General features: G+C 37.1%; 6 protein-coding genes across 8 annotated transcripts in view; all 6 read left to right on the plus strand.

The window, feature by feature from the left end:
• Positions 1-401: 401 nt before the first annotated feature.
• si:dkey-163m14.2 (proteinase-activated receptor 1) lies at positions 402-13,461 on the plus strand. Its single transcript, XM_056447130.1, has 4 exons — positions 402-765; positions 4,665-4,733; positions 6,564-6,683; positions 10,151-13,461. The coding sequence occupies exons 1-4, from the start codon at positions 705-707 to the stop codon at positions 11,293-11,295; spliced, it is 1,395 nt and encodes a 464-aa protein (XP_056303105.1). The 5' UTR covers positions 402-704; the 3' UTR covers positions 11,296-13,461.
• Positions 13,462-23,660: 10,199 nt separating this feature from the next.
• Positions 23,661-40,950, plus strand: LOC130215298 (proteinase-activated receptor 1). 3 transcript variants are annotated; one of them, XM_056447223.1, is made up of 4 exons: positions 23,661-23,711; positions 34,626-34,706; positions 35,336-35,407; positions 38,101-40,950. In XM_056447223.1, the coding sequence occupies exons 3-4, from the start codon at positions 35,338-35,340 to the stop codon at positions 39,198-39,200; spliced, it is 1,170 nt and encodes a 389-aa protein (XP_056303198.1). In that variant the 5' UTR covers positions 23,661-23,711; positions 34,626-34,706; positions 35,336-35,337; the 3' UTR covers positions 39,201-40,950. The 3 variants fall into 3 exon arrangements, with proteins under 3 accessions (XP_056303198.1, XP_056303197.1, XP_056303199.1); XM_056447222.1 differs by lacking the exon at positions 23,661-23,711 and adding an exon at positions 31,166-31,298; XM_056447224.1 differs by lacking the exons at positions 23,661-23,711; positions 34,626-34,706; positions 35,336-35,407 and adding an exon at positions 36,732-36,821.
• LOC130214267 (proteinase-activated receptor 1-like) lies at positions 24,766-25,890 on the plus strand. The gene has a single exon (XM_056445865.1). The coding sequence runs from the start codon at positions 24,766-24,768 to the stop codon at positions 25,888-25,890; it is 1,125 nt and encodes a 374-aa protein (XP_056301840.1).
• Positions 40,951-46,893: 5,943 nt separating the features above from the next.
• LOC130214649 (proteinase-activated receptor 1-like) lies at positions 46,894-58,015 on the plus strand. Its single transcript, XM_056446434.1, has 4 exons — positions 46,894-46,993; positions 47,121-47,264; positions 48,658-48,771; positions 55,627-58,015. Exons 1-4 carry the CDS (start codon positions 46,945-46,947, stop codon positions 56,733-56,735), a joined length of 1,416 nt encoding a protein of 471 aa, XP_056302409.1. The 5' UTR covers positions 46,894-46,944; the 3' UTR covers positions 56,736-58,015.
• A 4,595-nt stretch (positions 58,016-62,610) lies between these two features.
• On the plus strand, positions 62,611-68,025 carry LOC130214565 (proteinase-activated receptor 1). The gene is made up of 2 exons (XM_056446320.1): positions 62,611-62,795; positions 66,235-68,025. The coding sequence occupies exons 1-2, from the start codon at positions 62,723-62,725 to the stop codon at positions 67,341-67,343; spliced, it is 1,182 nt and encodes a 393-aa protein (XP_056302295.1). The 5' UTR covers positions 62,611-62,722; the 3' UTR covers positions 67,344-68,025.
• A 648-nt stretch (positions 68,026-68,673) lies between these two features.
• The window catches only part of f2r2.1 (coagulation factor II thrombin receptor 2.1), a 24,816-nt gene continuing 21,400 nt past the window's right edge, over positions 68,674-72,089 (plus strand). Inside the window, exon 1 of the mRNA XM_056446408.1 lies at positions 68,674-68,764. Within this exon, the coding sequence (XP_056302383.1) occupies positions 68,707-68,764 (58 nt within the window). The 5' untranslated portion in view covers positions 68,674-68,706. The remainder of the gene's footprint in view (positions 68,765-72,089) is intronic.

A 72,089-nucleotide genomic window follows, 5' to 3' on the forward strand; every position in this document is an offset into this window, starting at 1 on the left:
AGGGGGTCCAACTCAGTAAGGTGTCCCTAATAAAGTGGCCAGTGAGTGTATATGACCTTTGTTCAGTGAATGTAAAACTCCAAACTCTCTCCATCATGACCAAAAAGTGTCTTATTGCTCCGTTTATAAACATAACCACAAATCACAAATGACACATTTCAAAGCTAGTTTACTGGAACTGCAGCAATTAGCCTCCTATCAGTTTCCTCCTTCCACATCTCTTTTCCTGTCCAGCACTGGTTTTCTGCACACCGGAAACGGCCTCTGAGCGAAAATGCGAGTTCATTATCTTAATCAGTCGGAGGTCTGCAGTCAGTCTCACACGAATTTGCTGCTTTCCTGACTGGAATATTCTATAGAGCAACTGTGAAAAGGCATTAAAAGTCTATATATTCCGGTTTATTTGTAAGCTATTCATTTAAGCTGTGCAAGCAACATTGTTTTCCCCATATTCGCTGTGGGAACGTCCTTCAGACTCTCTGTCTTTTGGTTTTAATGGGACGAACAGTTTTTATTCGTGATGTCATCGCATTGAAACGCACATCCGCGCTGGAGCCACACCGCAGCACAGACGGGTCAGACCGCGGGGACACACTTCACTCGCCTATTCTCTTCTCAAAGCAACCGAGCACTATTTCTTTAGTTTGCAGAGCTTGTGTTATACGTTTTGTACTGAAATTCACTTTCTCAACTGATCGCTTAGCATGAAGATGAAAACCATCTTGTTTTTAATTCTTCAAGCGCACATTTGCTTCTTCTCTAACGGTAAGTTTATTCGCGCATGGAGGAAATGAGATGATGGTTTTTCAGAAGCTGTTTATTGTTTCCTGGTGAGCTTTATAATAACCGAATGAAACATTTTTACAATAAGCAGTCATTATAAAAAATAACATTGTTTTGCTATAGACTAATTGTATTAGCATGTTTTTTTATTTGTTTTGGCGCATTGATTATAATAACCGCAAAGTTATTAGCCTACAAATGTAATGGTTAAACTAAACAATGTTTTATTTAGACTCCAAAACCTTTTTACTATTATTTACTTACTATTATTTGTTTTGGGCGACACGGTGACTCAGTGGTTAGCACTGTCGCCTTACAAGACTGCTCCGGTTTCCCCCATAGTCCAAAGACATGCACTATATGTAAGCTATATACTTTCTGGTCTAACGTCAGTATGCAGTGTATATTAACATCTTTAATAATATTTTACATTATAAATGTATTTTTTAAATGTATATTTCTACTTGAGGCGACGCAGTGGTGCAGTAGGTAGTGCACCGGTTTCCCCCACAGTCCAAAGACATGTGGTTCAGGTGAATTGGATAGGCTAAATTGTCCGTAGTGTATGAGTGTGAGTGAGTGTGTATGAATGTTTCCTAGAGATAAGTTGCTGCTGAAAGGAAATCCGCTGCGTAAAACATGTGCTAGATAAGTTGGTGGTTCATTCCGCTGTGGCAACCCCAGATTAATAAAGGGACTAAGCCAAAAAGAAAACGAATGAATGAATGAATTTCTACTTGAAAATTACTGTTGTTGTTCCTCTTCTTCACTGAAAAAAGTGTTGCACGCAAAACTGTTGCAAACAATTTATTTGTTGAATTTAAACAAACAAATTAAATTTAATAATGTTGAACTTAATTTCTTTGTTTAAATTCAGCCCAAATAAATTGTTTACAACCACTTAACGTAAAAAAAAAATTGAGTAAATCCAAGGAATCATCTTTAAATAATTTTTTTCAGTGGTCTTCCCCCAACAATTAATCAACAGCATTTGCATAAAAGGCTATTTTACAAGAGACTACTTTAAATAAAATGTAACCCTGGACCAGAAAACCAGTGTAATAAATATTTGGAAAAAAAAAAATTGGGAAATTGAGATACATAATCTGAAAGCTGAATAAATTCGCTTCCCATTGATGTATGGTTTGTTAGCACAGGATATATTTTGGTCAAAACACAATCTGGAATCTGAGGATTAAAAAACAACTTATTAAAGGGTCATGAAACCCCCGTCTTTCGGTTCAAGTCTACCTGAGAATTTTTTCCAAAAATGCTTCATGATGGGCGTGGAGCGCTGAGAGCAGTTGGCGTGGCCAGCAGAGCAGTGGAAAAAGAGGAGCGAACAATGTTGTCAGTTGGCTCACAAAATGTAGAGTACGCATTTTTAAAATGTGTACACAGCAGCACAAATATAGGCGATGTGTCTAAATGGTAACGAACTCAACTGATAAAAGACAAATTCCGCCATTCTCCAATTCTCATAAAGCTCTTCTGACAAAAATTCTTGCTGCAAACCTACAGCTTTGCTGTATCGGCCCTGACAGCATCGCGGAGAAAAACATGCAACAAACCTTTTGGATCATGGAAACAAACACACAAGACCCTTCATGAAAAGCTATACGGACACGGTCTCACCCAGTCATTGGTTCTCACAGCTTAGCAGGTCTGCTTTGCCTTCAGAAAGCATGTGCTCTCATGAATAATTAAGAAGCAGGGTCTTCTCAAAGGATAAGAAAACTCTGCTATGAATAATAATGAGAAACCGACGAGTCATCACTCCACAAGCAGATGCGCACTGCATCACCGATTTTGATCCCACACCAAAAATTATTTTAAACCCCGAACATGAAATTAGCTGACAAAAGCTCAAATTGATCCAGTTTTCCGCTCAATTAAAGCTGACAGGTGCTAACGTTGTCTTAACTGATGCTCAAGACACACACATCTGTTAAAATTTCCAAAAAGTACTCGAGAATATCTTGAATCTCTAACATGCAATGCATGATTACTAATTTAAAATGTTTATTTTGATTTATGAAAGGAATTTTAATAATGTCTTCATGAGAGATGATCTTTACTTAAAATTCTAATAATTTGTGGCGTAAAAGAAAAATATAGACTACAAATTTCACTGTTTTTTGGGCTATTCCCACAAATATGCCCGTGCAACATGTTGTGTTGTTTTGTGGTCCAGAGTCACAACTTATGAAGTCAAGCTGTATTTGCAACACAATCACTACGTAAATTGGTAACTTTTTAATTTAGTGGCTATTTTGTATGCATTCGTATGATCTCATTCATACAATTTACGATTTGCTCATCTCCCAATGACGGTTGAGTTTGGGGTGGGGTTAAGTGTCGTGGCTGCTTTTTAAAATTGTACGTTTTTGTACGACTGAACTAGCCATTACAATAGCCTACGAATTAGAGATCAGGCTGGTATTTCTAATAAAAAATGAACATCTCAGAAAATTGCCATCTTGAACACAAAACTCCAAATTATGGTGACCGCCAGCAAATAGGATTTTCGAAAATATAGCTAGTCACACTGTAAAACATATCTGTTACAGTTGAAGTCAGAATTTTTAGCCCCCCTGTTTATTTTTTCCCCCAAATTCTGCTTAATGGAGAGAAGATTTCAACACATTTCTAAACATAATAGTTTTAATAACTCATTTATAATAACTGATTTATTTTATCTTTGCCATGATAACAGTACATAATATTTGACTAGATATTCTTCAAGACACTTCTGTACAGCTTAAAGTGACATTTAAAGGCTGAACTAGGTTACTTAGGTTAAGTAGGCAGGTTAGAGTAATTAGGCAAGTTATTGTATATCGATGGTTTGTTCTGTAGACTATCGAGAAAAAATATATAGCTGAAAGGGGCTAATAATTTTGACCTTAAAATGGTTTTAAAAAATTTAAAACTGCTTTTATTCTAGCCGAAATAAAACAAATAAGACTGTCTCCAGAAGAAAAAATATTATCAGACATACTGTGAAAATTTCCTTGCTTTGTTCAACATAATTTGGAAAATATTTTAAACAGAAAAAAATTCAAAGGCAGGGTAATAATTCTGGCTTCAACTGTAAGTAACTGTTTCCATATTTTGTGATTCATAAGAGTTTTCAGTTTATTTATGGTTGTGAATTGCATTATGAGACGTTAATATCTGGTCTATCGACTTTTGGTTGAAAATTCATTTCTACAGTTTAACAAAATGACTTTTATTGACATTTTAGTAGTTTGAAATCATATAATAAGAAATACAGTAATACGCTATATTTAGAGACTGTAAACTATTTGCCTTATCTGTAAAGCCACAAAGGGGAAATAAGTGTTGAGAATGTATGTTTGTTTGATTGCTTTTTGTTAATATATAAAATATATAGAGAAATAAGTCTGTAAAATAACAGAAAATGTACTGGCAGTTTATTACAAGGTCTTTGTATCATAATATACAACACCAACCCAGACAACATAATCACTTCAAACTATAAAAAACGTCAATTAAAGTAACTTTTACCAACTTTTCAAGGTTAAAAAGTTGTTGGAAGAAAAATCAAGGTCCCATAATGCTTTTTAAAAGCATTAATATAAGGGGAAACACACAAAATAAAAACATTAATCACAAAATATGGAAAACTGCTAATTTACAGATATTTTTACAGTGCATTTACAGTTTTAATCTCACCAGGAAACTCAACAGCTTCAGGAGCCCTGATAGAGAGGTGGTTCATAGCATTCCTGGGAAATGTCCCGTGTTTTTTGGCAGAAAACAATCAGATGAAGCTATCAGATACGGATGTTCTCAGATTCTCATCTAAAAATGTTTTGTAAGAAGAACTCACTGGTGTTTATTTTGTTTGATTTCAGTTAGTGCTGAAGATGCAACAACTGATCAACCAGTTTATTTAACTGCTCATCATGAGGATCCCAGAACAGGTATAGTAATGTAGCAAATGTAACCAGACTATTACAAAAAAAACACAACATTTCACTTTATAACCCTCGAGTCTACAGAAATAATAATGCAATAATCACTTCTTTAACAGAGTTGTAATAGATCAGAGGTTCTCAGCTGTTTTTTTTTCTTTGAGTAATTAAAGTATGCATGAAATTATAATGTACAATGTTTATTTTACCATCGCAGATTTTTAGAATTAAGGTAAACAATTAATCAGTGCTAGTTAATCTATTTGGAAAAAAAACTATATAGGTAATCTTTAATGAAAATCTGACCATTTGCTTTGGCTCTGGAATGGCAGTCCCTTGCTGACGTTGTCAGTTTGACAGCCAGCCGCTTAAAATGTTATCACTCGATTGAGTGGGCATTATCAGTGGTTATCAGCTGATAAATATGGGCTTGTAGGGGCCTTCTAGTAGGTTCAGAAGGCTGTTATAATCTATCCACAAGGTTAATCAGCTATAGATACGGTTGCGACCGAAAGTTAACAAGAATTATTTATTAAATTGTATTTTAATAAATAATAATAACCTTAAACTCATCACAGTAATGTAAAAACAGATCTGGATCTAGAGTCTTTTCTATTAATAAAGCTGATTAACCATGTGTATGGATGATAACAGCCTTCTGAGCCTACTAGTAGGCATAGAAGGCCCCTACTGGCTCATATCTATCAGCTTATAACCACTGATAACACCCATTGAATCGAGTGATAACATTCAAAGCGGGTGGCGACGGCTTGAGAGAGATCTGCTTAACCACACCCCTCCAACCATTAGTTTGCTGCAAGTGAAAGATGAGAGGAGGAGAACAAAAATAAACCCCACCCCTTTTTTTAATATTCTCATTCAACTGAAAGTACTGTACATCATCATACTGAAACACGCTAAGTGATGTCAGCAAAGTAAACAAATTGTTAATTATTGTTCAAAACATTATTTTTTATTATCATCAACATATAAAGAGCTAAAACTTTATTATCTCTGAGGTTTTTAATCAATTCATCAATATAACAATAATCATTTTTGACAAAATTGATATTTTTAGGATAAACCTTTACACAATTAAAAAAAAGGAAAGCCTTTGGCTTTAGATAGAAATCATGCCTAACCGTTAGTAATAGGGCTGCACGATATTGGAAAAATCTGAATCTTGTTTTGCTGCGACATGAATATAATTTGACCAGATTTTGGCATTTGAATAGCTCTGTTTGGTAAGATTTCATTAATTTAGTTTGTCTGGGGGTAATCGGATTTAAATTTATTAAAATACAATCGCATATAAATACGACAGAGCTAATATAAGTGAAATAAACATCACTTTATGGTTATTTCTGTTGAGTCTAGCAGTATTCAAATACAAACATTTAACAATCAAATGTAAGATAACATAATCATTAATGTATACTGCAAATGTTATACAACAATATCTTTATATTTTAATATTTAATACATAATCTAATGCAGTGATGTGATTATTGCGGATACAAACATCATGATATCGATGCTCAAACAATATATTGTTCAGGCCTAATTAGTATTTCTTGGCAACCACAGCTGTTTGTTTGATTGTTTATATTATAAAATGAATAGGATTTTTTTTATGGTTAAACCAGACAAATACACAGTTAAAGTATTAAAGACAGTCTATCACATAAGGTAGTCGGCAGATCTTGGAGTTCTTATTGTTAAAAATGGCCCTGTTTATCTTCAGCTTTGTCTAAGAAGTCAAGGTCTTCATATAGATGTGACACTTACTTGTATAACAGCTTTATGAGAGCTATCAGTGACTCTTCTGTTTGGTTACAGGTCCCCCTGGACGCAGTTTTGCCATTAAACAGGTCTACGTAACCAATACCTATGAGCCGATTGACATGGATGAGGCGTTCCCTCACTTGAATTCCTCAAACTCCAATAAACCCAGAAAAGGTACAGAATTTTCATAGTTAACAGTTTTTTCACAATAAAGGAACAGCCTTGTGGTATTGTTTTGGATATAGTTCTTTAGGTAAAAGGGATCTTTTATTCTCCCTTGTGTAGTTTTAAACCTTTATGAGTTTCTTCTATTGAACACAAAAGAAAACACTAGGAAGAATGTTGGTTTCTGGCACCCATTGACCTGCATAAAAATACTATGGAAGACAATGCAACTAGCATTTTTCAGGAAATATTCCTTTGTGTTCAACAGAAGAAAGAGAATAGAACAAGATTGCTTGTTTTGAACAAGTGAAGGGGTGAGTAAATGATGACAAAATTTTAGCTTTGGGTGAGTTATCCCTATAAAAAAGCAGTATGTCAAATTCAGAAACCCTAGTTATTAGCGACACTAGTGGCCATTTAGTAAACTGCACTTGGCATCTTATTACATTTGCTCCCTATAATAAAGCGCAAATATTATATGAAGCTTAATGCGATTCAGGGGGGGGGGTAAAGGCATAAGCACATTAAGCGTGTTTATTTGCTGAAATTCGTATTAAAATTTGTTTTATTTTAATTGTGCAATGTATATTTAGGAAGTCTTTATGCAGAGTACACATTGTGAAACGGGCGAAAACAATAAATCGTTGTATCAGTGCTGTAATGTTTAGTTCGTTCTGCGGATATGACCTGGCAAGACCGGTCTTCACAAGAACACGCTTCCATTCTCTGCGTTCTTGGAATTGAGAAACAGCCCTGGTCTCGAAAAAGAACACAACCTCTGCAGTTTGGCAGTATTTCGGGTTTCAACCGAACGAGAAGGGAGACTTGTTAAATATACGAACTAGAGGTCTGCATTCCCGCCTACTGCAAGAGCCGCGCGACCCGAACAGATTTCTTGCGGTGCGGGAATAAATTTCCGATTAAAGCACGGGAGCGGTCAGTAACTCTGGTGTAATTTTACAGGGAGCGGGCGGTCTAACAATATTGCTTCCGAGCAAGCAAGCAGGGGACATAGCACTGCTGTCTATGTGTGTGTGTGTGTGTGTGTATATATGTGTGTGAATGAGAGAGAGAGCGTGATGTTGTGTGTCGTTGGCTTGGTGCTGTCTATGCGTGTGTGTGTGTGTGAATGAGAGAGAGTTATTCAGTTTCTGAAATGTTTAGGAACAACCCAACAGTTTGGTGATGCTGTCTGAGCCCTACATCATAACTTTTTTATTATGCACGGTAATACCGGATACCGAGGTTAAATAGGGAGAAGGTTTGACAGTATCAAAATTTGGATACCGCCCAAGCTTATTACATACCTATTAATTGTGTGGAAAAATGGCACATACACCTACAAAAATTGTGCAGACCATCTAACCATACACTCTCAGAAATAAAGGTACAAAAGCTATGACTGTCGTGGTACCTTCTGGTACCATTTTGTATTTCAAAGGTAAGTGTTAATACCTAAAAGTACAATAATTACTTTATTATACTCTACACTCCACTTTATAATAAAGGTGCCAGTGAGAACCAAAAAGTGATGCACAGCGATGCCATATATCTAGATTAGTTCTAAGTTTTTTTCATAGACACTGTATATGAAGAATAATTTCATTAGCAACATAATAAAAATAAATAAAGTAAGTAAAAATATAATAAAAAAAATGGTTGGTCAAAATGTTTTCATGATTGTAACACCATCAATAGAGAATAAAGAAGCAATAAAGAACCTTTATTTTTAAGAATGCACAGTACAAAATGGCTCTTTTAGCATTTATCATTTTTGTACCATAGAGAGACTCTTGGAAGTCTCTCTTGGAAGTTTAAAGGTCACATTCTTTTAATTTTCCCTGCAAAAATGTCCCCAAGTTCTTAAAAATAAGTCTAAAGGCTTCTGGGGAATAACCTTTAGAGAAAGAAATTTGGAAAGGTCTTATTTTTAAGTTTTGTTACATGTTATTCACACGTTGGCAATAAACAAAAATGACTAATACATGCAATTCTCACATATGTGTCCCTGGAGGACTTACGTTGCAAGGGTATATTTTTGGTGATGACAAAAAGTACATTGTATGGGTCAAAATATAGTATACACTAGGGGTGGGCGATATGACCTAAAATTAATATCACGGTATTTTTCATCTTTTGAACGGTGACGGTATAATATCATGGTATTACTTTCAATAGCAAAATAATATACATCTCAAGGAAGAATGGACAAAAGAAAGTCTCACTTCTATCACTCTTTAAAAGTTTTGGTTTGGGTCATTGTAAATGCTCAGTCTCGTTATGAGCTGATCTTCATTTCTCTGTGTTGGTGAAATAAAGCAGGCGAGTCAGCCGCACCAATTTATAAGCAGACAGAGCAGGATTCTCGCAATGACCACTAGCGCAATACTGCTCTTTGTTATGAGCTGTAGTTTCAGTGTAAACTTAGTAAAGGTGAATTTCTTTGGCGATGATGTGTACAGTGTTAGATTTTATATTTAGCGGACATTTGCGCTGAACACACGGTGAATGCAACGCATCGAGATTCGGGCACCTTCTACGAAAACACTCGATTGATCTCAGCTGGCGGATCAACATTTACCTCATGTCATGATCGCTGTCATCTGCGCCGTTATTATTATTATAACTTTAGGTGAGGTTTGCAAACCTGTGCACTTTTCACTCTTCAGCCCTTTGCATTTCCTGCAGTAACAAAAGCTCCCTGTTATCTGACAGCGGGAAGTGTTGAGTGACTGACAGCTATGAACCAATACAGCAGCAGGGTAGAGCGATTCAGCAAGTTTTTAGAGAAAATCAAATCAGATTGCACTACAACCATTATATTCAGACACACAAATGCTCCCAAATATATTATGAGGGCGCATAGATTAAATTTCGGGCGCTCATGCGACCAAAATGGTTGCAATTTCGAGCCCTGTAGTATAAGGACATGTATTCAGACCACAACTGAACGTTTAAAGAAAATTGAATGCCTTATTATTTAGAATTAGCTATTATTGATGTAAATGCAGCCGTTCAAGCCGCGCATAATTGATTTATTACGGTATTGACGGTATTAGAAAATCCATGTCGTGGCGCAATGTCACACCGGTGATGACTATGACACCGCTGTACCGCCCACCCCTAGTATACACCAAGTATAGATTTTTCTTTTATGCCAAAAATCAATAGAATATTAAGTAAAGTCAAGTTCGAAGATATTTGTTAAATATCCTACTGTAAATTTATCAAAACTCAATTATTGATCAGTAATCCTCATTGCTAAGCACTTCATTTAGATTTCATACTTTAAAGGTGATTTTCGGGAAACCTCAGAATCCAAATTTTCCAATAGTTGTATCTCTGCCAAATATTATCCTATTCTAACAGAGTTTACATTAATAAAGCTTATTCAGATGATGTATACATATCACTTTCAAAAAATTGGCATATGTTGTGATATGTAAATTGATATGTTTTTGTATGTTTGCTTGCAGAATTTGTGTTCCTTAGTTATGCCATCGACAATCCAGAAGCGTCTCGTTCTAGCTCTAAAAACGCACATCCATGTAACGACACAGACCTGAATTGCAACCAGACAACACTCGTGGAGAAATTCAAAATCTCAGACGATGCTGTTGAGTTTCTGAAAGGCCCGCTGGTCACACGCTTCATGCCGTCCTTCTACATCATCATCATCCTCATCAGTTTGCCTCTGAACACTTTGGCTTTGGTGACGTTCACCTGCAGGATCAGAGAAAAGAAACCAGCTGTGATCTACATGTCTCACCTGGCGTGTGTGGATCTGCTCTTCGCCCTGCTGCTGCCTCTGAAGATCCACTACCAGCTGAACGCTTCTGATTGGCTGTTTGGTGAGGCGGCGTGTCGTGTGCTCACTGCAGCTTATTACTGCTACATGTACTGCTCCATACTGCTGATGATGTGCATGAGTGTGGACAGACTGCTGGCCGTGGTGTTTCCAGTCGCCTCTTTAACCTGGAGAAATGTGAGGAAAGCTTCGTTTATATGTGCATTAGTCTGGCTGCTGGCACTCGCTGGTACTGTGCCACTACTTTTAATGAGACAAACATTCCAGATTGAGGATGTGGGCGTCACTTGCCATGATGCGCTGATTCATAACAACCCTAAAGATCAGCAATATTTGTATGTGTTCTTCATCCTTTCATGCTTTTACTACTTCGTACCACTCATTATCACCATAGTGAGCTACTCCACCATCATATATGTGCTCCGTGCAAAGTCCAACCGATTATCGAAATCTCCATCATGGTTAGAAAAACGACGGAGAGCTGCGATTATGCTTATCGCCATGTTGTCTGAGTTTATGGTGTGTTTTGCTCCAACCAACGGCATCTTGTTGTATCACTGCATTCGATTGGCTGTTGGAGGAAACAGTGGCGAAGGAGATTCATCTTATAGTGCATACATGTTGGCTGTGTGTTTGGGGAGCGCAAGTGTTTTTCTGGATCCTCTTCTATACTATTATGGCTCGTCTCAATGCAGACAGAAGATCAGCGCTCTGTTTTGGTGGAAAAAGTCAAAAGCGATCTTATCAAAAGGAAGCAGGTCAGGATCCTCTTTTGTGAGTATTGAGTACACTAAGGCTTCGGTTAAGATGTAAATTAGTGAACACTTCCTTGTTTTGGTTGTGTATGATGCTACTTATTGGCAAGATTGTATATGAATATGTGCTTTGGCACCTAAATTGTGAAGTTCTCTGATATTCGGAATGCAGAAGTGTCTTTTAATTATCACTTAAAGGGGACCTATTATGCAAAAATCACTTTTATAAGGGGTCTAAACACAGTTGTGTGGTAGCAGGCTGTGAATATAACCCAACTTCTAATGGTATAAAAAATATCAATTTTATTTTTTATAATCACACTTAAAAACAGTCTGCAGAAACACTTTGTTTGACATTCGCTCTTTGTACGTGTCATCAGAGGGGGAAAGCTCCACCCATTAGTGATGATCTCTCCCTCATTAGCATAGGACATTACTCTTGTTTTTAAATCTGCCACTATGCTGAAACATAGGCATTTGTAGCTCCACCCTCTTTTGTAAAGAGCACAATCTTATTTGAATTTAAAACGACAGTCACCTAAATGGCACAATTTGGCTCAAAGCCTAAAAGGGGAAGTTTCAAAGAGATATAAAGCTATTATTTGTGTGGTATTTTGAGCTCAATCTTCACATACACACTTTAGGGACTTCAGAGACTTTTTTACATCTTGTAAAAAAGGGCATAATAGGTCACCTTTAAAACTTAATTTTTAGGATAGGGTTTATTTGATTAAGAAAAGGGGATTTCAAATAAATATATTTTATTATATTGTAGTGGTGTAATGGATCACAAATCTCATGGTTCGAATCACATTATGGTTTTAAGTCATGGATCGGACCATTTTTTTGGATTTTTGGTTTTAACAAACAGAACTTAGAAGCTATAATTTTATTAAAAATAAAATGAAGAAATAAAAAGCTGAAGAAAAATTGTAAAATATTCAGTACTGTGAAAATTGACTGTTACTACTACTGTTGTTAATTACACAGATGCGATTCGAAGGATTAATAAACACATGCAAATCACCATCATTAATAATTTATGTTGCATGAGTGTTGAGATCCCAATCTTTTAATGATTACTCGTGCAGCTTACGCTGAATGCATTAATGCAGACTAAACAAGTAGTGACAGAAAACACCTTTAATAACCTAAGAAACCCACCACAACATCTTCCGTCATCATTATATTTAACAGCAAAGCCTAAATGCTTTCATACATGTGATTTGAATGACGAAAGAGGCGATCTCTCTAGGATCGTTACAAATTTAAGATTAAATTACAGGTTAAAAAAATTATTAATCCACTGGTCACGTGTGTTCCAAACCATGGGTTGTGATCCGTATTCGTATTCATATTCATATTCGTATTCGTATTCCGTATTCAACCGTGATCCGTTACACCCCTATTATATTGGCTTTGTTTTTGTCTCGTTTTTTATGCATGTACGCTGTATATTTTATCTCAATACTTTTTATGTGCATGTCAATTGCTTTGAGATTCTACTTTTAATGCACTATATAAAATAACGTTTATTAAATAAAGCATAAATTATTATTATTTTTGCCCAAAATTCTGATTTAAGCTAAAGCAGGATGAATTTCCTTTTGTACCAGCATCAATGTCATGAGGCCAAAATAACCCTCATCACGTCTATTTTAATCTAATCTATTTCCTGTTTATGACTGTTGTGTTGTGTGAAAAATCTGGTGAAAATTAAAGTATTTTCTATTTTTTATACATGGAGAATGGTTTTAAGATGTCGATTTAAGTTTGTCATTTGAAATTGAGCTAAAGTTAGAGTATTTTGTAATCTATTCAAGTTTCACAATGTCAAGACAGGAAACAATGTTGTATTGCAGGTACTTTCAACAATTAGGCAGAATTTCAAATTAACATCTAATAGATATTAAAAATTAAACATTTCTTAAATTTTAATATAATTCTGTATAAATTGCTACATAAATATATCTATTACCATTATATGTGTGCTGTTTCTATAAGCTGTAACCGCTGTTGCTTTACAGTTTGCTGCACTTTAAATTGCTTTATGTGTATTATGTGTAAATACTATGTGAATATTCCCTTTCGACATAAAAGAGCTATTTGTAAAGCAAGCTTATTTTTTACAATCGTATTTTTTATTCTGTTCGCAAAACTGTGATGTGATGCACTATTTCATACTGCAAATGATGGTTGGAATAAAATGCATAACAAACTTGTACTTGTCTCCCCTATATTATCTTGTATCACCAAAGGAGCTACAGTCAAAAACGTAATGTAATGTGTGTATTTATGTAGCGCATTTATCGTGGCCATACTACCAAAGTGCTTCACGATCTGGAGGGGGGGGGGGGGGGTGTTGGGTTGGGGTGTCTCTCTCACCAGTGTGCAGCATCCACTTGGATGATGCGATGGCAGCCACAGGACAATGGCGCCAGAGCGCTCACCACACACTATTGGTGGAGTGGAGAGACAGTAATAGAGCCAATTCGGTGGATGGGAATGATTGGGAGACCATGATCAGTAATGGCTAATGGAGGGAATTTAGCCATTAGTTTTTACGAGAAGTGCCATGGGATTTTTAATGAACACAGAGAGTCAAGATCTTGGTTTAACGTCTCATCCGAAAGTCTCTTTTACTACACTGGGAGATTAGCATTTACACAGAGCGCCCCCTGCTGGCTTCACTAACACCACTTCCAACAGCAACTTAGTTTTGGTCTCCCATCCAGGAATTGATCAGGCTCAGCCCTACTTAGCTTCAGTGAGTCACCGGTGTTGGGCTGCAGGGTGATCTGGCTGTGGCCAATTAAGCCTAAATTATTCATACCCCTGGCAAATTCTGACTTAAAGTTACTTTTATTTAAGCACCATGGTTATTTGACCAGAAATGACACAGGCTTCTCCCAAAAGATAATAAGATGATGGACAAGAGCCATCACTGTTGAAAAAATATATGTAATTCTCAGCTTTTATTTACATTTGAACAAAATCTTTAAGCCAGAATTTGCTATGGGGTATGAATAATTTCATGCTTCACTGTATTTGTAAAAAATATCTTTCTCAATTACTTCTGACAAAAAAACAAAACAAAGGTTAACTATGATATTTTTCAGATGTCATGAGTTAACCCAGGATTTCTGCAGGTTTCACAAAGTTAAATGTAAGACTTAAGACATTTTTAAACCACTATGAATGAAATTTTGGACTTATACAGAGCGAATTGCTAAGGATGTTTTTATCCCATTATGAATATCCCAATTAGAAAAGAATCGTACTTGCCCTTTCAAAAATGATTCAAATTTAATACATTTAATAATACAATAACAATAATAATAATTTATCTTGAATATTTTCTTTTAATAATTTTCAAATATATATCCATTCACAAACCCTAAAACCCTTACCAAGAATAGAACAAAACATAGCTGTCAATTACTTCAGTCTACAATAATAATAATTTATTAAGTAAAAAAATATATATGTAGATTAGGTCAGTATCCTCAGCAGTAAATATATGGAGAACTTTTAAGCAAATCTTACTGTAAGAAAAGCAGTTAAATGCTTTTTAAAAGTTTTATTGATATTGGTGGTGATTGTATGGGTGTTAATGGCCAGATTGGGGAGCTATACATAAACAAAGGAAAATTAAGACCTGTTAAAAAAAGATTTAAGACCTACAACACAACATTTTAGTAGATTTACGGCATTTTAAGGCCTAAAATGTAACTTTTGAGACTTAAGACTTTTTAAGACCCCTGCGGACACCCTGTTACCTAGCCATGTTTTTACTGTAGTCTTATATTTATCTATTGTACAAATAAGCATAACTTCTTCATTTCATAACTATTCCCAAATCTGGTTGTTATGGTATAAAAACGGTAAATAAAACTACTGCATGTCAAACATTTTCAAATGAGAACTGTTACTGTATATTACTGTGTGGATAGGCTACTGGAAGAAAAATATTCACTAAAACAATGTAGCATTGAAGTAAAGTTGGTTTTATATTCACACATTCGGACTTCATATTAGCAGCCAATGACTATAAAAAGTACCACACTATTCACAGTCAATTAAATGGTGTGAATGTTGTTTTGCAGTCAAACTTGCATGCGTTTTCAGACCAAATATTCAAAGTAGCGTCACAAATTGTCACTGTTCAAAAATTAATGAATGAGCGTGTGAATATAATCAATGTAGCATAGTAGCTACTGTTTTTTGTTACAGTTTTACATTTTTTTAATTGTGGTAAAGTTGGTTTTATATTCACACATTCATTCATTTTTTGAGTATTCGAGTCTGAAATCGCATGCAAGTATGATTTCAAAACAACATTAACACTATTTAATTGACTGTGAACAGTGTAGGCTACTTTGGTAGTCATTGGCTGCTAATATGATTTAATTATTTAGAAATACTTTTCTGAAATTGTATTAAGAAGGTCCGAATGTTTACCTCAATCATTTTACTGCATTCTGATCAAGACAACTCTTCAAAGACTGACACGTTTCTTAATTTTGTTCACGCATCCTTCTTAAATAGCTAATTGATGACAGAAGAGAATAGGAAAGTATATCATGACAGAAACATTGGATTAAAAACGATGATATTGTTATATGAAGAATAGTGTGAATTACATTATAGCCTACAAACAAAATAACATAGGCAGCCACATTTTAAAGCTCAAATTTTGGGTAAAAATGGCTTACTGTTATAAATCTAGCAGTAAAGTGTTAATAGTGTGTCGTTAACTCTTGTTCTTCACATGGAGGCTAGCAGAGGAAGCAAAACAATAAAATAAATGAAAGTTTACTAACCTGATGTGAAGCTCAGCAGACACATGACAGTTTTGTATTTAAATCTACGCTCAAGATATGTAATATCTTTTAACAGCAGTGATTTATCACATAAACATACTAACACGATGAATAACGACACTGTTCTGCTGATGCTGAAACAAATAACAGCTCTACCGCTAGGCCACTGAAATTTAAACCGTGGTCTGTTATCAACTCTCTAGCGAATCGATTCCTTTGAACGATTCGTTGCAACGATTCAATTAAAATTTAGCTCATCGCACGTTCACTCATCAGTTCTCTCATCAGTCTATCAACTTAATTAAAACTTAAAGTCGAGGCTCTGAAAATTAGTGTGTAGCTGGCAAAGTATCTGCACGATCTTAGGATCCGCCTTTGGTGAAACAATCAAACGTTTTATACAATATTTATAACATTTTTCAATGGTTGACGACTATCGAGTCATATCATTGAGCGTTTAATATTTATTAAAATGATGTATCATGTATGACATGTAAAATAGTATACACTGGTATAGAAAGTGAGTCGTTAATGTGAAAACTTGCTTTGCTTCGGATTGATCGGCTCAGTTCAACCGGTTCACCAGATTCATTAAGAAGATTTAAATGAACAACTGACTCACACTTGACCTCAGCCGTCGCTGCTTTACTTGCGGTTTGTATAGGGTATCTCTACAGTACTTGTAAAGCTTGGTATCAGAAATACACGGCTGCCATGTGGATCAAAACAATCCTGCTTTCAGCTGTAATTGCTCATGAATGCGATGTCACCGTTAACGGTAAGTATTATTTCAATATGGCGATGAATTGCTAGTGTATTGCAAGTTAACGTTACTGTAACTTAATCCTCAAACTTTCATCTTTACAATGAGAACAAATATATATATATATATATATATATATATATATATATATATATATATATATATATATATATATATATATATATATATATATATATATATATATATATTTGTTCTCATAAAAAGTGAAAGCAAATATATATATATATATATATATATATATATATATATATATATATATATATATATATATATATATATATATATATATATTTGCTTTTACTTTTTATTGTATCAGTTAATTTATTTATCTGATCATTTATCAGTTATTTTTTAAGCGAGTCACACTTCCAAATAAAAAATAGTATTAAATTAAGCTGCTCTAAATGTTTGAGTAAAAGAAAATATGTATTGAAGAGTTCAAGAGATAAGGTATGACCCCATTTAAGAAAAAAACACAAATGGCAATAAGCTGTGTGGTCCACATCTTTCTCTGCTGTAGATGTGTCTTTCAACACATGTGCAGAGCAGTGCTTCCAAGAATTGTTGTTGTTTTTGTTATGTAACACTATATCAACTCCAAAGCAAGGATGTAATTTAGCAATATCATTGTTACCAAAATTATTTAAAGATGTATTCTTCTGTTTTCATTAGCTATTACAGCTAATATGTCCAAGGCTATTTTAAGCGATAGATAGATAGATAGATAGATAGATAGATAGATAGATAGATAGATAGATAGATAGATAGATAGATAGATAGATAGATTGATTGATTGATTGATTGATTGATTGATTGATTGATTGATTGATAGATAGATAGATAGATAGATAGATAGATAGATAGATAGATAGATAGATAGATAGATAGATAGATAGATAGATAGATAGATAGATAGATAGATAGAGAAGAGTTAATGGACAAAGTAATGGGGTTAGACAAACCATATTTCTTTTATTTTTAACAACACACAAGCCTCTCCTACAAATGTGTATTGGTTGTACGATCGCTGGACTTTCTGTGCTGTATTTCCAAAAGTGCCAGGAGTAAAATTGTTACTATTTACCCCACCTGCGGGGCAAGTTGTAACAGACAGAGGGTTAGTTGTAACACATGCTTATAAAGGTTTAAATTCGGTTTACTTTAAATAGTAGCTATTTCCTCAGTACTTAGCTCAACTTATTTTTTATTCTACATATCACAGCATGTTCATTTATTTATTTATTGGATAAACACTTTTGGATTTACTTGCATTAATATCCATTATTATACAATGCATTTATTTCCATTATTAGCAATGAAATTATTTTATTTTTTGTTAAAAATATTTTCTATTAAAAAACCTGTTTTTATTTAAAAAGTTCCCAACTTTACACTCAAAGTTCAACTATTATTTTGTTAGTTTAACAGGTGTGTGGCTTATTTGTAACACCCTGTTAACTGGCTGGCAGTCACTGTGTTTTTTACATCTTTCAAAGTAGTTCCGTCTTTTAGCCTAGAAGATGGTAATCACAACAATATAAGATTTCACTTACATACTTTGACAGATTTTTTTTAAGGGCACCTAGGTTACTCCTTTTTCAGATTTAATATAAGTCTTTTGTGTCCCCAGAATGTGTCTGTAAAGTTTGAACTCAAAACAACCATCAGAGTATTTATTATAGCTGTCTGAAATGTCTGTATTATAACTGGTAAAACTTGGACATGTCTGTCCAAACAGCTTTAAATGTAGATTTTTCACCATAGGTGCCCTTTAAATTAAAAAATCAAGTAAAATAAAAAATACTTTTATGCTGCAAAAGTGGTTTCTCCTGTGTTTTTCATCCAAATTTTGCAAATTTTTACAGCCTGAAAAGTCCAGAACAAATGAATTTATTTCCTAAAACAGAGTCAATCACTTTGTTGTTTATGTTGAGAAAATTAGCAAGAGCAGAGAATTCAGTTATCAAACCCACACACACACGCCCACACACACCAACTCCTGCATTTTCATCTAATGTAAATGCTTCTAAATGGCCATTGCAACGGTGGCTCAGTGGTAAGCAATGTCATCTCACAGCAAGAAATTCGCTAGTTCAAGTCCCGGCTGGGCCAGTTGGCATTTCTGCATGGAGTTTACATGTTCTCCTTATGTTTACATGGGTTTCCTTCAGGTACTCTGGTTTCCCCCACACTCCATAGACATGCGCTATAGGTGAATTGGGTAAACAAAATTGGTGTATGTGTGTGAATGCAAGTGTGTATGGTTGTTTTCCAGTGCTGGGTTGTGGCTGGAACGGCATCCGCTGCATAAAACATATGCTAGAATAGTTGGCGGTTCATTCTGCAGTGGTGACCCTTGATAAATAAGGGACTTAGCCGAAGGAAAATTATTGAACTAATGGCCATTGCATTCATAATGCAGAAAATGTGCTATTGGATATTATTCTACAGATTTACCAATGAGAAACATCCGGCTCAAGTTTTGATTACTATAGAGGTTTTGGTCAAAGCTTTTCCAGTGTTTCTGGTGAAGTTTCACCTGGCCAATCCTCCTCCAACTTGAAGCACTCACACAGGTTGCCAGATTGATGACACCAACAGTAGCGAGTGTGCCTGATGATCAAAGCTTAAGTCAGTTACACTTGTAATATTTGTATTGTTTGCAAATTAAAAACACCTCATGTGGATTTTTATAACACTAAATCTGCATCTCATTTCAGAGGATGTTACCTGCTGCATACATTGAGGCAGACTTCATGACTGAAATGAAACACGTTGTTTCTGCCAAGGAAACCCATTCTGTTGAAATATAACTAGGTAAACTGGAAGGCAGAGCTACACAGACCAAAACAAAGACATTACAACCCAAGGTAGAATGCCACTGACACTTACAGGAATGGTAAGGACAGTGCAAGAAATCTATGGGATGGAAAAAATAACATTAAAGGCTCAGAATGAGTGTTTGACGATCAATGAAATCATTTAACATATATTTAAGATATGAGGATATGAGAAGATAATGAATGCCTCACCTTTTTTCTCCTTCCCTCTCGCTAAAGAGTTTAACTGGTTAATTCTGTCAATTTCTTTTAATTGATCCCATCTGAATCTGCTGTTTTGAGTTTTTATTGCCCCCCCAACAACAACAAAAATGCCACTGACTGCTCAGACAAAGTCCTTCTCTTATTGTTTGCTTTGCTCAGTTCTAAAGGTGAACACTCCCACTAAGGTACCATAATAGGAAAATGCACATCAGGATTTTGCCAAGTATTCTGCGATCCTGGATTAACATCTACAGTATGTTCCTCCTTGAACATCATTTGCGTTCCATAGGTATGTAAACCATACCTATTCCCTACCCTTAAACCCAACCATAACTGTAAATTATTACCAATATTCGAGAAGAATAGTAGTTGGAGAACAATCATGTAGAAGTGCATAAACCTAACTGTAAACCTAAGATAAAAAATCTTTAAACGTATACCTTAATTCTGATTGGCTGATTGAAATGTTGTTTCAGGATCAACATAGATGTTAATCCAGGAACATGTCCTACTTGCTGAAATCAGGTTGGGAAAATATTGGGAAAGTACTTAACCAAATTTCATGAAAAAAAATAAAACTGCGCCTAAAATGGTAGAGGACAGAGATGGACAGAGACAAAAGGAGGAAGATTTTTGGCAAGAACTATAGTATTTTGTTTATATAATTTCCTTTCAAAGTCCTTTCCCATTCTGGCTCAAGCTTAATTGTATTTTTTAACAGTGTAATCTCAGGCCAAAAGAATGTCACTGCTCCATTTATTTTTCACTCCTTTCAATTATTTGTCACTCCTCTCTTTTTCATCACTCTCAGTGATGTCACACATCTGATGCGTCATAGACTTTACACTTAAATAAATACATTTGCTCGAAGTTAGGTGTTGCCATTCCAGTGACTCCACTAACGCCGCTGCTTGTTTCTCTGCATGTTGATTTTTTTGGAGCAAAAGATTCAGAGTTAACAGTAGACATCATCATGGGGATTAAAACGGTCTTCTTTTTAGTAATAACTGCACACGCATGCATAGTCAGCTCTAAAGGTAAGTACTGTTGATCGTTTCAATATGCTTATAAAATATTTACACATTTTGTAAACGTCTCACTGATGTATAATGTTATACGTTCTTGTTGGATGTTACTGTTAAGAATAATGATAACTGATCTTTAAAGAGTGTTTCCCAGCCTGTTTTTAACCACTTTTCCCAACAAAAGCATTTTTTTTCTCTCCCTCTTTATTCGCTCGCTCTTAATATCTTTTTTCTTAGTTTTTTCTCTTTTCGGTCTTTATTTAGAACTATTCTCTTTTCTAAACAGAAATCTGATGCATGAAAAATATGCAAATTACATTTGTCATAAAAGTTCATATTTGGATTTCACATATAAAAACTTATGTCATATATGCAACATATTTTGCAATATTGCAAAAATGGCGGCTTGCATATTTATTTTTTAAACACTGCATTTACGCATTCATATATATATATATATATATATATATATATATATATATATATATATATATATATATATACATATGTGTGTGTGTATATGTATGTATGTATGTATGTATGTATGTATGTATGTATGTATGTGTGTGTGTGTGTGTTTTGTTTATACACATACACAGGTAATATATATTTAACATATATGTTCATATTCCAATGGTTAAATATGTGTGTATATATATATATATATATATATATATATATATATATATATATATATATATATATATATATATATATATATATATATATATATATATATATATATATACATATATATATATATATATATATATATATATATACATACATACATGCATATTTACAGTGCTCTGCATACAGTTAACGTAAGAATTATTAGCCCCACTGTTTATTTAATTTTTTTACCCAATTTCTGTTTAACGGAGAGCAGATTTCTTCAACACATTATTAAACATAATAGTTTTAATAACTCATTTCTAATAACTGATTTATTTTATCTTTGCCATGATGACAGTACATAATATTTGACTGGATATTCTTCAAGACACTTCTATACAGCTTAAAGTGACATTTAAAGGCTTAACTAGGTTAATTAGGTTAACTAGGCAGGTTAGGGTAATTAGGCAAGTTATTGTGTAAGGATGCTTTGTTCTCCAGACTATCGAAAAAAATATAGCTTAAAAACGCTAATAATTTTGACCTTAAAATGTATATTAAAAAATAAAAACTGCTTTTATTCTAGCTGAAATAAAACAAATAAGACTTTCTCCAGAAGAAAAAATATTATCAGACATACTGTGAAAATTCATTTTCTCTATTAAACATCATTTGGGAAATATTTAAAAAAGAAAACAAAATCAAAGGGGGGCTAATACTTCTGACTTCAATCTTTTAAATCTTTTTAATCTTTTAAATTCCTATTTTTAATAGGAAGCTTTACAATATTATATTTGTGCATATACAATACATTAGATTAGTCAGTACTGAAGCCAAATCTGGAGCTTATCTAACAAAATAACTTACAATAACGGTCCAAAAACTAGTACATCCAAATGTTTATGTTATAGTAAAATATTAAATAAAAATTTAAAAAGGAGGAAAAATCAAGAGAAGCATTTTTGATATGCAATATTTTGCTTGAATTTTATTGTATTATCTTTCTATTTCTAAAGATGCTCAGTGACTAAAATATTATTTAAAAAAATATATCTGTGTACTGTGTACTCAATTATGCTGAGCGCTGTATATATATATATATATATGTATATGTATGTGTGTATGTTTTTTAAATATTTTGAATGCTATGTATGCATATATGATATGCATGTTTATGTATTTATTTAATTTATTTTTTATGTTTATGATAAATAAAGATCATAATAGGGGAGTATAAGCTTTTAAAGTCTACTTCCCTGTACTGTCATGGGTTTAATTGCTTGTAGGAGGTAATTATTCCTTTACTGATTAAAGGCAGAGTTTGGGCTTGCATTATTTTAATTACTACTGATTCAGAGGAAAAGTATTTTTATTAACTGAACTGTATCAAGCGGTTTTCATTGACGGACTGGAAGACAATTTCAGGCTGGGAAAATCCACACCCACCCAGGCCATCTTTCAACGAACTATCACTGGCTGAGGGCCAGTATAAAGAGTGTGACGCATCACTCTATGTCTGTCAACCATTTCCTGCTGTTTTCTGTCTTTGCTGAAGATTTTAGGAAGGGCTTGTGTTGGACTTTGATGTGTGGTAGCGAAAAAAAGAGATCCTTAAAGAAAAATTATAATTAAAGCGATGGTTCACCCAAAAATGTCCTAATTTACTCACTCTTCACTTGATTTACTTTTTCTGTTAAGCACAAACAAAGATATTTTGAAGATTGCTGCTAGCTGGCAACCAAGAAATAAAGCCTGAGATGTAAAGTCCGAAATCTGTGAAATAAAATGTCACAAATGATTGTGGAAGAGCTATGCTTCAACTGAGCCACTGACATCCTGAAATAATGAACATCTTGGACTAATCCTGCAGATCTGCAGGTGTAACTGGATGGCCCAATATTTCCTGTTTATTTTTTAAAAAGAGAGGACAACAAAATTACTCTCACTGCTATTTTTTGCAGAAGTTTAATGAAAAGTTTCTATGATTGACAAACTTTTAGGTTAACAATTTGACTGAACATTTCAGATTGAGTGTGCAATGACTGGTCTGAATTAGTACAGAACCACACATACAACTCTGGTCACATGCTTTCTGATGTTTTTTCTTCCAGATATGACCAATATATTTCTTCATTCTCCAGACCTCAAAGACACCAACTGTTCTTTATCAGAAGATTGCTTAGGTAAGCGCACCTCAAACTGATGCAATTTTGGGAAATATAAAATACATACATGTAGACTATGATAAAGGTCTCTAAATGATCTTAATGGCAGCTTAAGCATAACTTCTCTTGAACATTTTCCTGCACAATCGGTTTCTGTTTTATGTAAAAGTACTTGTATAGTCTGTTTTAGATTATGTGTATAGTTTAAGTATTTATAGTACATAGGACCCGCTTCGAATGTTATCACTCGATGGAATGGGCGTTATCAGTGGTTATCAGCTAATAGATATGGGCCAGTAGGGGCCATGGTTATCAGCTGATAGATATGGGCTAGTAGGAGCCTTCTGCACCCACTGGTAGCCTCAGAAGGCTGTTATCATCCATCCAGATGGTTGATCAGCTATACTAATAGAGAAGACTCCGGATCCAGATCTGTTTTTACATTACTGTGATGGTTGGGTTTAGGAAGACATTAATAAAAAAACAATTTTTGGGAAATGTAATAAATAAAATAAATAATTCTCGTTAACATCTGGCCGCAGCCGTATGTGAACTATAGCTGATTAACCATATGGAGGGATGATAGTCTTCTCAGACTATTAGTAGCAGATGGCCCCTACTGGCCTATATCTATCAGCTGATAACCACTGATAACGCCCATTCAATTGAGTGATAACATTCGAATCGGCTGAATATTTTCACTATCCAGCTGTCATTTCTCCATTACGTTAGCCTGTATGATATTTCCCTAGCTAAACTTTAGCTAAATTATTAAATGGTTGATAATCATGAGCATGTTAGCCAGACAAACTGACAATATTTGCTTTTGAACTTTTGGATAATTAGCTGTATGTTAAATTTGAGCTTTGAGAAGTCTTTTGTTTCTGTGCTCGCTTGGAGCGGGTAGACTAGAACCAATAATTATTTGATATTTCATTTCGTTTGATAATTTTTTTTATTGTTTGAAAGGGAAAGCTGTTCTCAAATAAAACACACACTCACATATGCATTTATTATAATATTATCTCCAGAAAAAAGGCCACTTTCTCTCAAGAAGAAAAAAAAGCAAGAGATGCCTAGTGTTTTTGCTGTAATAGAAGCGCCAGAAGAGGAAGAGATTGATGCATCCATTATTCACCAATTTACCAACTCTACACCGAGCAATTCTTCAACTAATCAACAACAGGGCAATAATTCATTGTACATCTCACGTGATGCTGTTGAGTTTCTGAAAAGCCCGCTGGTCACCCGCTTCATGCCATCCTTCTACATCATCACCATCCTCATCAGTTTGCCTCTGAACGCTTTGGCTTTGGTGACGTTCACCTGCAGGATCAGAGAAAAGAAACCAGCTGTGATCTACATGTCTCACCTGGCGTGTGTGGATCTGCTCTTCGCCCTGCTGCTGCCTCTGAAGATCCACTACCAGCTGAACGCTTCTGATTGGCTGTTTGGTGAGGCGGCGTGTCGTGTGCTCACTGCAGCTTATTACTGCTACATGTACTGCTCCATACTGCTGATGATGTGCATGAGTGTGGACAGACTGCTGGGTGTTGCGCTTCCCATCGCTTCTTTAACCTGGAGGAGCACAAGGAAAGCCTCATGCGTGTGTGTGCTGGTCTGGCTGCTGGCGCTCGCTGGTACTGTGCCACTGCTCTCAATGAGACAAACATTTCCCATTAAAAATGTGGGCATGACCTGCCATGACGCACTGCTGCAAGACCCAACAGGACATCTTTACCTGTACCTGTTCTTCATCCTCTCCTGCCTGTATTTCTTTGTGCCGCTGGTCATCACTTTAGTGAGCTACTCCACCATCATATATGTGCTCAGTGTAAAGTCCGACCGCATTTCTTCATCTTCATCCAACAAAAACAGAGCTGTGATCATGACTGTTTCTGTGCTGAGTGAGTTTGTTGTGTGTTTTGGTCCAACCAACGGCATCTTGTTGTATCACTGCATTCGTTTAGCTACTGGAAAAAACAGTGAAGGAGATCCATCATATGCTGCTTACATGTTGGCTGTGTGTTTAGGGAGTGCAAGTGTTTTTCTGGACCCTCTCCTATACTATTATGGTTCATCACATTACAGAAAGATAATCAAGTCTGTGCTGAGAAGAGCAAAAGCAGAAAAAGCAACACCACCATGTAACACAGCTGATACTAAGACTAATTCAGCAGTAAAGTGTGAAGTTTAAAGCCCCTATTGTGCTTTTCTCTCATTTTATTAAATCAAACAATTTGTAGTGTGAGACAGCCTGACAAGTCCAGAACAAATGAATTTATTTTCTAAAAGTAAGTCAATCCCTTTGTTGTTTATGATGAGAAAATTTGCACAAGCACAAAATTCAATTATCAAACACACATACACACACACTACTGCATTCTCAGTGTTGACTAATCCAAATGCCTCTAATTGGCCATTGCCTTATAATGTCCTTAATGGCCATAATGCTTAAAATGCATGTTAATGGATATTATTCTACAGATTTACCAATGAGCAACATCCGGCTCAAATTATGATTATAATGGAGGTTTTGGTCAAATAGTTTTTCCAGTGTTTCATCATCGGACTGGACTTTAATTTGGTAATTGCTAAAATCTCTCATTTCAACTCAGAATTGTCCGACAATATGTAGAATGAGGCCTCAAATTCAGATATGGTAATGAGCATTTCATTTGTGATGTGCTGTAGAGAATCATAAAAAACTGGTCCATCATTTTAAATGTGCTGTATACAGTAGTGTTGCAGTCCAAATTCAAAATATTGGATATGGATTTTTTTCACCTGGCCACGCTTCTTCCAACTTGAAGAACACATAGGTTGCCAGATTAATGACACAAACAGTAGCAAGCATGTCTGATGATCAAACCGTACACTGTAAGTTGTTCTGCTAATGTGTATGTTTGTAATATTTGTATGCGGATTTTTATAACTGCACCTCATTTCAAAGGATGTTACATTTTATGACTAATAAAATAGTATGCTTTCCATCATGACAACCCTGAAATACTGTTACATAGTTACACAGACCAAAACATTACAACACAGAAGGTATAATACCACTGACACTTACAGGAATAGTTAAGGAGAGTGCAGGAAATCTATGGGATGGAAAAAATAACAATTAAGTCTCAGGATGAGTGTTTGATGAGCAATGACAGCTTTTACAAAAGAACTAGGTGAGATACGAGGAAGAAGAACTTGATAAATGCCTCACCCTTTTTTCCTCTCTTTCCCTCTTTCTAAAGAGTTTGTCTAATACAAATGTCAAATTCATTCATTCATTTACAGTTTAGTCCCTTTATTAATCTGTGGTTGCCACAGCGGAATGAACCGCCTACTTATCCAGCACATGTTTTATGCAGCGGATGCCCTTTTAGCCGCAACCCATCACTGGGAAACACAGACACACTCTCATTCACACACATACACTATGTGTGGTTTATTTATATTACGTGCTTATGATCAACACGGCTGGCTCCTCATTAGCTCCGTAATCTGCCCCATTAGATGATTACGGAAGCATTATAAATAACAAGAGTTTTTCACTCCAGTTATCTTCGTCTTGAAGCTTCCCCCCCTTCCACCCCTACTTCCTCACCCTTTTTCCGATTGGGTGACATGGTGGCCCAGTGGCTAGCACTGTTGCCTCACAGCAAGAACACCGCTGGTCCAACCTCCTATCAGGCTATCAGAGTTTACATGTTCTCCCCGTGTTCGCGTGGGTTTTCCCCCGGGTCCCCCGGTTTCCTCCCACCGTCCAAAAACATAAACAATAGCCAATCGACTAAACCAAATTATCACCTAAGACAACCTTAGTTTACATTTCTCACGCAGCGACAAGCAGGGGAGTCCTCGAGACCTACCTGAGCTCGAACTCCGCTCTCACCCTTCTAACGGGTGGGAGCCCCGGGCTCGAGGATATTACGAGCTCAGGGCTCTCTCCCGAGACAGCATGCCAAATACTTTATTGATTATCAGCTAAGTGTAACCTCTTGAAGGACAATTTAGCTTACACAATTTACGTGCATGTCTTTGGACTGTGGGGGAAACCCACGCTACGCAGGGAGAACATGCAAACTACACACAGAAATGACAACTGACAACTTCTTGCTGTGAGGCGACAGCACTACCTACTGCGCCACCATGTCGCCACATTGTCAAATTATTATTATTATTATTATTTTATCCCATTCAAAGCGTCTGCCTTGAGTTTATTTTTCCTCCTACATGTATCTTAATTATTCCTATTGCACCCCCAACAAAAAAAGTCACTGGCTGTAATGATAAAATCCTGGTCTTATTGGTTGCTGTACTCAGACATAAAGGTAAACACTTTCCTATTAAGGTACAACATTGGGAATAAAAGTCAATTACTTAATCAAATTTATCGAGGGGAAAACTCACTATGCCCAAAACGGTCACAGTGTACAATAAGGTTTCATTAGTTAATGTTAATATATTTATCAACACAAACTAATAATGAACAATGCTTGTGCATCATTTATTAATCATAGTCCAGCATTTACCAAAGCATTATTAAAACACAAATTCATGCTTGTTAATATTAGTAAATGCACTACGAGTTAACATGAACAGCTAGATGAACAGAGCCAAAGGACCCTATTATACACCCGGCGCAATAAGGTGCAAGATGTGTTTCCACGACGTGTTGCTATTTTCAGACCAACGCAAGCTTAATTTTCCCATTTTCCGCCACGTTGTTTAAATAGCAAATCCATTTGCGCCACTTTGTGGACTCATGGGTGTTTCGGTCTAGAAAGGAGGTGGGTTAAGGCGCATTGTTGGCGCGTTACTATTTTGAGGAACTAAAATAGACTGCGCAATAGACCGGCTGAAAGCAGGTCTAAAGTCCTGCGCAGAGCTCGTCAATTGTGTGCCTCGCTTACACATTGCTTAATACACACAGGATGTTGAGCACTACACAAATATCTTTACAATTGAAAAAGAATTAAAGTAGGGGTGCCCAAACTCGGACCTGGAGGGCCGATGCCCTGCATATTTTAGTTCCAACCCCAATTACACATACCAGAAACAGCTAATCAAGCTCTTTTTGGGTATACAAAATCTTCCAGGCAGGTGTGTTGAAGGAAGTTTGAGCTAAACTATGCAGGACACTGGCCCTCCAGGACTGAGTTTGGACACCCCTGAATTAAAGGATTAAAATATTACAAAAAAGTATTATTTTCTACATAAATATTAAAAAATGCCTCCATGCCTTCTTCATCTCGGGGGGCTTTTTTCAGTTTATTCAGGACAAATTGCATTTATGGGTAATTTTTCAACTATGTGCACTTTTATGTCCTTTGATCATAAATCCAAAAATGTATATAATTTTGTTCAAATTCCTCTTTCTTTGTCAAACTAACAATAAAACCTACTTTAAAAAATTACTAGCTTTCTATTATATTTTTTTTTTCATATTTTTCAACCTCCTTTTAGGTGTCAAAATCACTGTTTTCACCTTGTCGCACACCCAGAGTTTTAAACTTCAACAATGAAAATAACATTTTAAAAGATTATTTATCTGGTGTCTATTACAGTATCTTAATTAAGCACTAGTGAAATAATTGAAATATTTTGTAGTTATTAATATGAGACTATTATCAATATTATTTTTTTATATAAAATATAGCTGTCGCACAGTATCAGTGTCATTTCCACCACAATACTGTAATGTCGCTTTAAAAAGTTTATGTGAAAGATTATTTTGGTGGTTTCTATGAAAATTAATAGTGCCATCTGAGAACATGTTCAAGATGGAGGGAATTTAAATTTTCATCAACAACACTTGGTAAATATTGCTTGATAGGGTAATACATTTATTCTACGTCATTTCCAAACATGTTGTATCTTCAAAGATGTTTTTAAAAACCAAACGAAATTAAGGTAAATAAGAGTGTTTTGTATACATGAAAGGCTAGTATTAATCCAAAGCTAATCGGTGAAGCTATTTTAAACATTTTTACAATAAACTGTTGAAATGTTTTTCCACCTGTCATTTCCATCACATGTTTTTAAAAAAGTTATAATCATACATTAAAAGTATATTTACAATTATAAGTTCATGCTCTATTCAGTTTATTTATTTTCTAATAAGCTCTTAACCAAATTAATATTAAATTTTAGAGTGTGACAGGTGTACAATTTAGCATACAAGTAATTTATTTCATTGACAAATGTATAGTTATTATATATATTGTGGAAAGATTGGTTAAACTAGATACAAAAATGACCTTGGACAATGTTTGACTACCATAATTTATTTCCTTTTGAAATAAGCTGTATATTGAGATGTGGTGGAATCAACATTTGTTCAGTTCACGATGGAAAAAATGTTTCTCTTCTTAACCAAGTTTATCTTAAAACTAGACAAATTGTTTAAACTTATGAGGCTGTTACGTAAATTTCAAACAAGTTTTTTTACTCAAATTTACAAGGCTAAAAGTGCCCGTAGTTGAAGAATTGCCCTTATATAATTTTATTATTATTAACAGTATTATTTATTATATGCATATTTATTTTTGTTTTATTAAAAACAAGCTCAGATTTGCTCACCTGTCAGGTTTTAGACCATATGGGGAATAAGATGTGTATTAGGATATAACTCAGATCTTTGAACACACTTCATTATTATTGTTCATTTATTCGTTTGCTGGAAATTAGAACTGAATTTAGAAATAGTTTTTAGTTTTTAAATAAATATTTGAGCTTAACAAACAATATTAAATATGTAGGCTAAAGGATGTCTTCAGTGGAGTGAGTACAACACAGTTTCCTTATCCACAAAAGAGAGAAAGTGAACGTGAAATTAAAGGAGGAGGCTCATTCTTTATCCTCGCACTGCAGATTGTCCGTTTAACTGTTTTCTCTCTAGTGAAGCATTCAGTTTTTACACTTATAAAGTCCGCCATGTAAATAGCAAATGTGCAATTATGTGTGACGCAACTGACTCTTAAAGGGAATGGGAGATGAGACTCTGATTGGTTTGTTCTCAAAACACGCCCAGAACTCATTCAGAGAATAAGCTCAACCCTGTTAGACCATGCACCACAACGCAAAGCGGATTTTTCTGTGCTTAAAATAGCAAAAGTGGATTCGGACACGCTATTATTGCTTTTGCGCCCTGCACTTCAGACTTTAAAAAAAATCTCTTTAGACTTAAAAAAAATACCCTATCAAAATCTCTGACACACAGTTAGAGGGAGATTTTAGACAAGAACATTATCCCCTTCTGGAGACCCTTTTCCCTGCGGGTTCAAGCATAAAAGTATTTTTTAACAATGTTTCCTCAAAGAAACGAGGAGAAAAAAAAACATACAACAATTGTTTGACACTCCTTGTTCATCACTCTCAATGATGTCACAGATCTGACGTGCCATAGTCATTACAAGATCCCAATAAATGAATTTGCTTACAATTCAGGTGTTGCCATTCCAGTGACTCCATTGACGCCGCTGCTTGTTTCTGCATGTTGAATTTGAAGTAAAACGTTCAGAGTTAGTAGACAGCTCATGGATTATCATAAAACAATCTTATTTTTTGTTTTATTTTCACACGCATGCACTGCCAGCTCTAAAGGTAAGTACTGTTGATCATTTCATTATGCATATCAAATATTTTAACCAATTTGATGTCTTGCTGGTGTATACTTTAACAGTCTTGTTGGGTGTTGCTGTTAACTGCTAATAAACAAATAATAATTAAAGAGAAAGCGTTTCCCAGCCTGGAATTGACACATGGAATTATATACAAATTACATATACAGTCAAGCCTGAAATTATTCATACCCCAGGCAAATTCTGGCATAAAGTTAAAAAACTTTTATTAAACCAGCAAGTTTTTTTGTTTTGTTTTTGACCAGAAATGACACATGCTTCACCCAAAAGATCATAAGAAGATTAACAAGAGGCATCATTGTGGAAAAAATATTTAGGTAACACTTTATTTTGATGGTCTATTTGAGTATTAGTAAACTGTCTGCTTAATATCTGCTGATACTGCTCCTTCAACAGACATTTAACCGACTAAGAAACTTTGCTTTGTACATGTCAACTCACACTAACCCTAACCCCAACCTAACAGTCTACTTATAATCTAATGAGAATTAGTTGGCATGTAGATGCAATGTAACTTAAATTTAACTAACGGACCATTAAAATAAAGTGTGACCCTTTACTTTAAGTCAGAATTTGCCAGAGCTATGACTAATTTCGGGGCTTGACTGTATGTCATAAAAGTTTATATTTGGATTTCATATTTATAAAATATGTAATATATGCTAAATATTTTGAAGTTTTGCAAAACAATATCAGTTTACATATATTTTTACAAACATTGGAATTATATACAGTTGAAGTCAGAATTATTAGCCCCCCTTTGAATTTTTTTTAATTTAAATATTTCCCAAATGATGTTTAACAGAGCAAGGAAATTTTCACAGTATGTCTGATAATATTTTTTCTTCTGGAGATAATTTGTTTTATTTCAGCTAGAATAAAAGCAGTTTTAAAAAAAATTTAAAGCCATTTTAAGGTCAAAATTATTAGCCCCTTTGAAGCTATATATTTTTTGATAGTCTACAGAACAAACCATCAATATACAATGACTAAAGAAATGAGATATTTAAACTATTATGTTTAGAAATGTATTAAAAATCTCTCTGTTTAACAGATATTGGGAAAAAAATAAACAGGGGGGCTAATAATTCTGACTTCAACTGCGTATATATTGTTTGTGTTTGTATATGTTTATATATGCACATGAATGTACAATTTGGTTGGCAAAAATGACATACATGTTTATGTATTTATTCAATTAATTTCTTTACGTTTATGATAAATAAAGATCATAATAGAGGAGTATAAGCTTTTAAAGTCTACGTCCCTGTGCTGTCATGGGATTAATTTCTTGTAGGAAGTAATTATTCCTTTACTGATTAAAGGTAGAGTTTGAGCATGCATTTTAATTACTACTGACTCAGATGAAAAGTATTTTTATTAACTGAACTGTATTAAGCGGCTTTCAAGGACGGACTGGAAGACAATTTCGGGCTGAGAAAATCCACTCCCACCCAGGCCATCCTTTAACGAACTATCACTGGCTGAGGGCCAGTATAAAGAGTGTGACTCTTCACTGTATGTCTGTCAACCATATTCTGTCTGAAGATGCTAGGCATGTCTGAGCAGGCATTCATCCGGCACTGGCATATACAGCATGGTCTGGGTTTGGCAGAGGTGGCACCTCTGGATACACAAGACATGGGACACATGCCAAATGGCCCAGATGTTAAAAATTGATTGATATGTGGGCCATGTAAGATCTTGACCCACATTTAAAATACATTTAAATTATTTTTTGAGTAAATTCAGTAAGTCATTTCCATCTTCCCATTTGCATCTTCTAATGTCTTCATTTTAATCCAGGAAACAATCAAGATTCAACTAATAATAGGCTTGTGCTTCATCCCACCATGTTGAAATGTATTTTTTTGTTAATGATATTTTATGTATGATATTTTGTTCGAAAATAAATAAATCAAATCAAATCAAGATTCAACTATTTGAATTATGAATCTATTGTTTCCTGTCTGATGCAAAATCACTGAATTGAACCTACATTAGCAAATTATTATTTTACAATTTACATTATTATTAACCAAATGTCAAATTCAGATTTTTAGTAAGATTTTGTTTTTATTCTGATTGTGTCATTTTTATGCACATTTAATTGTTCTGCTTAAAAATAGAATTAAAAAAAATCTTCCAATCAGGTTGCTTTGAGAAAAAAAAATGCAATAGACTTCATGGGTTTATTGATTTCATTGCAGTCATGACACACCAAGTCTGGCTTCCAGACAATGGCCAATCATGGGCTATATTTGGTCCAGTTCAGGCCCAGTTATGGGTTATTTACTTGGCTGAGACTTGGCACAGATGTGGTCATTGTCTGGCCCTTGTCTGAAAGCCAGACTTGGTCCAGTCATGTACCATAATTCACTGCAGCATGTGGGCCAAGCAAAAGCTGATTGTGTAGGCCAGCGCTTGGCCAGAGAGATTTTGCTATGTGGGTAGTCAGTATTCTGACATTATATCTCACAATTTTAATAAACAAATTCGCAAATGTGAGTTAGAAAGTCAGAATTGATGATTGATATTAATTTTAAACCTTTAAATACTGTCTTCAATTCTCTGTGTCGATTTGTTTTAAGATGTCTCTATAGAACGCATCATTGCATATTATATGAAACTCTTGGTTTGCTTTAACCTAACTTTCGCAGACAGTATCATTGGTATTTGTTTCTTTTTAAATGTGTTTATTTTAGTTTCCCCTCTTATTTAAAGCAGTTTATTGTTCCATTTACCTTATCATATTCTCTTCGTCATATGCAACAGAATTATTTTTTGTTCCCAGAATTGCTATAGAAAGTGGCCGTAGGTCCTTTCGATACAAAGCTCCTTCCTTCCGAACAATCTCCCTTCCTTTTTCAGACCAATTAAATCACTTAGTCTTTTTAGGGATAATTTTTTTTCTTTTTCGGAAACAACTTGCGAATGTTATTAATATTGGCTCCAAATTAAATGTTTATTATTTATTTGTATATCAAATTGTTTGTACTTTTGATTATATGTTTTTGATTTTTTGTAGTCTTCAGATTGTGGGAAGTGTTTCAGGTGGAGTGTGCAGCTTGTTTGTTTGTTCGTTTGTTGTGTAGTTATAAGTATGTTTTGATGTGGTCTTTTTAGGGACCCCCTCGGAAATGAGATGATTAATCTCAAGGGGCTATCCCATTCAATAAATAAATTTAAAATCAAACTGTGAGTTAAAAAGTCACAATTCCAAGGTGTAAAGTCACTTTATATCTCACTTTTGTTCCAGCAACTGATTTAAGCCTCATTTATCTTCCAGATGAGACTCCTCTGAAGCAATCATTTCGTGATTCTCAACACCATGAAGAGATCAAATGTTCCTTACCGCAAAATTGCCAATGTAAGTGTACCTCAAACTGATGCTTTTATGGGCAACTCAAATGTAGTTTCTTGCAATAAAATTTTATCTAAATAATCATAATATGAATAATCATCTCAATCATCTCTATATGTGCACAAAATAAGATTGTAAAGATGTAAAAACATCCTTGTATAACATCACTCCTGGTGTTTTATGTAGAAAACCAAATTTCCCAGATATTCATTTTGTAGTGTTGTTTAAAGTACATAATGATAAAAACTTTGTGTCATCTACACTGTAAAATAATGCTGGGTTTCAACATGAAGCAAAGTTAACTTATTTGTTTTTACAAATTTAATTAAAGTTAACTAGATTTAATTTTGAATAATTAAATATGATTTTTTTTCATATCCCCCCCCCCCCCAAAAAAAGAAACCCTCAAGAACTGTGTTGTTCCAGATCATTTTATATAAGTAGTATGAAAAAACAGCTAATGTAATTTTTTGAGTGAACCTCTTTCAGCCATAATCACTTAAAAAGTGACTAGATCGATTAAGAAAGTGAGTGTGCAAAGACTTTAAGAAGACTAAAGGTCTAAATTAGTGCAGAATTAGTACAGAACCACACATATTACTCTGGTCAGTTCCTTTCTGATGTTTTTCTTCCAGATATGGAAAATATGTTTCGTCATTCTCCAGACCTCAAAAGGACAAAATGTGTCTTACCCGAAGAATGCCGTGGTAAGTGCTCCTCAAACAGACGCAAGTTTGGGAATTATACAATGCCGAGATGTAGATTATAATAAACGTGTCTAATAATTTGGAGTTGGGACATCTGGGAAATGTTTTGCACCAGACACTTTCTTACAATCACTCCATATCTCATAAAAAAACATTGTGCATTTCTGAAGCATGCTTCAAATAGATGGGTGGGTTTGACAAACCACCTGAAACACTCTTCTCAATTGACTTAAACTCCATCTTACAAGCTCAATAATAAAAACAATGTTTACCTGTGAATGCACCACAAATCATGTTTTCTTCAACCTATACCCATTTTGCATAATATCATGCACAATATTGTTATGATATTATGTTATCTCTGCAACAGCTGGAGGTTTGTAGTCCACAGCATGTTACTGCAATGTTTACAGTACTGGTCCTATTCACCTTATTCTCCGCATACGAGTGGGCGCAGCCATTTGAATCATTTTGGCTCGAGGCTTCCGGTCTCATTCACTTCCATTAATTTTTAGACGTTAAACACAGCTCGTTTTGCTGCTCGATGTTGCAAACTGATATTTTCTTTTTATATTATTCTACTTTGTCTGTATTGTCATGCAAACAGTTGTTTGAGTAAGTAGTTTGACTGTTTTCTGCCGTTTATTATTTCTCCCATAGACAGCTGAATCGGAAGTTCTAAAACAATTGAAAAAATGAGCGCACTTCCGCATTGAAGAATAAGGTCAATACTTCTGGGTTTCTTCTCACTGCAGCCTCGCTTTGGTTCTTTAAAATGGCGGCCGCGTAAAATAAGCATATGAGTGTCTCAAAGTGAGCCGTATATACATGTGTGTAATCAGTACTTGAGCAGCATCAGCTGTGTGTTTGCAATCAGTCAGGATTACCCCTCTAGAGTTAGTCACCTAACAGATTTAAGAATAGAAACATGATACATTTAAATTCGTTAATTCAAATGACTAATTTACTAACTATAAAACTTAAAACAGGCAATATTTATATTTCCATATTTCTCTTGATTTTTTCAGTTTATTAAGTTTTTAACCCAAGGTAATTAGGGGTTGGGTACCGAAACCAGGTGCCATTATAGCACCGGTACCTTTGTAACCGGTATGTACAGGATCAAATCAGCATATTAATTTCGGTGACAGTGGTGCTGCGACAAGGACATAAGAAGCATCAAGGGGTGCATCAAATGCACACATAGGTACGCGTTATCACACCATATCTAAACATTTAATTCTAAACAACTTACGGACAGGCGATGTCAGGCGTTTGTTCTTGTTGCTTAGGGAACTGACGCACGTAACGCACGCAGTACAGCACATTCGGTGAGTGAGAACGACTCCAAAGTACCAAGTACCAAAGAACAGATGTAACACATTGATCAAATGTAGTCTTCAGTCACGCTCATGTAAGTCATATTCTACTCGTTTAGTTTTGCCTTCATTTATTTTTGATTTCCGTCTTCAACACGTTTATTAACAACACATTTTTCAACATAATAGTTTAACTATCTAATTTTTAATATCTACTTTTTTATCTTCCCTATGGTGACAGTTAGTGCATAACATTTTACTAGTTATTTTGCAAGACAGTTGTATTCAGACAAAGTCCCTTTAAGTATCTTAAAGTCTTTTATTCAGATTAAAGTGTAATTTAAAGACTTAATCAGTTAACTACGAAAGTTTAAATAATTAGACAAATTATTTCGTAACTGATTTGTTGTGTAGATCAAAAAATATACAATAAATATTTCTTAAGGAGGCTAATAATACTGACTTTAATTTTTTTAATTAAAAACTGCTTTTATTCAAGAAATAAACAATAAGAAATACGACTTATTTTGACTCCAGAATAATATTTTTTTTAGGAAACACTGAAAATGTTCAGAAACATGATTTTAAATGAATGGGAGGGCAAAATAAATTGACTTCAACTGTAGACATATCTGTAAAGTCTACAGGTGCAACAATGTGCCTTGATGTACTTGAATGTTAGAAATGTGTTATCCTACATCAGTACAAAGTTTCTTGTCTAATAAATTAACAAGGAAGATTGTTTTGAATTTGTTATTTAATTATCTTGTTTACAAAGAATGCAAAGTGATGCATAAAAAAAATGACTTTGAATAATTTTTTTAGTATTTTGGGATATGTTAAAATGTGCTCCCAAAAGTACGTTGCCCCTGCCCGCAAATGATCAAAGGAAATATATTAATGCAATTTAAATATATAAAATATGAATTGATGTTTACTTTAAACTTTAATTATATTGTTCTATAAAAATTATTTTTTTTAAGATTTTGTCAAATAAAAGATTTTTCTAGAATCATCCCCCATATGTTTGTGGCTTAAAAGTATGAGTTCAGGCACCATTTTGGCACCTGTACTTTTTAAAAGTATAGATTTAGCACCGGTATCGAAATAAACCCAAACGGTACCCAACCCTAAAGGTAATAGTAATTTAGGTGTATTAATTTTGAGACTGTGATCTTAAGTTTTTTGTTGACCAATTCCAGTTTTGGCTACTAAATGATGCACATAATTGAGAAGATGCCTTAACACTGATTCCCATAAAAACCAACTAAGGACTGAGGAGGACACCTGTGAATCTGCATAATCAAATGCGAGATACACCCTGATAGTGTGAACTTTTTTAATCAAGCTGTACTTTTGTGTGTTCATCCACAGATCAATACCCAGACAGTTTTTTTATAATAATTGTGGCAGAAGATGAATGGATGGAGGCACCCATTATCCAACAATTTCCCAACTCTACACTGAGCAATTCTTCAATTCATCAACAACAGCACAATTATTCATTTTCAATCTCACGTGATGCTGTTGAGTTCCTCAAGGGCTTAACTGCCACCCGCTTCATGCCGTCCTTCTACATCATCATCATCCTCATCAGTTTGCCTCTGAACGCTTTGGCTTTGGTGACGTTCACCTGCAGGATCAGAGAAAAGAAACCAGCTGTGATCTACATGTCTCACCTGGCGTGTGTGGATCTGCTCTTCGCCCTGCTGCTGCCTCTGAAGATCCACTACCAGCTGAACGCTTCTGATTGGCTGTTTGGTGAGGCGGCGTGTCGTGTGCTCACTGCAGCTTATTACTGCTACATGTACTGCTCCATACTGCTGATGATGTGCATGAGTGTGGACAGACTGTTGGGTGTTGCGCTTCCCATTGCTTCTTTAACCTGGAGGAGCACAAGGAAAGCCTCATGCGTGTGTGTGCTGGTCTGGCTGCTGGCGCTCGCTGGTACTGTGCCACTGCTCTCAATGAGACAAACATTTCCCATTAAAAATGTGGGCATGACCTGCCATGACGCGCTGCTGCAAGACCCATCAGGACATCTTTACCTGAACCTGTTCTTCATCCTCTCTTGCCTGTATTTCTTTGTGCCGCTGGTCATCACTTTAGTGAGCTACTCCATCATCATATATGTGCTCAGAGCAAAGCCTGACTCGTTGGCATCTTTGTTCAACTTAAGAAAAGCTGTGATTATGTTTATTTCAGTGCTGAGTGAGTTTGTTGTGTGTTTTGGTCCAACCAACGGCATTTTATTGTATCACTGCTTTCGTTTAGCTACTGGAAAAAACAGTGAAGGAGATCCATCATATGCTGCTTACCTGTTGGCTGTGTGTTTGGGGAGCGCAAGTGTTTTTCTGGACCCTCTTCTGTACTATTATTGTTCATCTCATTACAGACAGATCATCAAGTCTGTGCTGAGAAGGGCAAAAGCAGAAGAAGCAACGCCAGCATATGAAACAGTGGTTCTGAAATGAGTCGACAGCTATAAGATGGTTTCTCCCACAGTCTAAAGACATGCGCTATAGGTGAATTGGATTACCTAAATTGGCCATAGTGTGTGAGTGAAGTGTGAATGCGAGAGTGTATGGGTGTTTCCCAGTACTGGGTTGCAGCTGGAAGGGCATCCATTGGATAAGTTGGAGGTTAATTCCGCTGTGATGACCCCTGACACATCAGGGACTAAGCCGAATTCAGATATGCTGATGGGAATTTAGTGCTGTAAGTTGTAGACTTGTAATTATAAAAACCAACCAACATAGCAGGGTTAACTTTAGGGTTTAACACGAATAACTTTTCAAATTAATCGACTGAGAAACATCAGGAAATGTGGCGATGTGAAATGTATATGACCAAATTAAAAGTGTTTTACTTTGAACTTTACTTTCTTGGGGTTTTGTTCACGATTGAGGGAGGAATGGAACGTGAAGTTTACATGCGGATTGGTGCAGCGGCAGCATTAATGCGGTCCATTGTGGTTAAGAATGGGCTGAGCCGAAAAGCAAAGCTCTCGATTTACCAGTCAATCTCTGTTCCTACTCTCACCTATGCTCATGAGCTTTAGGTCATGACCGAAAGGACAAGATCTCTGATACAAGCGGCCTAAATTAGTTTCCTTCACAGAGAGGCAGGGCGCACCTTTATTAATAGGGTGAGGAGCTCTGTCACCTGGGAGGAGCTCGGAGTAGAGCCACTGCTCCTCCACATCGAGAGAAGTCAGCTGAGGTGGTTTGGCATCTGTTTTGGATGCCTTCTGGATGGCTACCTAGGGAGGTGTTCCAGGCATGTCTCGGTGAAGACCCAGGACACGCTGGAGGGACTATGTCATTCGGCTGGCCTGGGAATGCCTCAGGATCCCCCTGGAGAAGCTGGAGGAAGTGTCTGGGAAGAGAGAAGTCTGGGGTTCTCTCCTAAGACTGCTGCCCCTGCGACCCGGCCCCAGACAAGCGGATGAAAATGAGATGTAATGAGACTTTGGGCTTTACATTGATTATTACCATTACAAACATTGCGTGTTTGGCACAAATTACATCTCAAGGGACAATAGCATTTCTATAAGTATAATGTTAATATAAAGTCCAAACTCATGATTTTGAGTAGCTTATGTTTTCCTTTGTTGCTTTTTTAATAAATGTATGGTTTGATGGGCAACACGGTGGTTCAGTGGTTAGCCCTGTCGCCTCACAGCAAAAAGGTTGCTGGTTTGAGTCCCGGCTAGGCCAGTTGGGATTTCTGTGTGGAGTTTGCATGTTCTCCCCATGTTGGTGTGGGTTTCCTCCAGATTCTCCGGTTTTCCCCAGAGTCCGAAGACATGTGGTACAGGTGAATTGAACTTAACTGGCTGTAGTGTATGAGTGTGTGAATGTGAGAGTGTACGGGTGTTTCCCAGTACTGGCTTACGGCTGAAAGGGCATTAATTGGGGTTCATTCCACTGTGGCGACCCCAGATAAATAAGAGACTAAGTTGAAGAAAAATGAATGAATGATTGTATATTTTGCAGTTAAAATTCTAAGGCTTATACTGTTTATCTTACTAAAAGCAGAAGAAACATGTGCAGGTTGTCAAGTCATAGATGTCTTGTGCAATATTTAGATACGTTTTACTTCTCTGTTTAATCTTAAACATCTTGCAAGGGTTTATTTCACCTTTTTCATTTTATTATTATTGTTTACACTCTCTCTCTGGGTCTTTGAGGCTTCTATGATGCATTATGAGTACTTTATACGTAAATGTCACGGATTGGTCAGGCTCTCACGATCCCCACTCACGAAGATCACCATCACCTGACTTCTAATGAGCACACAGCTGCATCACATTCACGAGCACCAGATAAAAGCACAGCACTCCAGTCGCTCATTGTCCGGGCTCGTCTCGACGAAAGCGGACAACTGAGCGACCACTCAGCGTAGTCATCCTCAGCTAAAACAAACGCTTTACTTACCTGTTCTCTTTGTATTCCTCCTAGTCTTCCTGGTCCACCCGAATCGTCCTGTCTTCCAGTCCTTCCAAGTCTGTGTCATCCTCTGTCAGCTGTATCTGGTGTGTGCTGTCCATCCTCGTGTATTCCTGTTACCCAGCCACGGAGGAAAAGACCCCAACATCATTCCTGATCCTCCTGGCTATCCTTCATGTGCTCCTTGTTGTCATTTAATAAACACCCTAACGTTTCCTTACCTCTGTCTCCTGTCCGCTTCATAACAGAAGCCCGGACCAATAACGACGACAACATGAGCACCCCCGATCACTTTCAAGAGCTGGTGGACCAGTTGAAGCGGATTCTACAGCCACCAGCTCCACTTTCCAACGCACCACCAGCACCGAGCACTTCCGCCTCCACAGTTTCTTCTTCGGCCCTTCCTTCCAGTCCCATGGCCCGACCAGCGCCCTACTCAGGCGGAGCGGGGGAGTGCAATGGTTTTCTGTTACAATGTTCCCTCATATTCGAAATGCAACCTTCTCTATATCCCACAGATAAGTCAAAGATCGCCTACATCGTATCACTACTCTCTGGGCCTGCACTTAAATGGGCTGAGACGATCTGGAACCAAGCCGGGCCGGTCATGAATTCCATCACTACCTTCACGGAGTATTTCAAAGAGGTGTTTGGACGTTCTGATGGGGAAGTAGCCGCTGGAGAGCAGCTGTATCATCTAAAGCAAGGTACTCTATCTACACAGGAATATGCTCTCCGGTTTCGCACTCTAGCAGCTGCAAGTGGATGGAATGAGAGATCGTTGTTGACCACGTACCGGCTCGGCTTGGAACCCACTCTCCGAATCCAGCTGGCCACATTAGATGATACTATGGGTCTGGAGAGATTCATCCAACATTCTCTCCGATGTTCCGATCGTCTCCGTTCCTATCAACAGGACACCATCACCCCCTCGTCTGCACTCCTCCAATCGCCTGAGTCAACAGCCTCTCCAGAACCAGAACCCATGATAATAGAGTCTGGAAGACTGACATCAGCGGAACGACAGAGGAGGCTGACCCGGGGTCTGTGTCTATACTGCGGTGTCAGTGGACACACCCGTATGGAGTGTCCCCTTCGTCCCATTCGGACTTCAGTGAGTGTATTCAGTACGAATATTGAACAATGTAAACCACTTACTACCACCGTACAAATAACTACTGCCTCTATTTCTCTCCTTGTCACAGCCCTCATCGACTCCGGGTCAGCAGGGAACTTCATCTCCCAATCCCTCTGTCGTCAACTCCACCTACGTACTGAGGCGTCCTCGCATATATACCAGATACAACCGATAACCCAGTGCACTCGATCTTCGACCCGTATCCATCGACAATGCGAAGACATCCTTCTTCAAGTGGGGTTGTTACATCAAGAGAGGATTCAATTTCTGGTTCTGGAGGGTGCAAATATGGACATCATTCTAGGGCGCCCGTGGCTGGTGAAGCACGATCCCATCATCTCTTGGGGCACAGGAGAGATAAAGAAATGGGGATCTGGATGTACACCTACCTGTTTTCCAAATCTCCCTCTTCAAGGTCGGAACCCCATTTCTTTGTTTACAACATCGGTCGAGAGTCCTCCTGAGAAGCAGTCTATCCACATTCCTAAGGAGTACAGCTCCTTTCATGATGTCTTCTGCCCCAAGAGAGCTTCCCAGCTACCGCCGCATCGGCCATGGGACTGCGCGATCGACCTAGTTCCAGATGCCCAGTTGCCAAGAGGTAGGATCTACCCGCTCTCGCTTCCAGAGAATCAGGCAATGGAAGATTACATAAGGGAGGCTCTGAGTCAGGGGTACATACGTCACTCAAAATCACCAGCCGCCTCAAGCTTCTTCTTTGTGGCCAAGAAGGACGGAGGGCTGCGTCCATGCATCGACTACAGGGTCCTAAATAACGGTACAGTAAAATACCGATATCCCCTTCCTCTGGTACCAGCCGCTTTGGAACAGCTCCGAGAAGCTAAAGTCTTCACTAAATTGGACCTCCGCAGCGCGTATAATCTGATAAGAATACGTGAGGGGGACCAATGGAAGACAGCATTCGTGACCCCTACTGGCCACTATGAATATGAGGTCATGCCTTACGGTCTGGTCAACGCCCCCTCCGTATTCCAAAACTTCATTCATGAAGTCCTCCGGGAGTTTCTTCACCACTTTGTAATAGTGTACATAGATGACATCCTCATTTACTCCCGGAGTGAGGCCGAACATCGCCAACACGTTGCGGAGGTCCTACACACATTGAGAGAACATCACCTCTACCTCAAAGCGGAGAAATGCTCATTCCACCAGAAGTCGATTCATTTCTTGGGATACATCATTGACCAAACCGGTATACGTATGGATGGGAAGAAAATTGAGGCTGTTCTATCCTGGTCAGAACCCACTTCCATTAAGGAGCTCCAGAGGTTTCTTGGGTTTGCTAACTTTTATAGACGGTTTATCAAGGACTACAGCAGGATTACATCACCTCTCACTAATCTCCTCAAGGGTAAACCCAAAGGACTGGAGTGGACCAAAGAAGCAGCCGCAGCCTTCCGCCTTCTTAAGAAGGAGTTCACAAGGGCCCCACTCCTGACTCATCCTGACCCAAATCTTCCTTTCGTGGTGGAAGTGGACGCATCCACCACCGGCGTCGGGGCAGTATTATCCCAACATCATGATACACCCGCCCCGACTGCATCCCTGTGCCTATTTCTCTCGGAAGTTGAGCCCGGCGGAGCAGAATTACAGCATAGGAGACAGGGAGCTTCTAGCAATCAAGCTAGCCTTGGAGGAGTGGCGTCACTGGTTGGAGGGAGCCAAACATCCGTTCCAGGTGATCACAGATCACAAAAACCTCCAATATATCAAAGAGGCCAAGAGACTATGTCCACGTCAAGCCAGATGGTCACTTTTCTTCTCACGTTTTGATTTCTCCATTTCCTATCGTCCAGGACCCAAGAATCTAAGAGCAGACGCTCTCTCTCGTTTACACGAGCATCACGATCATGAAGAACTCCCAACGAAGATTCTTCCCGAACACATCTCCATTTGTCCGATCACCTGGAACGCTCCTCCAGTCGTTGCCACTCCGGAAGCCCCTGCTCCGCCGGGATGCCCTCCTCATCGGCAGTTCATACCACCTGAACACCGGGTAGATCTGATCCACTCCTTACATACCTCGCTAGGCACTGGACATCCAGGGATCAACAATACTCTCTCGCTAGTATCCCAACGATTCTGGTGGCCAAACATGGCAAGGGATGTGAGGCAATATGTTCAGGGCTGTAAGGACTGTGCCCAATCCAAGAGCCCACGTCATCTACCCGCTGGAAAGCTCCATCCCTTGCCGATTCCGAACCGTCCCTGGTCACACCTAGGAGTGGACTTTATCACTGACCTCCCCTCGTCAGAAGGTAATACCTGTATTCTAGTCATCGTAGATAGATTCTCAAAGTTTGTCAAACTAATCCCTCTGAAAGGTCTTCCCACAGCCTTTGAAACAGCCGACAATATCTTTAATCAAGTCTTCAGGTCATTTGGTATTCCAGAAGATATTGTGTCGGACAGAGGTCCACAGTTCATCTCACGTCTATGGAAAGCCTTCTTCAAGCTCCTAGGTGTGGCCGTCAGCCTCTCTTCTGGATATCATCCCCAAACCAACGGGCAGACAGAGAGGAAGATTCAGGAGGTGGGACGGTTCCTGAGGACCTTCTGCAGTGGTCACCAGAGCTCCTGGAGCCAGTATTTGGGCTGGGCAGAATATGCCCAAAATTCACTGCGGCAACCCTCCACCGGACTCACGCCATTCCAGTGCGTCCTGGGCTTCCAACCACCGCTCTTTCCCTGGGATGGCGAACCATCTGATGTCCCCGCAGTGGATCACTGGTTCCGGGAGAGCGAGAGAGTCTGGGACGAGGCTCATCAACATCTGCAGAGGGCAGTCCGTCGAAGCAAGGTAACCGCCGATAGAAGAAGGTCTGAAGAACCCAGATACACACCCGGACAAAAGGTGTGGCTATCCACCCGGGACATACGCATGCGACTGCCCTCTCGCAAGTTAAGTCCCCGATTTGTTGGTCCCTTCACCATCGTGGAACAGGTTAACCCCGTCACCTACAAACTACAATTACCCTCTCACTACCGTATTCACCCTACATTCCACGTATCACTCCTGAAACCCTATCACGATCCTGTTCTTCCCTCCACAGAGCCTGACCACGAAGAGGAACCCCCTCCTCCACTGCTCCTAGAAGAAGGAGCCGTCTACGCAGTGAAGGAGATCTTGCGTTCCCGACGTCGTGGTGGCCAGTTGGAGTACCTGGTGGACTGGGAAGGGTACGGCCCCGAAGAAAGGACATGGGTTCCCAGAGCTGATATTCTCGATCCTAGTCTCATGGTGGAGTTTCATGAGAGCCACCCTGAGTTCCCAGCGCCTAGAGGCAGAGGGAGACCACCACGGCGTCGGAGGTGTCGGCCCTCAGGAGCGGGCCCTGGGGAGGGGGGTACTGTCACGGATTGGTCAGGCTCTCACGATCCCCACTCACGAAGATCACCATCACCTGACTTCTAATGAGCACACAGCTGCATCACATTCACGAGCACCAGATAAAAGCACAGCACTCCAGTCGCTCATTGTCCGGGCTCGTCTCGACGAAAGCGGACAACTGAGCGACCACTCAGCGTAGTCATCCTCAGCTAAAACAAACGCTTTACTTACCTGTTCTCTTTGTATTCCTCCTAGTCTTCCTGGTCCACCCGAATCGTCCTGTCTTCCAGTCCTTCCAAGTCTGTGTCATCCTCTGTCAGCTGTATCTGGTGTGTGCTGTCCATCCTCGTGTATTCCTGTTACCCAGCCACGGAGGAAAAGACCCCAACATCATTCCTGATCCTCCTGGCTATCCTTCATGTGCTCCTTGTTGTCATTTAATAAACACCCTAACGTTTCCTTACCTCTGTCTCCTGTCCGCTTCATAACAGTAAATGAGTGAACTCCTCATCAGGGATCAGTGTCGCTGAATACTGACTGAGCATTAATGTGTAAAACTGATGATTAATAACTGATGATTAGCAAAGAAACAAGGTCTAAGAAAGGTCAAGATATGAATCAGCAGTGAATAGTAGTTGAAGGGGAAAAAAAGTGGAAATGTTTTGTAAATATATATATATATAAATATGTGTATATGTCATCAAATGTTAAGTATTGAATTTATTAAAATGCTTGCTATGAGAAGCCTATTGTTGTTGATGATTTTTAGACCCATTTCTCAGTCTGATGGACAGAAGCAGTGATACATTTATCTGTTGGAATACTTTGTTTACACTAGATATTAACTCTCAAAGCACATTTAGACAAAAAAAGTCATTGCATGCCATTTTTAAAACAAAATGTAGGCTACTTATACATCAATTAGGAAGGGGCTTTTCATAAACTGTACAAAAACTCAAGTCATTTCCTTTATGCTCATTTTACAGAGATGTTCAATGTGCATTAATGGTACAAAAGCAGATTTTATTTCAGATACACTGTTGATAGTAAAGCCTGTGAGATCAGTTGATTAAGAGGAAACACACCCAAAGTAAACAGCATGTTTTTCTGCCATCTAATTATCAATTGCGAAACATTTTCTCAAGCGCCTCCTTTTAGTGGTTAGATAAGTGCCTGTATCAGATCCTGGCAGCATCACTACACAGATTATCCATCCATCCAGAGATCCTGCCGATTTCTAACATCTAGAATTAGTATCTTTCATCGGATCAGCAATCATGGGGGTCAAAATGCTCTTATTTTCCATTTTAGTGTTGTGTATATATGGTAAGTACATCAGTAAGCAACTTTTCATGCTTTTGTGATCTGCTTGAATTCACATTAAGTGACTTTGTGTTATTATATGACATCTTATTCGTCTGATAATGTTATATAATGTAAGGTTTGATTACAGATGGATTTATTGGTGTAATGCCGGAGAACTATGAGACGACGGATGAGTTGTATGATGATGATGATGATTTTGAAGGCTATGATGATGATTATTCAAGCGAATCCAGTTTTTTCTTTATGAACAAATCCAGTGTAAATTATTCAGGTAACAATTTCTTTACATCCAGAAGCAATTAGTATCTGTGATTTTCACTTAATATGGGATCATCACTACAACTAATATTCAAATTATTATTCTTATATAAGTGAACATATGCATGATGTACAGCTATGGAAAAAAATTAAGAGGCCACTTGGGGATTCTGTTTATCTAGATTTACTATAATATGGATGTTAGTTAAATCATTATTTTTGTTGTGTTTGGCAAAGTACTGATGACATTTCTTCTAAATTTAAAATAATAATAATACATGGGCTTTTGAACATAAAAAAAGAAAATTAAATGGGGACAATTATGGAAAGGTGTCATGTTTTCAGACATGTTTTTAATGTTTCATTTCCGAATGTTATAGATATTTGCATTTTACTCAAAAACTTGCCTATAGTAAATCCAGCACGTCCAGAGAAACTGAGAATTTTTAAGTGGTCTCTTGGATTTTTTTCATTAGCTTTGCAGTAACCCAGAAAGCATTTTTTGTTTTTAAAAGACGTCTAATAGATGTCTAATAGACGTCTTAACATAAATGGCTTTGGTAAAGCAAGGCTAAATTTGAGTTATCAGTAAACATATAATAGACATCTAAGAATAGCCCAAAACTAGACTAGTCATTAAAACCAAAAAAAAAAAAAAAAGACTACATATGCAACATAGGTTCATTCTGAAAACGTAGCCCTATATACATTTCTTGAGATCACGAATTATGTAGATAGAGGAGTGTATAGCTGCATTTCTTATTTAAAACGAATGTTACGGGATGGTATGACGATGTTCCTTTTCGCACTTAACAGCTGATCGCTAACGGCTTTCATGGGTCAATCTGTGCTTTTGAAAACACTGTCGGTTGGGTTTAGGGAAGTGGGTGAGTGAGTCAAACAGTGCTTTTGAAAACACTGTCGGTTAGGCTTAGGGAAGTGGGTGATTGGGTCAATCTGTGCTTTTGAAAACACTGTCGGTTAGGCTTAGGGAAGTGGGTGGGTGGGTCAATCTGTGCTTTTGAAAACACTGTCGTTTGGGTTTGGAGAAGTGGGTGGGCGCTGGTCAATTGGTGCATTTTAAGACACTATTGGTTGGGTTAGGAAAAAAGGGGAGTAGGCCAGTCAACAGCAGCCTATGGTGGATTTACGATAGAAGAGCAGGCGCAAATGGCATTCGCAAGAGAAATTTGAGATCTGAAAAAGCGTACACAGCGGCCTCTGGTGGATTTGCAAAATCAGAAAACTGCAAAAAATGTACCTCCTGTGATGTATTTGGCTGCCCTGCAGAAATGTATAAGTGGTACGTTTTCAGAATGAGCTTGGGTTGCTTACGAAAAAGACACTAAACTGATGAAATGTAACTTAACGCTTGGTTACAGATGCCTTTTTGTGTGTTATGTCAGGGAACTATGAGACAATGGACAAGTTGAATGGTGACTATTCTGGAGACTTTGAAGATTATTCCAGAAACAATTCCAGACGTTCTCCCTATGACAATATTCCAGTAATAGTTTTAGGTATGTATGTGCTTGATTGCAGGGGCTTTTTTTTCTCTCTGATCTCACACTGCCCTAATTCAAGGTTTCAAAGTTTTTTTTGCCTCTCTCTCCCCAAATGTACCTTTATTTTCTTTTTCTAAACCTCTTGTCGACCTGTATGGGGAGGGGGGGGGTTATTTCACTACATGAAAGTGTATGTGACAAATAAAGGCTTCATTCATTAAAACAATTCTTTAAATAAAGAAGCAGTTTTCACATGATGTGGGATCTTCCCTACACTTAAAATAATCCAATAGACAGACGTCCCACACAGACGTTTCGTTTTCAGTCAGTCAGCCCACGCGGTCTTTCTATAACAAAATCGCCACATTTAAGACCTGATTTCTTTAGCTATCAGCGATCTTCACCACCTGGTTGATATACTATATTAAGTGTGTCTCAGACCGGACAAGAAGCACAGCATTAAACTCTGTTTTCCCCCAGCATGTCTTTAAATATTATACTTTATTTTACCCCAATATTTTTAATGGAGTTTCTGTGCTAGCCTGCTGCTAATGACGGCTCTAGCGTTTACATGGACTTTCATCTCGTTTTGAGGTTCAACAACGAAATGAATGCTTAAGTCTATTTAACTGATTATATTTGAATTACATTACAACATCGATGCTGTAAAAGGAACCTTATGAAATTGAAAATAGTCATATTAAGCTTTCACCAGAAGTTTATCATTGGCTAAAAAGCATTAGCTCTGCATATAGCCCATTGTTATTCCAAATTAAAGCGAACAAATGCATGACATACAGCTATTGGACAAAAGTAAATGAGAGTCCACTAGGAAATTTAGTTTACCTGGATTGATTGATTTGAAGTGAAGTTTTACTAACTAATTTCGACAGGAGCACGTGATATGATTGATCGCGGCTGGCCTCTCATTCGTAATCAGCAATAATGCCATCAGATCGATTTAAGCCTACAATAAATAGACTGAATTCACTCCACTACCTTGTCGTCGTTTTGGAAGAATCTCCCCTTCCACCCCATCTACTCCTTTACCAGGGGGAGCCCTCGAGACCTACCTGATCTCGGACCCCCTTATATAATTATTAACAAGGCGGGAGCCTTGGGCTCAATAATCTCCGAGCTCAGGGGTCTATCTGGGGACAGCATGCCAAACCTGCTAATAGCGTCAGCATATCTAATGCCGAGATCAGACTGCATGATTTTCAAAGTAGTCGAGTCACAGATGTTTTCACACTGCATGACTATCTGCGCTAGAGTTTTGTTGCTGCTTTGTTTACGCTAAAAGATGGATCGGTGACAGGGGGTTTCACACTGCATGACTTTACAATAGGAAGAATCGCCAACAACTTTGTCCAAACTACGTCTCATTACCAAAAACACAGGGTATGCCTTTTGTTATTAACTACATAATAAGAAACAAGCCTTTAATGGGGTAAAAATTGTACATATTTGCTCACCTGGGTTTGAAAGGAATTAGCAATTTCTCCTCAACTTGTTTCGTCTTTGACTCAGTTGTGATATTGCTCAGATGACACATCAAACAGACACGGGTGCTCCTGCCAAATTTACACTAGTATTTCCTCCATTTCTTGGGTCCAAATTCTCCCCCAACCTACTGCTGGCCTGCAGGTCCCCACACTTGTGGATTCTGCTCTCTCATTAGCTGTAGGTGTTATTTTCAATCAGAACACATTTCTCACGGCATGATTTAAATCGCAGACAGATCCAGATATTTAGTGTTGGCAACTCATCTGCAATTCTCTCAGATCATGTCTTTGATAGTTCACTTGGTGTAATTGTTACTCGCGTGAATGAGCACCAATTTGCCTGTTATTTCAGGCATTTGTCGGAGATTTCTCAAATCTTTAACACATTTCTAATCATAATAGTTTTAATAACTCATTTCTAATAACTGATTTATTTTATCTTTGCCATGATGACAGTACATAATATTTTACTAGATATTTTCATGACACCTCTATACAGCTTAAAGTGACATTTAAAGGCTTAACTAGGTTAATTAGGTTAACTAGGTAGGTTAGGGTAATTAGGCAAGTTGTTGTATAATGATGGTTTGTTCTGTAGACTATCGAAAAAATATATAGAGCTTAAAGGGGCTAATAATTTTGACCTTAACATGATTTTTTTTTAATTAAAACTGCTTTTAATCTAGCTGAAATAAAACAAATAAGACTTTCTCCAGAAGAAAAAATATTATCAGACATACTGTGTAAATTTCTTTGCTTGGTTAAACATCATTTGCTAAATATTTAAAAAAGAAAAAAATAATCAAAAGGGGGCTAATAATTCTGACTTCAACTATACATCTATTTTGGTGCTTTACTCCACTATGTAACCATAGCTTTCTGCCACAAGTAGATGTCATTAGGTGGTTCCCAACCTTCCCTGAGTGTTTCGACCCTTACCACTTTCCAGCTGGTGGGTCTGCAGTAGTGGCCAAGCCATTGCCCATCTGCTCATGGCTTCCAGCTTTCCTCCTTTCTCCTACTCCATAGACAGCATAAAGCTCATTCTGCTTCTTCTCCCATCCTGCGAGCAGCATGTTTCTTGCTCTTCTCTTCCATGCCTAAAGCTGACATCAGTTGCCATACTGACTTTGCAGGAAAGCCTCTACACTCTACCTCCACAGGAAACAGCCATGCCTGCCAACCCTTGTTTTTACACTCCAGGATTAGTGGTGTGTACTTTAAGGCCTTCCTCTCATGAGCCTCTTCACAACCCTCCACCCATGGCACAGTCAGCTCTATTAAAATGATTTTACGGTCTTTATCTGACCACAAGATAATATCTGGAGGAAGAGCTGTATGAACCACTTTTGGGAACTGCAGTTTTCTTCCAACATCAACTCTCAATTCCCAAGCGCCTGTGGCTTGACTTCGCTACTGCCCTGGTTGTGACAGGCCTTGCTCCCTCCTTGTTAAAGCTGATGGTTTTCTTATCTGTACTGCTATGCTTCTTCTTGCGCCTCTCCTGCTCAATTGAATCAGCAAGGGTCAAGAGCACCTTGTCATGTTGCCACCTATATTAACCCTGGGTTAAAGATGTTTTACACCCTGACAATATGTGTGCCAGTGTTCCCTTTCGGCCACATAGGTTGCAGTATGGGTCGTCTCTCAACCCCGACATGTGCAAATGAGATGGTGAATAGGGCATAGGGGGGATAACTGGGAATAGGACACAGCCAGGAACTATGTTTCTAACTACAGCTCTAGAGGTGCAGTTGCAAGCATACAAGTTTACGACGCAGTTTGCGAATGTTTGTTGGAACGATGGATTTGGGAAATGGCAAATCAACGAACTATGTTTGTAATAACAGAAGTTGCGACCTTAATTGGCTAATGATGGTCTTGGGAACGCACCACTGGTTAGGTGGAGGAGCGCCGTTTACTTATATTTTGTTATTCAACTAAATATAAATCAGATCAGAAAAAAACTGTGCTAAAACAGAAATATCCTGTCATTGTTTTACATTACACTTACGTTACCAAGACAGTGAGTGACTTTTCATTTTCAATTGTGCTCGTTGATCCTCCTACATTGCTTGTTTTCATCTCCTTTTACACTTGAACAACTAAATGAATGCTGAGGTCTAATTAACTGACTATATTATCGTTGCTTCGAAAGATACCCCATGAACTGAACAAACAAGTTCTTAGTCTGCATTGTTGGCAATACCCCTTTCAAAAACAATCTTTCTTTACATTGATGCAAGGCCACGTTGGTCTTTCTGAAAGAAGTCTTTTAGGTTGATGCAGAGTTTGCCTGATGTTTCTCTCTGTCCGCTGCAGTCGTGAAAAAGTACTGAAAAGTCATACTTAAGTTAAAGGACCATTACTTGCCTAAAAATGCAGTGCAAGTAGAGTAAAAGTATCTGCTGTAAATATTACTCAATGTATGAGTAAAAAGTAGACCTTTCAAAAGTACTCAAGAGTAGTGAAAAGTATTACGCTGTAAATCAGCCGATGCATTTACATCTAATTTGTGGATGTGTGTAAACGTAACATTCTGTAGTGCATTTAGTTATCGCCCTGCAGACACACAACATCATAAGATGTTAATATTAGGTTAGATTTAGGTTGTGATGTCAGTTGACTAAAATTCAATGTCTAGTCAGCATCTAAGAACAACATTATTTTAATGTCCAATAATGACATCAAATGACTTGAAGTTGGTAATGATAATAGATAATGATATTTGGTTGATTTTAGGTTGTGTTAGAAAGTAACCAAAATCCAACACCAAGCCAACTACCTAAACCAACGTCATATTGACGTCAAATACTGACATTTATTCATCAGGTATGACAACCAAAATCCAGCATCTGATAGACATCATAGTGATAACAACCACACAACGTCAAGCTTTAACATCATTAGACATTGATATTTGATTGATTTTAGGTTGGACATTGAGGTCGACCTTATGTTAGGTTCGGATGTCAACCTTATTTTCATTTCCTAACAAAATGCAATGTCCCGCGACGTTGGGGTACAACATCAATCTGATGTCATGACACCATTTCGGTCATCATACAGTAAACATCCGTCATCTTCTCATCAGTGACATGCATCTAAAACAACGTCCGGGTCAATGTGTGTAAAGATTTTGGACATCTTCTTGCACACTTTTAATGCTTTCAAACAGTTTGCTGCAATTATAAATTGCCCATATCTTGAGATAGATCATTGTGATGAGATTTACCTTCTATGTGCGATTTGATTGGACAGGAATCGCATTACTGATTTTTCTAACCACCATAGACAAGAATAAATAAAGTAGTCACTGCAAGTGGAAGGAAAATGGAGTAAAAGTGGAGTAAAAGTACCAATACAGCACTAAAAATGTACTCTAGGGAAAGTAAAAGTACACATTTTTGAAACTACATAATATATTACAATTTCTGAGAAAAACTACTCAAATTCAGTCATTTGAGTATTTGTAATTTGTTACTTTACACCACTGGTCAGCTGGTGGCCATGCTTCACAAGCAAATGACGTATCGATCAGCCTAAAGAGGCTGCATAGAAATACACATTTAAATTTATTGACAGACCATTTGAGTTACCTGTCGTAATTGAGGTATTTGTTGGCCTGACAATTTTTAATTGGACAAACATTTTTCGTTTTCGTTTTCGCCTTACCTAAAATCTCTAAATACATATAAATACATTTAGATCATTTACATTAATCATAACTATTAGTATGTGAAGAGATTTCAACCAGCACAACATAAAATGTTTCTCAAGACAATCACCTACTGCACCTTTAAGAAAAAAATATTTGAAGATCCCAACAAATGAAAGCATTTGATAATTTGACTGACTGTCAATTTTGTGAAAACATATAGATATATACACTAGATATCGCATACAGACCCTGAGCATGCGTCAATAGCGCTGCCACATTTGTACAGTGCTCCCAGGACCAACGTCATTCAATCGCACTTAGTCAAGACTAAAGCCAGTCTGAAGATGCTGGACTTTAGCGCTGTGTACGAGCGTAATAACGAGCAAACAAAAAAAAACAAAGCACTAAGGCAGGACATTTCATAGGAAAGATTTCATTTTTTATGTTTTTGTATGTTACAAACTTTTGTGCCAAACAAGTATTGATGATATAGTCTCTTACTGCATTCACCATAAGGCAAAGTAGCACCAACTCGCATTAAATTCTAGGCTCATGCTAATTTTGTTGAATGAAATCAGCAAACAAAATAAAATATAACAAGACGCTGCGGTGCCAGAAACTTGTATTATTGTCGGCTAAGTGAACGAGTCGTTCATAATGGAGATTCATTCACAAACGAAGCGCTCCCTCGGTTAGAATGAGAAGTGAAAGCAGAAGAGAGGGTGTGTTTTAGGACAAATTTAACAGGTAGGGAGGATAATACATTTCAATGCACGTAAAGACATGCTCTTTGTCAGGAATGTCCATGCGATAACTTATTCAATATTTAATAAAATATTTGCATACTGACCACCGGGAAAACTCCCGATCTTGGATATATGTATATACAGTTGAAGTCAAAATTATTCGCCCCCCTTTGGATTTTTTTCCTTTTGTAAATATTTCCCAAATGATGATTAACAGAGCAAGGAAATTTTCACAGTATGTCTGATAATATTTTTTCTTCTGGAGAAAGTCTTATTTGTTTTATTTCGGCTAGAATAAAAGCAGTTCTTAATTTTTTAAACACCATTTTCAGGACAAAATTATTAGCCCCTTTAAGCTGAAAAACTATTTCGGCAGTCTACAGAACAAACCATCGTTATACAATAACTTGCCTAATTACCCAAACCAGCCTAGCTAACCTAATTAACCTAGTTAAGCCTTTAAATGTCACTGTAAGCTGTACAGAAGTGTCTTGAAAAATATCTAGTCAAATATTATTTACTGTCATCATGGCAAAGATAAAATAAATCCGTTATTAGAAATGAGTTATTAAAACTATTATGTTTAGAAATGTGTTGAAGAAATCTGCTCTCCTTTAAACAGAAATAAGGGAAAAAATAAACAGGAGGGCTAATAATTCAGAGGGGCTAATAATTCTGACTTTAAGTGTATGCGTATATATCTCTGGCTCTGGATGGCCAGTCCTCCACTGCACCTTGGTCCCTCATTCATTTCAAATAAGCGCTAACCTGTACTAAAGATACGGCTCTATTGACACATTTCTTCCAATAGACAACATCAGCGTAGGCGACATCTAATGTAAATATCTATGGTGAAAACAAAAAACTTTATTGAAATCTTATTGCTAACATCAGTACTTAAATTTGTCTGGTGATGTTATGACAATATTTACAATTGATTTATTGTGTTTAATTACAGAGGATTTGGTTGCAGGAATCGAAGTATTCATTACAGAAATTATTAAAGTGCAGTCGTGTAACAGCTCTGATCCGGATGGAGTGAAATGCAACGTTACACGGATTTCATACAACATCTCACATGATGCTGTTGATTTCCTGAAAGGCCCGCTGGTCACCCGCTTCATGCCGTCCTTCTACATAGTCATCATCCTCATCAGTTTGCCTCTGAACGCTTTGGCTTTGGTGACGTTCACCTGCAGGATCAGAGAAAAGAAACCAGCTGTGGTCTACATGTCTCACCTGGCGTGTGTGGATCTGCTCTTCGCCCTGCTGCTGCCACTGAAGATCCACTACCAGCTGAACGCTTCTGATTGGCTGTTTGGTGAGGCGGCGTGTCGTGTGCTCACTGCAGCTTATTACTGCTACATGTACTGCTCCATACTGCTGATGATGTGCATGAGTGTGGACAGACTGCTGGCCGTGGTGTTTCCAGTCGCCTCTTTAACCTGGAGAAATGTTAGGAAAGCCTCATTCATATGTGCATTAGTATGGCTACTGGCACTTGCTGGTACTGTGCCACTACTCTGCATAACTCAAACATTCAGGATTAAGGATGTGGGCATCACTTGCCATAGTGTGCTGTATAACACACAGCTGTATGCATATCTGTTCTTCATCCTCTCCTGCCTGTATTTCTTTGTGCCGCTGGTCATCACTTTAGTGAGCTACTCCAGCATCATATATGTGCTCAGTGTAAAGTCTGACTGCATTTCTTCATCTTCATCCAACAAAAGGAGAGCTGTGATCATGACTGTTTCTGTACTGACTGAGTTTGTGGTGTGTTTTGCTCCAACTAACGTCATCTTGTTGTATCACTGTGTTCAAATAGCTACTGAAGGCAGCACTGAGAATGGGGAATACTACATGTTGGCTTTGTGTTTGGGGAGCGCAAGTGTTTTTCTGGATCCTCTGCTGTACTATTATGGCTCGTCTCAGTTTAGACAGAAAATCGGTTCTCTGTTTTGCTGGAGGAAGACAAAAAGTGCTAGCACACCATCAAACACAAACAGTCAAACAAAATCCTCTCACCTGAGCTGTGAGTACACTAAGGCTAAAGTTGCGATGTGAATATATAGTATGTTTAGTTGCCCCTTACTGATTTCTAATTTGTTTTCATGTTTGTCACTCTTTAATGTTTCTGATCATCTAGAAATTTTAAATATTAATCAAAGATAACACATCATGCAGTTTTGAAATGAAGGTTTTTATTCATTCATTCATTTTCATCCGCTTTTCTGGGGCCAGATCATGAGGGCAGCAGTCTTAGGAGAGATCCCCAGACTTCCCTCTCCCTAGACACTTCCTCTAGCTCCTTTGGGGGATCCCGAGGCATTCCCAGGCCAGCCGAGAGATATAGTCCCTCCAGGGTGTCCTGGATCTTCCCCATGGCCTCCTCCTGGTGGTACATGCCTGGAACACCTGCCTAGGTAGGCATCCAGGAGGCATCGGAAACAGATACCCGAGCCACCTCAGCTGACTTCTCTCGATGTGGAGGAGCAGTGGCTCTACTCCGAGCTCCTCCCGGGTGACTGAGCTCCCCAGCCTGTCTATAAGGGTGCGCCCTGCCATCCTGCGAAGGAAACTAATTTCAAGCACTTGTATCCAAGATCTTGTTTTTTCAGTCGTGACCCAAAGCTCATGAGCATAGGTGAGCTTTCGGCTCAGCTCCTTCTTTACCACAATGGACCACATTACTGCTGCTTCAGCACCAATCCGCCTGCCAATCTCACGTTCCATCCTTCTCTCAAGATACTTGAACTCCTCCACCTGGACTTTCCTCCAACCTGGAGATGGCAAATCTCCTTTTTCCGGTGGAGCACCATGGCCTCGGACTTGGAGGTGCTGATTCTCATCTCAGACACGTCACACTCGGCAGCAAACCGCCCCAGAGCATGCTGAAAGTCCCTGTTCGTTGAAGCCAACAGAATAACACTATCTGTGAATAACAGAAATGAGATCCTGTGGTCCCCGAACCGGACCCCCTCCAGCCCAAGGCTGCGCTTTGAAATTCTGTCTATAAAAATTATTAACAGAATTGGTGACAAAGGGCAGCCCTGCTGGAGCCCAACATGCACTGGAAACACGTTTGAGTCAATAGCCGCGTTTCCACTATCGCGCCTAAAGCGAGCGAGCCAGGGCGAGCCAAGGCCAGTCGCGTTTCCACTATCACTTCCGGGGCGTAATCGGGCCAAAGCGGGGCTTCCTTGGGGCCAGCGTCCGGCCTTTTTCGGCCCGCCGAATACCTTGGGCCAAGAAGAGCCAACTGGGGCTTCGGGGCGGGGTTACGTACAAGGCGGAGTTTTCCTGTCAGGTAAAGAGGAGACAAGATGCTTTCTTCCCTTACATTTGTTTTGCTATTGCGCTTGATCAACTCACTCGCCTTGCAGCCAAAATCTGTGTTCGAAGTAAATGCCGCCGAACTCGAATGTCCTTATCCAGGGATCGCTGTCTGGCCTTACACCAACAGACCACAAACAGTAAAAAAGCAATCGCTTCGGTGTTCTCCATCTTCCAGCTCTCGTAGTGATGCCAGGTTGTGTTTGTGGTTATAATTTGAGTTTTTTGTTCCCGCTGAAGTGGGCGGGTTGTGTGACGGGTTGTGACGTTTGATTCGGGGGACGTTCTGGGGGCGGTGTTTGCGCGACGCGCTGCGAGCAACTAGCCCGACAGTGGAAACGCGACATGATTTCAGCCTCATTTCTCAACCTACCGGGCTATGGCCCGGCCTGGCCCGATTAAAGCCCTGGCTCGCACTGGCCCGATAGTGGAAATGCGGACAGAGCACCTCTGACCCCACACTCCCAGAGCACCCTCCACAGAATGCCAGCAGGTTTTTATTTTTAAGAGAAAAGAAAATACAAAAATACATGACCACCTATGAAAAAGTCTTTGCCCCTCAAAACCTAATATCTGTTTGGGCCACTATTAGCAGCAATAACCTCAACCAAGTGCTTCTAATAACTTCCAATAAGTCTGTTACAGCACTGTGGAGGATTTTGGACCCACTCATCTTTGCAGAATGGTTGTAATTCAGTCAAACTGGAGGGTTTTCGAACATAAACTGTCTTTTTAAAGTCATGCCACAGCATCTCAATTGGATTCGGATCAGGACTTTGACTAGGAGAGTCCAAAGTCTGTTGGCACAGACATATTTTTTTCTTCAGCTGTTCAGAAATGGACTTGCTGGTGTGCTTTGCATCATTGTGCTATAAAAGCCTTCATTTAAAAACTGCATGATGTGTTTACTTGCCTTATTTTGGACTAATATTTAAATTAGTTTGATGATCTGAAACTTTCAAGTGTGACAAACATGCAAAAAAATTAGAAATAAGCAAGGGGAAAAACTTATTCACACCATGGTACACACACACACAGACACACACACACACACACACACACACACACACACACACACACACACACACATACATGTATGTATGTGTGTTAAGAAATTGAAAGATAATACAATTAATTTCAAGCAAAATGTTGCGCCACCGCGTCGCCTGTATAGCTTTCTATTAAAATATCAATTTAAAAGATTGATTTGTGAGGGGTGTATTTATATGTTGAGCACTGATTGTGTATATACAAATGCTGATTGGAATAAAATGTGTAACAACTTGTCCTCATCTACCCTGAATTATATATATATTGTATCACCAAAGACCTACTGTAATGGTTACCTGCTGTATTTCACACAAGCCCCACTAGAGGGCAATTCATCCTGTACCTTTGCCAGTAAACTGGACTCCACTTCCCATAATCCCGTACTGCATAGATCACAGTACCAGCTGTTTCTTTCTTTCTTTTATTGTTTGTTTTTAATTGCAATTTTAGAACACACAATGGCAATAACATAACAGTAAACTGACATCAAAGTAAATACAATATAGAAATAAAACAATTTACAATTATTCAAAGAGAGGATTTAAGGTTTTAAGATAATTAACAGTTCTTTTTGCTTTGGTATACGCTGTAAAAAATGGCCGTAATTCCAACGGTAAATATGCTACAGTAAAAATCCGTAACCTGGTTAACAGTATGTTTCCCTAATATATACAGCGAATAACTGTAAAATGACTAAAATAACAACAATTCTTATTTTATTTGGAAAGTATCACATCCACAAAACAACATGTATGCTGACTGTACCAAATTGTAAACTATTCTTCATTGATCTAAAATAAATATGATTCACTTCTATACAGAGTAATACCAAAGCTATTAAGACATCCCAACTGCTGAAAAAAATACTTAACAACAAAAACTTATCATGTACATTAATGCCCTTGTATACTATTTCATGTATAATTCTACACTCCCCTGTTTAATCAATAAAAATAAAAACACTGTAAAGTGACTTTCCCAGAATTCCCTGCATGGCACATCACTTTGTATTGACATTACCATGGACCTTTTAAATTGTTTCCCCATCAGTTATGTACATTAGAGATTTATTTTACATCTAATGTTGAATTTCATTACTTTAATATATGTGTGTTACCATACTGGTGTTTAGTAGCTGTGTGAATGACACTGAACACCTTCTACACACCGATACACTTGTGAAAAAAGTTGTTTGAGATGAGCATTGGTTCATTATGTAACTTTCTCATCACCACCTGCATATGGCTGTGCTAACATGTCTACCTGTGTAACAAAAGATGTGAACATGATGGTAATACAAAATACAGACATATTACATCTATAAATTAATGAAATATAGTAGATTACTGTAAAAATGAGAAATTGCTATTAGGGTTTGTACCGTACTTTTAACAGTGAAAAACTGGCAACCACAGCTGCCGTTTTTTTACCGTAAATTTTATGGATTTATTTTTTACAGTGTATTTTGTTTCTTTAATCATACACAGGTAATGACATTTCTATTTTAAAGTGAGTTTTTTTTTCACTGCCTATTTACATTTCTGAATAAAACAATTTCAACTCTGTAAAACCCAAAAAGTTAAGGTAACTCAAAACCTTTGAGGAAACCAATTTCAACAAACCATTTAAGTTCAAAAACGAATCCTAATGAGTACTGTGAACCCAATCCATTTGAGTAAACGAAGCAATTTGAGCACAGTAAAACCCGATAATTATATAGAGAACTCAAACCAACTGAGTACTGTAAAACCTAATAAGTTAAGGCAACTCAAACCGTTTGAGGAAACCGAGTGCCACAAACTTTTTGAGTTAAAAAGAAACTAATCTATATGAGTACTGTGAACTTCTCCACTTAATTTGAAGTAATGAGGTATTTAATTTACTCATTACCTTCAACACTGAGTTCAAAACTCTTTTCGAATGAATAGAAATAACTTTTTATAAATTTTGAGTTAACTAGACTCATTTCATTTGATGAAGTTGACTGTTGGGTTTTACAGTGTATAAAAATGTCTGGAGATCTTAAAAGTCTTGTTCCAGTTGGCATCTTGAAATTGTGATCTTCGAGGTCCCAGCTGTTTCTTATCACCTGCTCTATCTGAAAACTGATTTCTTACAACCTAATATGACTGATTTTATGGAATATTTTCTCCAAAATATTGCAAAAAAACAATATTTGTGACAGAGAAAGACAGAGTATTGAGAACACATAATCTAAATATTGCCTTTAAAGGGATCTTTAAACAGTTTATTCTCAGGCCTTAAAAATCCCCCGCTCAATTTTTAAAACCACACATTTCATTCATTCATTTTCTTTTCGGCTTAGTCCCTTTATTAATCTGGGGTTGTCACATCGGAATGAACCGCCAACTTATCCAGCATATGTTTTATGCCCTTCATTCTGCAACCCATCACTGGGGAAAACCCATACACTTTCATTCACATTCATACACTACAGACAATTCAGCTTACCCAATTCACCTAACACACCCGAAGAAAACACACACGAACAAAGGGAGAAGTAATGAGGTGTTTAATTAACTCATTACCGTCAACACTGATTTCAAAACTCTTTTCAAATGAGTAAAAATAACTTTCAGTAAAGTTTACTGAGTTAACTACACTCATTTCATTTGATAAAGTTGACTGTTGGGTTTTACAGTGTATAAACTATATATAACATCGTTTTCTACCATATTTTGTATGGTGAAAGTTAAACAAATACAATTTTAACGTAATTAAATCATGTCTAGTATACAATCAAATATAACATTATTATAATAATGTAATGTTATGTAATAATAATAATAATATCACAAAATAAAATATCCATCATGGAGCAGTCCAACAGTCAAATTTATATAAAATAAATATGCATAATTTAATAAATAATATATAATAATAAATAAATATATAAAATTTTAATATATATATATATATATATATATATATATATATATATATATATATATATATATATATATATATATATATATATATATATATATATATATATATATTCATTTAACTTATAATTTAAAATGCCGAAAAGAATATTGAGTGATATAAAAACTGTAATATAAATAAAAATTAAATAAAAGTAGAAAGGGTGCATTTCAGAACTTCATTTCACTAAATCAGTGTCTGAATATAATACATTTTATGAGAAATTCATCCCAAGGTTCATCCCAGGTTCATCAGATTCAGAACGGATTTTATTATCTTTTTCTATAGAAATCAGGTCAGTTATCGAATCTGAAAAGAGGACATTTTAGTCTGATCTGACATTACCTTTTCAAAAAATCATTACAAAAATTAGAACTAGTCTTAGGGTCGTCCACAATGTTACCATCAACAACCAATTTACCCATGCTATTATAACTTCCATTAGACTTCTCTGTAAGTTAAGAAAAAGTTTGCTTAGTACTATTGTTTGCCCTGCTCCATCCACTTCCTCATAGATCATAAATGCACATTCAGCTTTACACTTGTAACTATCAAGTTGTTTTTGCGATGTATTGGGTAAAGCAGTTTCATCATTTCTCAAGGTTTTGTTCGTCACTTTAGATGACGTCACGGACCACCTGACGTCTCGCGTCTCCACTTTAAAAACCGGCTGCTTGTCTCTGCATGTCGGCTTTGGAACAGGAGATCCCCGAAAACAACTGATGATCATCATGGCGATTAAAACAATCTCGTTTTTAGTGCTAATTGCACATGTATGCAGCGTCTCCTCAAAAGGTGAGCACTGTTCATCATTCCAGAATGCATATAAAGTATTATGTTAATGTCTTGCTGGTGTACATTAAAATCGTCTTGTTAACTGTTAATAAGGAAAGAGAAGTGTTTCCTCTGCCTTTCTGACCACTTTATATGGCCGGTGTCCTGTATATTTTAATTCCAACAAACCAGCCAATCAAGTTTTATCTGGGTATACTAGAAACTTCAGACAAGAGTGTTGAAGATAGTTTGAACTAAACTATGCAGGACACCGGTGTTGTGCCGAGAAACGCACCCCTGCCGTAAAATGCACCCCCTCTGAAATGTGCATCTATTAACCTTAATCAAATATTTAAAAACATATTTAATAATAGAGTTATGACACTAATGAGAGTGACTGAGGTGGAACCCTCATCTTACAAATGATAAATAATTAAATAAATAAATAAATAGCTTGGCTTTAAGTACAATACGGATGAGATTAAGTGAACTGTTTAATGTGTGGTTTACTTTAAAACTGCAAAAACAATTTTATGTGTTACATTTAGCCTAAATGTCTTTTTAAAACCCACCAAAAGATTAATTTTAGGCGACACTATAGTCAATATTACTATTTTACATTTTTTTGTAAACCTAGTGCGTTTTAAATGCGTTTCACTTCTTGTCCTTGCTTTATACATCAAAATAATAATAACTTTTTTAACGTTTTTTTTATTTATTTATTAAATGTAGACTGAGAATGCTAATGAAAGTCTATGAGGGGGTGCATTTTACGGCTGGGGTGCATTTCTCTGCACAACACCGGCCCAGAAGGACTGAGTTTGGACACCCCTGCTTTATAGCAACAGCAGCAGCTTCTCTTTCTCCTCAAACTAATTTTTCTGCCTTTTCACTTTCTTTGTTTTCCTTAAGTACTCAGAACTTTTTCCCTGTCTTTTCTCTCCTCAAAGCCACTTTTCCCCTTTTTATAAATAAGATAGTCAAATTAAATCTAAAATAAGTAATAATTATTTATAATATAAATAAGAGAAGTCAGCTTTTAAATTATGTACTTCCTGTTTTGTCACATGAAGTTAATTTCTTAAAGTTTCTGGATACAAAGAGAAGTTAGGAAAAGCAATTTTCAATTTCAATTTTTTTTTTTTTTGCTTAGATTGATAAATGCTTGTATGAAGGAATGGCTCCTTTACAGACTTAAGGTAGAGTTTGCGTTTTAAAAACTGCACTTAGATGCTTACTTGAAAGTAGGACTCGGAGCCTGAGGCAAATAACCTATTTGTAAACCGGATTGTCAAGATTTCGACTCCGTCCATCTGCCAACTGTTGGCATTGTAGTGCTAATAGCAAAGGCGTAACCTACACAGTGAATGGTTCAGTAGTGATTGGGGAATACCCTGAGGTTGAATGAGACCCTGTAAGTATACAGAGTGTGTTTTCTTGCCTTATGAGTGAAAATCAAAACATTGCGGAGTCTTAACTGTGAGACAACTTATGCTTAGTTCAACATATTGCAATCATTTATTCAAAGAAAAATAGAGAAAAATACATATAAAATTAATTAATATAATATAAAAGGAAAAATAACAAATTTACAAATGTACTCCAGACTTATCAACTAATACAGAGTTTAATAGTTTCAATAGCGTTTCTATTGTGACTCTTTTGTAGTACAGAGAATACAGTAATTCTCAGTTTCTTTTTATTTAAATAAATGTATTTACGAATGTGATTTCGTTCTATGATGATGAAATTTTTGATGCTAACATCAAATTTTAAAAATATGAAAATATGTCATAATGCAAATCAAAATTGCCAAATATCTTTTCTTTTCTTATATACCCAGACACTTATTTCCACAGATTTTTCATATAGCAATTGCAGAAAATGAGCAATGTTTCCAAATGTTAACAACAAAAATGGCAATTATCAATATCACATTGAACCTTAATATGATGAAACTTAATATAATGATAAAATATTTAACAGGATAAAATTAATTACGGTGGCAGAGAGAGCTTAACATGCTGCAATTTCAGAAAGCACATGCTATTACAAAAAACACCAGCAAATAAAGCCACGAACTTCATCAATTTGACAGCATACGTGTTGCAAATTCTCATAACACAAACAACTTAAGAAACGCGCTGCAATTAATCACGACACTTGCAAATATCCACTTAACACAACGGAAATGTTTCAAGGGGACCCAAAACCATGACGGACCCTGCTGAGATATGGATGTGTTATTATGTCGTGTGATCGAGATGTTAAAATAAACGAAAAACAACTCTCCTTTTAAAAACCACCAATCACTTCACTGAGCAACAGTCACGGCATAATAACACATCCATATCTCAGCAGGGTCAGTCGTGTTTTTGGGTCACCTTGAAATCCGTTATTAGAAATGAGTTATTAAAGCTATCATGTTTAGAAATGTGTTGAGAAAATCTTCTCTCGGTTAAACAGAAATTGGGGACAAATAAAAAGGGGGCTAATAATTCAGGGGGTTTAATAATTCTGACTTCAACTGTATATATGTGTAGAGAGATATATGTGTATATATGAAAAGTTCAGATGCAAAAACCTAAGTGCCGCCTGAAAATTCTGTCTAAAATGTGAATCTTTTTCAGCTACCTTTTGTTTATGTTCCTTTTCCACTTTAAAAGCAAGGGAAAATACTACTCAATTCAATTCACCTTTATTTGTATAGCGCTTATACAATGTAGATTGTGTCAAAGCAGCTTCACATAAAAGGTCATAGTAAATTGGAACAGTGTAGTTCAGTTTGTAGTGTTTAAGTTCAGTTCAGTTTAGCTCAGTTCAGTGTGGTTTAATAATCACTACTGAGAGTCCAAATATTGAAGAGCAAATCCAACAATGCGCAGCTCTATATATACCAAACAATGCAAGCGGAGAGGGAAAAAAAACTTCACTAATTGGCGAAAGTGAAGAAAAAAAACCTTGAGAGAAACCAGGCTCAGTTGGGCATGACCATTTTAATTTCTCCGCTGGCCAAACGTCTTGTGCAGAGCTGCAGTCTCAGCGGCGGAGGCTGGAAGCTGGCCTCAGCGAAGACTCGTCTGTCCCTGGAGTGTCACAGGAATCAGTCTCATGTTCTCCACTCTTCCATGACCACCACAGTAGCTGCTCGGGATACGGATTGCCATAAACATCAAACTACTGAACCAACATACAGGAGCCTGAGAAGAATAACTTCTTTTAGAAGAAAATTTAAGATGGCACTTAGAGATTTTTGCATCTGAACTCTTCATATATCGTTTTATCTCAATAATGATCATTGATGCACTCTTGTTGACGGAGAAGATGACTTAACATTCATACTCAGTCCTGTTTGGTGTTTCAAATAGAGATCACCTAAAAACCTGCATAGTGAAATGCTAACACTCTGATTGCATGCACTTTTTTTAATGGAGTTGTACATTTGTGTGTTCATCTACAGGTGAGGAGAGTTTTGTTATAGAAGACAGACGACCTACACAGCAAACACTCACAGAAGCACTGAACTCTACACTGAGTAATTCTACACTGATCCAAAAAGAGCTCAATTCTTCATTGCATATCTCAGATGAGGCTGTTGAGTTCCTGAAAGGCCCGCTGGTCACCCGCTTCATGCCGTCCTTCTACATCATCATCATCCTCATCAGTTTGCCTCTGAACGCTTTTGCTTTGGTGACGTTCACCTGCAGGATCAGAGAAAAGAAACCAGCTGTGATCTACATGTCTCACCTGGCGTGTGTGGATCTGCTCTTCGCCCTGCTGCTGCCTCTGAAGATCCACTACCAGCTGAACGCTTCTGATTGGCTGTTTGGTGAGGCGGCGTGTCGTGTGCTCACTGCAGCTTATTACTGCTACATGTACTGCTCCATACTGCTGATGATGTGCATGAGTGTGGACAGACTGCTGGGCGTTGCGCTTCCCATCGCTTCTTTAACTTGGAGGAGCACAAGGAAAGCCTCATGCGTGTGTGTGCTGGTCTGGCTGCTGGCGCTCATTGGTACTGTGCCACTGCTCTCAATGAGACAAACATTTCCCATTAAAAATGTGGGCATGACCTGTCATGACGCGCTGCAGCAGGACTCAACAGAACAGGTTTACCTGTACCTGTTCTTCATCCTCTCCTGCCTGTATTTCTTTGTGCCGCTGGTCATCACTTTAGTGAGCTACTCCACCATCATATATGTGCTCAGAGTAAAGTCTGACCGCATTTCTTCATCTTCATCCAACAGAAAAAGAGCTGTGATCATGACTGTTTCTGTGCTGAGTGAGTTTGTGGTGTGTTTTGGTCCAACCAACGGCATCTTGCTGTATCACTGCATTCGTTTAGCTACTGGAATAAATGGGGAGGGAAATTCATCATATGCTGCTTACATGTTGGCTGTGTGTTTGGGGAGCGCAAGTGTTTTTCTGGACCCTCTCCTGTACTATTATGGTTCATCTCATTACAGAAAGATAATCAAGTCTGTGCTGAGCAGGAAAAAGCAGAAAAAGCAACCCCATGTAACGCGACTGTTACTAAAAACCAGCCCTGCAGCGACGTGTGAAACTTAAAGTGCCTCATTATGCTTTTTTTCCTCAAATATCATGTGTAACTCATTCATTCATTTTTCTTTGGCTTAGTCCCTGATTTATCAGGTGGCGCCACAGTGGAATGAACCGCCAACTAGTGCAGTGGATGCCCTTCCAGCCGCAGAAGGTGTAATTGTGTGTTCACACTGTACAGTGTCAAAGTGAGAGTGTCAAAGTAGCCGGATGTCATTCATTTTCAATGGGAGCCAGCAGCAATACGCGGGGAGGAGCGGTGTGGTGCGTCTTAGCCGGCAGTGCAGTAAAGACAGACAGTTTTGTCACCATGGTGGCCAGCGCAAACTTTAACGCTCTCACCGCCTTCGGTGCAACTCTTCAAATGAATTTATCCAGAAACTTGTGATGTGAAATGAATTTTTTTTAAATTCAATTGTTTTACATTCAACTATTGTTGCTTTTTAGACCTTTTGTTTTTTTTGATCTGATGCACAGAAGCAGCGATTTATTTATCTATTTAATATATCTCATTATTAATTGCTGATAACGCACAAAGCATAATTGTAATTGCATGTCATTTTCAAAGCAGATGTTTGTTTTCAGAAAGGTTGAAGGTTCCCATGCTTTGTACTGTACTGCAGTGAAATAAATTCACGTTTCTATGCTCATTTATAGAAGTCTTTTCAGTTTGTATGGCCATTGCCGTTGATGGTGCAAAATCAGATAATAAAATTAAGATACACCATTGATCATAAAGACTGCGAGATCATTTGAATACATATGAGGACACAAAATACCATTTAAACCTCAGTAGTTTTGGAAGTGAATGACACAGTTGTTAAGCAAGTTGTGAAGTCTTAATTGGCTAACTCTTACACACTTGAAGATTTACACACTTGTTGTTTAGCACACATAAAAGTATAGGATTTAAAATCTGTTTAATATGTAATATTTATAAATGTTTGTGATATATAACGCGATGAATAATAACACTGTTTAGATAATGCTGAAGTAAACACTTACTGAAATGTTTCAGTCTGTCATAAACATTTTAGCGAATCGGTTCTTTTGAATCATCAAAATTTACACAGTTCAAAATGCTCTCTGCAGTTCACTCATCACTTTAATCGTTTTACTTAGGTTTAAGTCTCGGAAATGTCTGTAGTTGAGAAAAATAACTTTTAAAAGAGTCGTTTGTTGATACTTATGGAATTGTTTTTACAATCACTTGCTAAATAGAGTAGTTCATTTGAAAACGGTTTGGTTCGGAAATTTCCGGATTGACTCGGTTGATCCGATTCAGTGAGAAAGATTCAAATGAACCACTGACTCATACTAGACTTCAGTCGTTGCATCTCCAGTTTCTTGAGTCAGAAATACACAGCTGGTCATGGGGATTAAAACAATCTTGTCTTTAGCTGTAATTGCTCATGCATGCTCGTCCCACGGTAAGTCGGTTATTTCAATATGCTTAAAACTGACATGGGCCTATTTTTATCTTGCTTTTGCATTGTATTGATTGTGGCAAAGTTGGTTTTATATATACACACACATCCATTCATTTTTAAACAGTGACAATTTGTAACACACTACTTTGAATATTCGGTCAGAAATCATGACTTCAAAACAACATTAGCGCCATTTAACTGACTGTGAACAATGTTGTACTTTGATAGTCGTTGGCTGCTAATATGATTTCATTTCACTATTTAGAGTTTGCAAATAATGCTTTTTCTGAAATTATATTATTAAGGAGAAATATGCGAATATAAAACCAACATTACCTCAATTTTGTATTGATAAGTGTGACAAAAACTTTTATTGTCATATTAAGACCACTAAGAAACTTCATTTGCGTTCACTTTTTATTGTACAAATTTAATCTTATTTTTATTTAGTGTTTAACTGCACAAACTGAAGCATTGTAGAAATTCCAGCACTTAAGTTTGAGTAAATACACATTATGTAATTCAAGAGATATGAACCCATTTAAGGCAATGTGTGACAAACCACATATAGCAATGACCCGAGTACAGAAGAGCTTTGCTGGCTGGGCTTTCTGTCTGTCTAAACAATGAACAAGTACAGAGCAGTACAATACTTTTTATTTTTTTGTTTAATGCTATGAGCAATTCCAGCGTTAAGGATGTGGCATTTGAAGTAAAAACTCAAAACATAAATTCACATAAAAAGTTTATATTAACATTATATTCAGAGGTGGGTAACGAGTTACATTTACTTCGTTACATTTACTTGAGTAAAATTATTGGGTACGTGTACTTTTTTGAGTACATTTAAATATGTGTACTTTTACTCTTACTCAAGTAAATTATTAGAGAAAAATCAGTACTCCGCTACATTTCGTGGTGTTCCTCCGTTGTTGTCAAATGATAATAAATATGATCCATATGTTTTGTTTGCAAATATCGCGAGGCGCCGCGTTGGAGAGGTTGTGTCGCGAGAGGTTGTTACAGAGACGCGTCTCCCGCTTTCGGTTAGAGCGCGCGCGCCTGTGTTGGAATGATGGCTGAAGTCGAGGAAGACGTGCGAGTTATACTACAGTGGTCACGCCATGGCCATCTACGGTTCCTAAAAGGACGGTCATGCTGTCTGTGCAGTGATTTTATCGGACGAGGTCACCGCTGCCTCAAGTTCAGTCTGGTTTCACTTCAAGATGTAAACAAGAATAGTTTGATGATAATACGATGCACATTGAACTGACATCGCAACATATACATGAATTCCAGCTCCAACCTGAAAAAAGTAGTGGTAAGTGTCAATATTATCCCAGTTTGAACCCTATAGAGTGGATGAACTATGACGTCACCTTGTAGGCTAATCGGCTGCTAGCATAAAACTTGTTCCTAAATTGGATTAAAAGATGCTTAAAAGACCCTAACTCTTTATGGTTTTTTATTCCAAATTCTATTTTCACAAAAATTTGAGGTTTTCCTTTTGTTTTACAATGTAATTATCTAACTAATAAATTGCCAATTGCGCTGTCAAAATTTCACCAGCAGGTTCTTCATTTCTAGAAATTGTGTTATTCCTACAATTTCTCACCACATAAATGCATTTTATTGAACAACTCTGATATTAGAATTAGAAATGAATCTATTTTTCTATCCACATGATTTAACAGAAATATCATTGGGATTCTCTCAGTTTTTGATAAGTCTGGCAACTTCTTCTCTTATGAACAATTTATGTCTAATTATAATTTTCCATTACCTTTTAAAGAATTTAATGCTGTGCAAAAAGCAATTCCTTTTGGTCTAATTCAACTTATAAAATCTCATTTAATTTTTAATGAAAATGTTATTAAAGAACCAGAGCTGAACTTAAATGGAATTAGTCTATCTGACAAAAAATGTAATAATAAATATATTCGACAAATTTTTCAAAATAAAAAGTATAATATTCCTAAGGGCAAATTTTACTAGGCATCCTTCATTGACAAAATAGACTGTAAAAAAGCCTGGCTATTACCTCATAAATACTGCATTCCCAATAAAACAAAAGAGGTTCGTTCATGCACATTTTGTAGAACTGAAGACGAAACGCTGATTCACTTATTTTTTTCAATGTGAAAACACAAAAAGCTTTTGGAATAGCTCATATCTCCATATAGGTAATTACATTGCTTCTTCCAGACTATTTCAACTACAAGATATTATTCGTTACTATAAAGGTAAAACTGATATATCAGAGAACTTCATTATTAACTTTTTTATTTTGTATGGAAAATATTTTATTCACAAACAAAAAATCTCGAATTCGCAACCTTTTTCACATTTTTTAATTGAAATTGATGTTTTTATTAAATCTCTTAGATTGGTTAATAACAAGAAAAGTGATAGATTCTTGGATTATTATGATAAATATTTTGGAAATATCACGGATACATTAGTCACTTTTTCCTCTTGCTGTATCTGTGTTAAGGATGTATCTCAGTTTAAATTTATTTTAGTTTTTATTTAGTTTTTTCTTTTTACTTTTTCTTTCTTTTGTTTCTCTTTTTATTTTATTTTATTTTTTATGTGTTCGTGTTATCTGATCTGTTCTGTTACTGTCATTGTTACTATCATGGTGTTTTTTGGTGTAAAATTGGATTTTGTATGTTTGTTACTGAAGTCAATAAAAAAAATAAAGAAATCTGAGTTATAAAATAAAATAAAAAAAGCATAAAACTGGTTCCCTCGATAAAATCCCCATAGGATTTTCCCATAGGCTTTTCGAAGATTACAAATAACAAGCTCTGTGTAGAACACTGTTCGTTACACTTACAAATTTTGTCCAACTGGATAATCCTCACACGAAAATACAACTTCTAGCACTTTTGGATCTTAAATGCAAACGCAAGAATTGAAAAGCTAACATTAGGCTATAAACAGACTACAGTGCCTTCGGGGCGCTCGCCTGTGACGTCAGCACCACCCTGATTCAGACAACTTTTCTAGCTTTTTTTTTCGAAATATAGTTCATGACAAAGAATTACTCTCTCCATTTATTATATTATAATCCGCACTATATATTATAAACAAATAAATTCGCAAAAACACATAGACCTACGTGACTTTTGGATAGTTTTCCCGTGGCAAATACATTTTGTTTTGCTTTACGGTTGTTGTAAAAGTTTTAAAACTGTATGTGTAAATGTACCTACATGGTATTATCATAAGACATAATTAAATAAGTGTATCGCTCGCGTGCATACAGCCCACGTACTTTAGACCAGTGGTTCTCAAACTGGGGGTCTCCCTGCGGGGGTCG

This window comes from Danio aesculapii, chromosome 21, assembly GCF_903798145.1.
Source record: "Danio aesculapii chromosome 21, fDanAes4.1, whole genome shotgun sequence".
Taxonomy (NCBI): domain Eukaryota; kingdom Metazoa; phylum Chordata; class Actinopteri; order Cypriniformes; family Danionidae; genus Danio; species Danio aesculapii.

Bases quoted from the DNA above. Each gene is read 5' to 3' on its own strand.
- LOC130214565 (XM_056446320.1), top strand. From the start codon at position 62,723: ATGATCATCATGGCGATTAAAACAATCTCGTTTTTAGTGCTAATTGCA. The intron at 62,796-66,234 runs GTGAGCACTGTT...GTTCATCTACAG, and splicing joins ATGCAGCGTCTCCTCAAAAG to GTGAGGAGAGTTTTGTTATA.
- LOC130214649 (XM_056446434.1), top strand. From the start codon at position 46,945: ATGGGGGTCAAAATGCTCTTATTTTCCATTTTAGTGTTGTGTATATAT. The intron at 46,994-47,120 runs GTAAGTACATCA...GTTTGATTACAG, and splicing joins TTTAGTGTTGTGTATATATG to ATGGATTTATTGGTGTAATG. The intron at 47,265-48,657 runs GTAACAATTTCT...GTGTTATGTCAG, and splicing joins ATCCAGTGTAAATTATTCAG to GGAACTATGAGACAATGGAC.
- LOC130214267 (XM_056445865.1), top strand. From the start codon at position 24,766: ATGCCTAGTGTTTTTGCTGTAATAGAAGCGCCAGAAGAGGAAGAGATT.
- si:dkey-163m14.2 (XM_056447130.1), top strand. From the start codon at position 705: ATGAAGATGAAAACCATCTTGTTTTTAATTCTTCAAGCGCACATTTGC. The intron at 4,734-6,563 runs GTATAGTAATGT...GTTTGGTTACAG, and splicing joins TCATGAGGATCCCAGAACAG to GTCCCCCTGGACGCAGTTTT. The intron at 6,684-10,150 runs GTACAGAATTTT...GTTTGCTTGCAG, and splicing joins CTCCAATAAACCCAGAAAAG to AATTTGTGTTCCTTAGTTAT.
- LOC130215298 (XM_056447222.1), top strand. From the start codon at position 31,232: ATGGATTATCATAAAACAATCTTATTTTTTGTTTTATTTTCACACGCA. The intron at 34,707-35,335 runs GTAAGTGTACCT...TTTTTCTTCCAG, and splicing joins CTTACCGCAAAATTGCCAAT to ATATGGAAAATATGTTTCGT. The intron at 35,408-38,100 runs GTAAGTGCTCCT...GTTCATCCACAG, and splicing joins CTTACCCGAAGAATGCCGTG to ATCAATACCCAGACAGTTTT.